Source organism: Bubalus bubalis, chromosome 12 (genome assembly GCF_019923935.1).
Source record: "Bubalus bubalis isolate 160015118507 breed Murrah chromosome 12, NDDB_SH_1, whole genome shotgun sequence".
NCBI lineage: Eukaryota > Metazoa > Chordata > Mammalia > Artiodactyla > Bovidae > Bubalus > Bubalus bubalis.
This window is the reverse complement of record NC_059168.1, coordinates 19,834,938-19,907,026: the sequence shown is the minus strand read 5'-3', so window position 1 is coordinate 19,907,026 and position 72,089 is coordinate 19,834,938. Positions and strand designations below refer to the sequence as shown.

The following is a 72,089-nucleotide window of genomic DNA, read 5'->3' as shown; positions in this document are numbered from 1 at the left end:
ATAAGTTTTTTCATGTATTTCAATCTTGCTCCCAAAGATTTTAAAGAACACTTACAAAGATGTATGCAATACAGTTAATAAAATGTAACTCAAATAAATGATAAAAAGGAGGAAAACAATTTATATTTATGAGATTTCCAAAGAATCTCTGCAGTAAAGTTATAAAGCCATAACCACTTCAGTCATTACCTTAATTTGGAAATATGGAAAATATTTCATTGACTTCTAAAGAAGCTGCCTGCAAAGAGTGTGGGAGTCCATATTCATAGATACCATTTATGTGAATATGGTAAGTGTGTTTGAATGTGTTTTAAAAGTACAGAAATGATGTGGAAGGAACACATCAAATACAACTGTGGATACTTCTGGCAAGAGAGATGGCATGAGAACTGGGATGTGAAAAGATTTTAATTTTTAATTTTTGCCTTATATATGACCGAAATTTGTGCAGTTAGCTTACATCCAGGAGTGGCATTTGTAATTTGAAATAATAATGATGATGATGATGATAAAGCCTCTACAAAGAAGATGATATTATTTAACACTAGAATTTGAGAAATATTCCTTTTTATATGTACTTAGTCATTCACTGAGATCAATTAACAACAACATTCAAGGACTTCCCTGGGGGTTCAGTGGCTAAAACTCTGAGCTCCCAATGCAGGAGGCTTGGGTTCGATCTCTTGTCAGGGAACTGGATCCCACACGCTGCAACTAAAAAGTCTGCCCACTACAACTAACTGGTTTAAAAACAACAACATTCACAGCACTGCTCAGTGTTCAGAATGTTTACATCTATTATTGTAGGGTATAATTCCAACAGTCCTCTGAAGCAGGCAGGGCCAGGCAAGGTACCCATGTTATCATCCCCACTTTAAAAAATGAAGAAGCAGAGGCAGGAGCAGAACAAGGCAACCGGTTCTGGCCATGAGATGGAAAGAAGCAGAGTTTGCAAAGGAACCCAGGCCTTCCAACTCTTTCCTTTTGTCCTTGGTTCACAGTGTGACTGGAAGTCTTAGCATTTCCAAGCTGAAATAAAGAAAAATCTTCTGACTGCTGCATTTGATGGCTCATAAAACTGTTTCATTGTAAATACTGTCCTATAACTTCTGAATTATGTGACATAAATGGTTTGAGCGTTTCTCATTATTGCAGAAGAGGAAGATTTACTGCTTTCATTTACAGTCTGAGCACTCTCTAAAGAAAAGTTGCAGTAGCCAAATGTCTTTATTACACTATTACCCTCAGAGCCTGTGTCTTGGAAAAGCTTCCTGGGTGCAGACAACAGTGTTCAGAGGAGGGCGTTTCTTGATTCAGAGACTTAAGGTGACAAAGCATATAGCTGCCTTACTGATGATAACCCCAATAAATCATATTTCAGCTTAGTTGCCTCCTTAGTAGTCTCTGACAGCTCTGTTTACCTTCAAGACAGACACGTGCCTCGCTGGCAGCATTTCATGTGTTTCCTGGTGCCTTAGTCAGTCAAGACACTGAACAGCCTTTGTCCTCCCTGGCGTAGCTTGCTTGCAAAAGGACTGCAACCATTGTCCCATCCCTGTGCCTGCACACCGCCACGTCCATGTAGAGCTGGGATCTATTTTCCCTCCCTTTGAGCTGGGCTGGACTGTGACTTGCTTTGATCAATAGAATGTGATGGAAGTGACACCTTGCCAGTTCCAAGCCTCGTCCTCAGGAACTGGCAGTTCTATCTTTGCCTTCTTGGGTCCAGCCACTATTTAAGACTAGTATTGAATGATTGAGGCCCCATCAAGAGGGGCCTGGAGGATGACAGGCCATCTTGGGTGGAGCTCTCACTGAGTGCAGCCTTGTCAGTGGCCCCAGCCAACATGTATGTAGCAGAAGGACCACCTGACTGAGCCCAGTCAACCCACAAGATAAAGAGAAACAACCACTGATTGTTGTTCTAATAAGTGAGTTTTGAGGTCATTTGTTACACAGCAATAGAGAATTAAAACATGTAACATTCTCTCTTTTCACTGCCCTGCCTTCCCCTGACCAACTTAGTACATCCCTGACCATCTCTTATGCTCCTTTTCTCTACCATCATTTCTATTTGAGGAAAAAGGAGCATTCTTCTCAAGTCCTCACTCTGAGCTGGGCACTGTGTGAGCCTTTGGCAACAGGGAAATGGCTAAGCATAGACCTCTCTTCATGTGACTCTTCCATCAGTGGTGGAGATGTGAAAAAAAAATAAATAAATAACCCTCCTAACTCACACCTGCCCCTCCCAGCCTGTGACCCCACAATTTCCTCAGGGTTAACTCTTGAGTCTCCAAGGCTCATACAAGTGGGCAGTACAGAGAGTAGCCAAGTATTTTAAGCTCATTCAAAAATGTTACAGTTTCTCTCTATTAAACAATTATAAGGATATCTGTTATTAGGAAACTAATATACAAAAATTAAATTTTACAAGACAGATAAAGGGATAATCATTCACTTCATAAAATTTGACCTTTCATTTACAGATAAATTCCTTTAAATTACCTGTTGCCTAATTTATGACACTGGGTGGTACAGGGGACACATTTTCAACTGGAAAACAGGAAACCCGAACACAAACACTAATTCCATTCCTAAGGGATTATCATTTAGGTAAATCACTTAACTCTTCCATCTCTTTATTTTAAAATATCAAGAATTTTGACTCAATGATCTCTAAAATGCTTTCTAGTCCAAAAGTCTCTGATTATGAGGAGGCTTAAAGAAATGGGGCTTACCTGGTGGCTCAGATGGTAAAGCATCTGCCTGTAATGCAGGAGACACAGGTTTGATCCCTGGGTTGGAAAGATTCCCTGGAGAAGGGAATGGCTACCCACTCCAGTATTCTTGCCTGGAGAATTCCATGGACAGTTGAGTCTGGCAAGCTACAGTCCATGGTGTAGCAAAGAGTCAGACACGATTGAGCTGCTAAAACACACACACACCACACACGTTTAAAGAAATGGGACCAGGTTCGATGCAGGATACAGGAAGCTTGGGGCTGGTGCACTGGGATGACCCAGAGGGATGGTATGGGGAGGGAGGTGGGACAGGGGTTCAGGATGGGAATATGTGTATACCCGTGGCAGATGCATGTTGATGTATGGCAAAACCAATACAATATTGTAAAGTAAAATAATAATAATAATAAAAGAAGAAGTTCGTGGGACAGGAAAAAAAAAAAAAGAAATGGGAGTGAGAGAAGTAGAAAGTATTATCATAAAATATTAGGCTCCTTGGACAAATTGAAGCTAAACTGCAATATAAAGCATCCCTGGGATAAACCGAAGCCAGGGAAAAGCAGGACAATATCTTTTGGGGCCATTCCCCCTGTGATTCACTCCTTCACTCTGAAAAGAAGCAGAGACAGAAAATGAGGATTTGAAGAGCAGTCTTGAGACTCAGAGAGGAGGGAGGCTGGCTCCAAGCAGCAGAAGACCCAGAAGCAGGCAGAACTGCCTGCCATTAAGCATATCATCATATGGGACTTCTTAACCACTGGGTTAAGATTCTGAGCTTCCAATGTGGGAGCCATAGGTTCAATCCCTGATCAGGGAACTAAGATCCAATCTGTGGCAGCACCAAAAAAAATAAAAAATAAAAAAACCTGGTTTCAAAATTAATGCTGGATGAATCAACACATTGTAGTGTTGACATGAGAGCAGACAAATACTTGGTTGTCTCTTACACAGCAAACTTCAATCAGTGTCATCTTACCCAGAAACTGTTTGTTTCTCAAGTGGTCACGCCAAACTCAGTAACCACACCACCACTACCACCCCCACACTCTCCCAGCCTCATCTGCTTGGTTTGTATTAACTATATGTGTATGTTTGCATCTTTCTTCAGTAAATATTTTCCTGGAAGTCAGAGATTGAATTTTTCACTTTTTTTTTTTTTACATTTCCTTCTATGGATCTAGCAAAGTGACAGGAACATATTAGGTGCTGAATAAATATTTGATGCACCAAAATAATTTCCACTAAAAATGAATTTGCCAAGTCCCAATGGCCTTCATGCCTGTAGGCCTTCATTTGTTCAACAACGGAACATCTACTAAATATTTATATCCTACTTATCTAGCATCCTTGACCTCTCTGTTATTTAGATATGCTGAAACTTCTTGAAATGCCTAAAATTCAGTTTCACTCAGAAGCATTGTCTCATGTGAACCCCAGTGTCTGGTGCAAAATAACTGGGAGAGGAGATCTGAGAAGAAGCAAAAGTATGATAGCCTAGGTTCCCATGAATTTACAATCTGATCTGACTAAACACATCTGCAATATTTGACAATACATAATTTTAAAAAACCTTTCAACAAATGTAAATTAATAAAACATAATCTAAATAACTACATGTCTAGAGAACTTGGAGAGAAAAAATATTAGAACTAGGTGAATTTAATGAGAACCAGATGTAGAAAGTAAGGTTTGTCTTTAATATAAAGACTCAGTGAACATGAATAGCTTAAAAAAATACTATTTCAGATTAAATGAATGATATGAGCAAAAGCAAGAAGATAAAAGGCCTATTGAGAAAACAGCAACCCCATTTCCTTGCTGGAACTATGGGATCTGAACTAGGATGCGGGAATTGATGCTCAGCATGTTAGTCCTGCAGAAAATAAGTCTATGAAGCTGAAATCAATCTTTAGAGCCAACTGTGCAGAGAGCCTCCAAATCAATTCCTTCCTCCCTTCTTTCCCTGGGGTGAGGGTGGAAATGGCTATTTCTCCTATTATGAAGCAAAGACTATTCCCCTATCCCTTGAAATCCAGAATAGCCTTGTCACCTGCTTTGACCAACAGAATCTGATGGAAGTGACACTGGGCTACTTCCACCAGAGGCCTGGATGCTCCTTTTTTTTTTCCTTCTCAGAAATGTGTCATAAAGAAACTCAGTCTTCATCATTGAATGAAGGAAGTTCACATGGAGAGAGATCTGGAAAACAAAACACCGTCTTGGAAGGACTGTCCAACCTCCAGATGAATGAAGTTGCTAAGTGACTTCAGCTATACCAGCTAGATCAGAAGAACCACCAGCAAGCATAGGCTACCAACAGAGTTGTGAGAAATAAATTGCTGTTGTGCTAAGCAACTAAGTTTTGGGCTTATTGTTATACAGCAATAAATAACTGAAGCATCAGCCCATTTCTTTCATTTCCTCATATCCACCCAACTTCAAACACCCTGTGTCCTCATGCTGTCTAATAATCATCATAATCATAATCCAATCTGACCTTCATAACTTACTATTATGCCAGACATCACAGTAAATGTTTACAGGAATGCTCTTATTCACAGAAAACCCTAAGAGATGGTATAATGGGTTGAATGGTGCCCACCCCCCAAAATATATGTCCCTGAAAACTGTGAATGTGACCTTATTTGGAAAAAGGATCTTCACAGACATAATTAAATGAAGGATCACAAGATGAGATTATCCTGGGTCAACTGGGTGGTCCCTCTATCCAATGAACAGACAGAAGAAAGGACAGAAGCAAAGAGAAAGGCATGGGAAGACGAAGGCAGAGAGGCTGGAATGTGCAATCACAAGTCAAAGAATGCTATCGGCCACCAGGAGCTGGAAGAAGTAAATGTGGAATCTCAAGAGCCTCTGGAGGAAGCATAGCCTTTCTGACACCTTGATTTCACACCTCTGATCTCCAGAACTGTGAGAGAACACTTTTTTGTTTTAAGCCAAGGTTGTGGTAATTTGTTACAGCAGTTATAGAAAGCTAAAACAGATGGATTCTCTTTTTATCCCCATTTTATGGATGAGGAGATTAAGCTACTTAATGAGAAGATTAAATAATTTGCCCAACATCACATGGTAATAGACAGAGGGGTCAGGCTTGAATGTAGGCAATCTGTAAACCTCCTTCACATCAGTTACCTGGACCAGTCCCATCTCCTTGCACTCTGTACCTATCTTTCCAGCCTCCTTCTGTCAAAAATGCCCTGCTCGCAGTAAAGTGTAAGGAAAAGGTCTAATAATTAATTCATATAATATCTTATTAATTCTCAATGCCAGTTTTGTGTTTGAATCCTTCTGGGACATGATAGTAATTATATTTTATTGAAAGAAAGAACAGAGTCCAGTGGAATGCAACAAAATAGTGAAGCTTTAAGTCTCAACTACAGGCAGATGGTGGAGACATTTGGCAACCAAAAAACTTGCGTTTGTGTCTATGAATTTAATATCTTGCCTGGAAAAGCCCATGGATGGAGAAGCCTGGTAGGCTGCAGTCCATGGGGTCGCTAAGAGTCAGACACGACTGAGCGACTTTACTTTCACTTTTCACTTTCATGCATTGGAGAAGGAAATGGCAACCCACTCCAGTGTTCTTGCCTGGAGAATCCCAGAGATGGGGGAGCCTGGTGGGCTGCTGTCTATGGGGTCGCACAGGGTCGGACACGACTGAAGTGACTCAGCAGCAGCAGCAGCAGGTAAGATATGGGAGAAATTTAGAATCCACTAAACTGTAAGTTTTTAAAGGGCAGCATTCAGGTTTGATATACAGTAATTTCTGCTGTGATGCAACAAATACATAGCTGAAAAACCCGAGGTCTACCAAAATTATGCATAAAAACATAACGTTATTATGGGATCAGCTAGGGAACTTGTGACCCAAGGAATGACATAGAAGTGAGTTCCCTAGGTTTTCTGTTTACTTCATATATCCCAGACATGGAGATGAAGAAGCCAGTAGTCCCAGAAATGCCAGTGAGTGCATACAAACAAAAAGATCTCAGACAAAAGCCTACTCTTCTGAGCCAAAGGACCAGGAAAGAAAAAAACCTCAAAAGAGAGAAATTAAAAATGCAATGCTACTTACCATTGTTCAAAAGAGTGAAAAGCTTTGGTATATAAATAAAACAAAACATGCATAGCAATTGTATGCTGAAAACTACTAAATGAAAAGAATCAAACAAGATCTGAATAAATGGAAAGATATACTCTGTTCATGAATTGGAAGTCTCCATGCAGTACAGATGTCAGTTCTTTCCAGGCTGATATACAGGTTTAACACAATTTCTATCAAAATTCCAGCAAGTTTTTTTGTAGATATACTTCAGATTATTCTAAAATTTATATTCAAAGTTAAAGCAACTAGAATAGCTAAAACATTCTTGAAAAAGAAAGAAAATAGGAGGAATCAGTCTAATTGCAAGCTAGGTAATCATAGCCACAGTAACCAAGACTGTGGCGTTGCTAAAGGGACAGACACACAGATCAATGGAACCCAATAGAGAACTCAGAAACAGACTCGCATAAATATGCCCAATTGATTTTTATGAAAGTGTAAAAAAAAGTCAATGAAGAAAGGATAGTCTTTTCAACAAATGGTGCTGGAACGCTTAGCAAAAAAATGAAACTATATACATTGGCCAAAAAATGAAACTATGACATAAACTTCACACCTTATGCAAAAATTAACTCAAGATGGATCACAGGCCTAAATGCAAATGTAAAACTATAAAACTTCTATTTAAAAAAACATACAAAATCTCCAGGATCTAGGGACAGGAAAACAATTATCATACATGACTCCAAAATGCAATCCCCCAAACAAGAAATTGAATAATAGAACTTTGTCAAAATTTAAAATGTTCTCTTTACAAAACACTGTTGAGAGATGAAAAAACAACAAAACTACTGATCAGGAGAGAAAAAAAAATTAAAAAATGGGCAAAAGATGTGAAAAATATTTTCACTGAAGACATTCAAATGACAAGCAGATGAAAAGATATTCAATATCATCAGACATTCAGTTCAGTTCAGTTCAGTTCAGTCACTCAGTCGTGTCCAACTCTTTGCAACCCCATGGACTGCAGCATGCCAGGCCTCCCTGTCCATCACCAACTCCCGGAGTTTACCCAAACTCATGTCCACTGAGTTGGTGATGCCATCCAACCATCTCATCCTCTGTCTTCCCCTTCTCCTCCTGCCCTCAATCTTTCCCAGCATCAGGGGCTTTTCCAGTGAGTCAGTTCTTCGCATCAGGTGGCCAAAGTATTGGAGCTTCAGCTTCAACATCAGTCCTTCCAATGAACACCCAGGACTGATCTCCTTTAGGATGGACTGGTTGGATCTCCTCGCAGTCCAAGGGACTCTCAAGAGTCCTCTCCAACACCACAGTTAAAAAGCATCAGTCCTTTGGTGCTCAGCTTTCCTCACAGTCCAACTCTCACATCCATACATGACTACTGGAAAAACCATAGCTTTGACCAGATGGACCTTTGTTGGCAAAGTAATGTCTCTGCTTTTTAATATGCTGTCTAGGGTGGTTATCACTTTCCTTCCAAGAAGTAAGTGTCTTTTAATTTCATGGCTGCAATCACCATCTACAGTAATTTTGGAGCACAAAAAAATAAAGTTTGCCACTGTTTCCCCATCTATTTACCATGAAGTGATGGGACCAGATGCTATGATCTTAGTTTTTTGAATGTTGAGTTTTAAGCCAGCTTTTTCACTCTCCTCTTTCACTTTCATCAAGAGGCTCTTTAGTTCTTTTCACTTTCAGCCATAAGGGTGGTGTCATCTGCATATCTGCTGCTGCTGCTAAGTCACTTTAGTCGTGTCCAACTCTGTGCAACCCCATAGACGGCAGACCACCAGGTTCCCCATCCCTGGGATTCTCCATATTGAGGTTATTGATATTTCTCCCAGCAATCTTGATTCCAGCTTGTGCTTCATCCAGCATTAGACATTAGGGAAATTCAAATTAAAACCATAATGAGATACCAATGGACACCTATCAGAATAACTAAAACAAAAAATATTACAATACCAAATGGCAGCAAGGATGCAGAAAAACTAGATCACTGATGCAAATGTAAAATGGGACAACCACTTCAGAAAACAATTTGACAGTTAAAAAAAAGTCATGCAACTCTCATATAAGCCAGTAATTGCAATCCTAGATATTTATCCCAGAGAAATTGAGTTATTTTCACACAAAATCCTGTACACAAATGTCTATAGAGCTTCATTCATAATAGTTAAAAACTGAAAGCAACCCAGATGCCTTTCAACTGACTGGTTAAGCAAACTGTGGTATATCCATACTGTGGAATACTACTCAGGAATTAAAGGAATGAACTAGCATCACACACACACAACTTGGATGAATATCAAGAAAATTATGCTGCGTGAAAAAAGCTAATTCCTGAAGACTGCATACCATATGCATTCATCTTAACATTCTTGTAATGACAAAATTACAGAAATAAACAACAGATTAGTGTTCACAGGGATCAAGGGAATGGGGGAATGAAGTAGGTGTGGCTATAAAAGGGCCCCATGAGGGATCCTTGTGGTGGTGGAAAAGCTCTGTATATTCATTCTATCAGCAGCAATATTCCAGCTGAGACAGTGTGTTACAATTTTTGTAGGCTATTACCACTGGGGGTAACTAGGAAAATGGTACAAGGCATCTATTATTTATACAATCGCATGTTTAAAAAAATACACAAGGATCAAGAACTCTTCCAATATTAAATCCTTCCAAGAAAAACCCTTCCAAGTCAGAGCATGCAGCCAAATATGGGAAGAGCAAACGCAGTGGCTGGGCGCTGTGTGCCGTACTGGCTCGCTGCATTCAGCTCCTACTGTGGCCTTTGCACTGGAAGTGTTCAGTACTAACATTCAGTGGCACAAAATATGAGTAAATGTTATTACTTAGTGGCACAAAATGTTAATGTCACATAAACCAACATGACTTCTGTGTTATTCTGATATCATTCTTCTACTTACCACTCATATATCAGCTAACTTGTGTTACAGAAATATGTTCTTTATTTCCAAGTAACTATGCTGGCATCAAGTAGGTAAACAATATTGGGGGGCAGGGACGTGGAATCTGAATGAATGAATACATGAACTGAAGCCAGAGGTATGCGGATAAAATTGGAAAATCATGTTTGAAGAAGATTCAGCTAGTGGCTTACTGTAAGCTATAAAACATAAAGCAGAGACAGAAAACATAAAAGCAATCAAGGTTTTTGTTAAAGTCTAATTAGGGATATCAAAGGCCTGAATAGGAGTAAAACTGTAGGACTTTACATGAAAAGGAACCAGCAAAATTAATAAGGGATTGGATGCAAAAAAGGCCCAAGTTGGGACTTCCCTGGTGGTCCAGTGGTTAAGACTCTGTGCTCCCATTGCAGGGCACCTGGGCTTGATCCCTGGTCAGGGAACTAGATTCCACATTCTGCATCTAAGACTGGGTGCAGCCAAATATACAAACATTGAAGAAGAAAAGGCCCTAAGTTTTTATTTAGGACACCAGGAAAATCCAAACGGTTCTCTTGACAATGATGAAAAAAATCTTTGAAAGGTGACAACTAGAAGAGAATTATCTGAGTTTATTTAATAAGCTAAATACAATGTGTAAAGATATTCAAATAACATTGTCCTGCAGACAAATGGAGATGTGAGGTTAAAGAAGGGGCATGAGATAAAAGCCACTTAAACAGTGGTATTAGTTGGTGCTAGAGGTGAGGAACAGCTCCCAAAGCAATGATTCATCCATCATCCTAGATATGGGATGTGTAGGACTGGATTAGGGTTCAGTTCCCCTCCCCAACAAGAAGAGAAGGTTTTGATAGAGTTGAACTCATATGTGAAGATAAATTACCTCATTTTTTAAGGTTAGAGGAATAGATGGAGGAAAATGCAACAGAAATTTAAAACAACATTTCAAATGCAATGCAATTGATGCCAAATTCCCCATCTTTCCCCTCACCAAGTCTCCTGCCTAATTATAAGATACAGTTGAAAGTATTGCCAGACTTGTTCTAATTTTGCATTGACAACACTATCTCAGCCTCTGCTTCCTCTCCCCACACCCAGTGGTTAACTCTTACTTTTGCAGCTATCCCCTCTCAAAAATAGATCCTTTGAGACCACGACAGCTACTGAAAAATTCCTCATCTAAATGTAACACCTACTACAGCAAGTCCATCCACACATTCTCTAGATAATTAGTTTCATGGAATTCTGCTTTTGCTGGAACATTCTGCCAATAACTCTAACTTGCCTAGTAAAGAAATAAAGAACAGGTGTTTGTCTTGCCAAACACCCTCACCACAAGATTATTTTAACAATTAATAGAAAGCAAAACACAATAGTAGTATCCATATTTTTCTACTGCATCATAGTAACTGATGAGGTGGAAAGATTTCCCAACTGGGCTTCCCGTTGGCTTCTATAGGATTCCTCTGATGGACTCCTCCTGGTTCCCACCCTCTCCTTTCACCTTCAATCCTTTTAGGATACAGGTATAGCATTTCTGAGAAAGCCACACATGATGGCTCAGATGATAAAGAATCTGCCTGCAATGTAGGATACCCGGGTTCTATCCCTCTGTTGGGAAGATCCCCTGGAGAAGGAAATGGCAACCCACTTCAGTATTCTTGCCTGGGAAATGCCATGGACAACAGAGGAGCCTGATGGGCTACAGTCCATGGGGTCACAAAGAGTAAGACACCATTGAGTGACTGACACATGCATATATACACATATGTACTCAACTACCTCCAATCTTGAGAAATCTGCTCTTCCAACATCTTAATGGAGGGGCAGGTAGAAAGCCTCCTTTGTTTGATTTGCGTAACCTCAGTGGACACTTCTTCTGTTACACATCACTCCAGTTCTCATCGGCTTTTTGAAGTGGTCCAGCACTGTGGCTTGCCTCTCTCAGATCCACCTCTGGCTACTCACTGCCAGTTCTCACTTAGATTCCCAGGGGCTCTGTCCTCTCCTAGAGGGGATGCTGGACACTGACCTCAACAGGTTACACGCCTCTCTACTGTCACATCTTTAATCTACCCCATTCCATCAACAACACAAGCTTTGTACTTGACCGAGGGTTGGGAGATGGAGATGATAATAATTTTAATACTAAAAATAACCCTACAACTGATTCACTTTTCTGTGAACAGAAACTAACACTACATTGTAAATCAACTATAGTCCAATAAAATTTTTTTAAAAGACCCTAAACATCACTGTTTCTGGAGTGTATGAAAAAAAGTAAAGATCAAGTTAAATTCTTCACATAAATTCTCTCATTGGGTCAACTGGTTCCCAGCCTTGCTCCCCTGTCCATCCTCAGCAACAGGAAAAGAACATTGTTAAATCCACCATGCTGCAAATTTTTCCCTCCCTCTAGGAAACTTTATCCCTCTACTTAAGGAGGTTAATCTTATTCTAAAATATGATCCTCCACTTCCAATTAGGGAAACCCATAGCTCAAGTGGATCTCCCAGAAAAGGCTGAGTTGTTCAATTTGGAACAACACTTTGGACTTTCAGCCAAACAATGTACATGCTCATCCTTCCCAGAACAAGTGTAATCAAAATTCCTTTTAAAGAAAAGAAACACTTCCCTCAAGGCAACAAGATCTGCAGAGTTTGCCCCAGGTCACTAAGGAGATAGCATTTTCATGCTATTAACAAAGATATGAATCCCCCTTTCTCAGTCTCCTGTTCCCAGACCTTATCTAGGCTTTTCACTTTGTAAACCAACCAATCAACCAACCAAGGAGACCATGACAGCAACTTTGAGAATAGTGCCATCAACTTAATTGCTACTCTGTAGCTCTCTTTGTTGTTGTTTTGTCCCTAAGTCATGTCCGACTCTTTGTGACCTCATCAACTGTAGCTTGCTAGCTCCTTCTGTCACAGATTTTCCAGGCAAGAATACTGGAGTGGGTTGCTATGTTCTCCAGAGGATCTTCTTGACTCGGGGATTGAACTGTCCTGCATTGGCAGGTAGATTCCTTACCACTGCAACATCAGGGAAGCCCCATAGCTCTCCTTCAGTCCTACATTATAGGATACAGTTCAGTTCAATCTCTCAGTCGTGTCTGACTCTTTGCGACCCCATGAATCGCAGCACGCCAGGCCTCCCTGTCCGTCACCAACTCCCGGAGTTCACTCAGACTCACATCCATCGAGTCAATGATGCCATCAAGCCGTCTCATCCTCTGTCATCCCCTTCTCCTCCTGCCCCCAATCCCTCCCAGCATCAGAGTCTTTTCCAATGAGTCAACTCTTCGCATGACGTGGCCAAAGGACTGGAGTTTCAGCTTTAGCATCATTCCTTCCAAAGAAATCCCAGGGCTGATCTCCTTCAGAATGGACTGGTTGGATCTCCTTGCAGTCCAAGGGACTCTCAAGAGTCTTCTCCAACACCACAGTTCAAAAGCATCAATTCTTCGGCACTCAGCCTTCTTCACAGTCCAACTCTCACATCCATACATGACCACAGGAGAAACTATAGCCTTGACTAGATGGACCTTTTTTGGCAAAGTAATGTCTCTGCTTTTGAATATGCTGTCTAGGTTGGTCATAACTTTCCTTCCAAGGAGTAAGCGTCTTTTAATTTCATGGCTGCAGTCACCATCTGTGGTGATTTTGGAGCCCCCAAAAATAAAGTCTGACACTGTTTCCACTGTTTCCCCATCTATTTCCCATGAAGTGATGGGACCAGATGCCTTGGATCAAATCCTATCCTAGCCAAGATTTCTTCCCATTCTAGGACAGTGTTCCTTGGTTTCCTTGAGGGATTGGTTCCAGGACCCCCTGCAGAGACCAAACTCCACAGATGCTGAAGTCCTTTATATAAACTCGTATAGTATTTGCAGATAAGATACATATATCTTCCTGTATATGTTATATCATCTCTAGATTACTTGTGATACCTAATACAATGTAAATGTTATATCAATAGGTTCCAGGGCAGCAAACAAATTTTGCTTTTTGGAGCTTTATGAAATTTTTTTTCTAAAGTGTTTTTGATCCATGGTTAGTTGACTCTGTGGAGGAAGAACTCACAGATGTGGAGAGTCAGGTGCACTGAAATAGGGCAAAGACTAAACTAACATGGAAGTGGATATTCCACAAAGCCACCTATTTTTTTCTCTGCAGGATTGCTTTTTTCCTTATTTTCCTAGGATGTTCCTTATTTTACTAGGATGGAGTAAATTTACCTTCCCTGCAAAGCTCTTTCTCATTAGTCCTCAGATGTCCTGTCCTCCCTGGGTTGTACCTTATCCCTCATCAGTGAGAATTTGTGGCTAATCTGTTAGCCTACTGGTTACTCCTAGTTAGAGTGAAGTTACTTGTGGGAGACCCAGGTTCAATCCCTGGGTCAGGAAAATCCCCTGGAGAAGCGAATGTCAACCCATTCCAGTATTCTTGCCTGGAGAATTCCATGGACAGAGGATCCGGCCAGCTACAGTCCATGGGATCACAAAGTGACTTTCACTTTCACACAAGCTTTCATCAGTATAGCTTTTTCTTTAGTGTGTGTTAGTCGCTCAGTCAGGGGATCTTCCACAGCCAGGGATTGAACCCTGGCCTCCTGCATTGCAGGTGGATTCTTTACCATCTGAGCCACCAGGGAAGCCCATAGCTTTTCTCTATTACATTTCTCTAAAATTGAAGTGGTTCCATCAAAAGCCATTCGAAATCATCTGCCAAAGTCATCTTCTGTTTCTCACATTATAAATCCCTAACCTTCTAAATCCACATTCTCTAAATCCCTGTATTAGTTCCCATTTCCTTGTCAGATTTTACTTCTCATCCTCAGATAACTGATTTCTTCCACCTCCTCTGCTCACATCATTTTTTGTTCCTGGGATTTCTCTTTTCCTGCCCTTTTTGTACTCCACATCTGCACATATTTTCAAGCCACCTGACCTCTCACGAGAATACCCTCTCACTTCTCATCTGACAAACCAGCTTTCTCAGCTATTAAAATATGGGAAATTTTCCAACAACTCCTACATACTCAAGAACCTATAGTGGCAGATTCAGTACTGCTGTCAGGAGACAGTTCTCAGGGCTCAAAGTAAACACTCCTTAATTGATCAAGAACTTGATGATTATGTTGCAGTGGCTGGCATAATATATGCATTACTTCAGCCACCTGATAAACTAGAAATGTACTCCAAAGACATTGTTAATTAAACAGATTTGTGAGATAACTCAAGAATCTAGCCACCATTTGTAACATTACTCGTTTGTGAAAATGAGGCCTCCATTCTAAACAACCACAAATGAACTTTTGAAGCATGAATGTTCCACACCCGGCATCGGTAGACACTGCTGTAGTTCGCCATCCACGTGCAAGCTTCATCTAATGCGGGAAGCCACAGCTTTTTTGTTTCAAGGACTCAGAAAAAATGCATTGCTGCACACTGGAGGAAGCCCACTTGTTGATGAGAATAACAGTAAAACATTTATTTCTGTATATTTTTACCTTTTAATCACATCTAATTTTTAAAACCATCCTTAAGATTTTTAGAGCCAAAAGCATAGATATGAGCAAAGAGCCAACAATTTGGAGACAAGGAACCTAGATCAAGGCCTGACTCTACTGTGTATTAGATACCTAATTGGCCAAGTCACTTAATCCTTCTGAGCCTGGTTTCCTTAAGAGTAAAGCAACAGAAGTAACAATACTATTTACCCTATCAAATGTCATGGCTCTTCAGGAAGGCATGGCATTGGGACTAGTTGTGAGCAGGGGTGGAACTGCTGGGACAAGTAGGGGCTAGGGTGACCACAGAAATTCAAACAAACAAGTAGGGCATAGCAACCAAGGGAATGAAGCAATGCTCAAACATAAGACAGGCAAACACCAGGTTAGAAGGCAGAAGTAGCAGGATGTCCTCACTTGTGGTCAAAATCTGGTGAACAAGACTGAGTGGGTGGTATTCACCATCCTAGGATTCCACTGAGGTCTTTATCAAAGCCAGTTTCACTCCCTTGGGAAGAGAACCAAGCAAGCATTTAAAATTATAGGGAGATAGACAGAATGTGAATCCAAGGGAAGCCCAGTTCTATGCAATGAACGGGGCAACAGACTCTTGGAAACAGGTGGCAAATTATGATGATACTGTAGAGTGGCTTCACCAGAACTCAAGACAAAGGATTCTAGTGGTCATCCCTGACATGCCATGCCCAGCAGCAAAAGAATCTTGTAGCATGACACCAAGGTCAAACATTATCAGGGAAAGAAAAAAAATTTTTTTTAAACATTTCAAGTCACTCAGTCATGTCCGACTCTTTGTGACCCCATGGACTAAACAGTCTATGGAGTTCTCCAGGCCAGAATACTGGAGTGGGTAACCTTTCCCTTCTCCAGGGGATCTTTCCAACCTGGGGACTGAAGCCAGGTCTCTCACATTGCGGGCGGATTCTTTACCAGCTGAGCCATAAGGGAAGCCCAAGAATACTGGGGTGGGTACCTATCCATTCTCCAGGGGATTTTCCCAACCCCGGAATCAAACCAGGGTCTCCTGCATTGCAGAGGGAATCTTTATCAACTGAGCTATCAGGGAAGCCAAAAATCTGACACTTGTAGTTTGTTTCCTCCTGCTGCTTAAGAGAGAGAGAAAAAATACCTGATACTTGCAGGCTATTTTCCATTTGGAAACTCCTAGCCTTCCTACCTGTTTCTTCTCATTCCCTGCTTTTCTTTTAGGAAAATTACGTTGCCTAGGGAAAGGGGTGTCATCTCTAAATTGGTGAGGCAACATATTCTCCTATCCCTCATATTGAGGGTCTCTGATCCAGGGGTCCCAAGCAGTAGTTGGAGGAAACTGCCGCAGTGGCAGGAATTTGAGCAACCATTTGTAACTTAGCCGATAGCAATGTACACTGAGCGGGCAGAGGGCGCTTTGACAAGAAACACCTTCCAGTAGGATTAAACTTGACTTTAGCTCAGTTAGTTAAGTGGGCTGGGACATGGTGTGCTTGGTTTTGGGGCATTGGAGCAGGTGAGTTCCTCTCACTGCCGTGGGACCACAGGCCTCTTCTTTGCCCCTGTCAGTTACTCTGTAAATGCTGGGTGCCGGGGCACCATGGGGGTAAGGCAGATTGGCACCACACCTGATGCTCTACAAGTGCTGGAAAAGTATATGGACCAAGGACTGAATAATGAATTTGTTGTTGATTAGTTGCTAAGTTGCATCTGACTCTTTGCAATCCCGTGGACTGCAGCACACCAGGCTTCCATGTCTTTCACTATCTATCAGAGTTCGCTCAGAGTCATGTCCATTGAGTCGATGACGCCATCCAACCGTCTCATCCTGTCGCCCCTTCTCCTCCTGCCCTCAATCTTTCCCAGCATTAGGGTCTTTTCCAATGAGTCAGCTCTTTGCATCAGGTGGCCGAAGTATTGAATAATGAATGCCTCAAGTTAACGTGGCTCAGTGCCTCATAGCTCAGTTGGTAAAGAATCCGTCTGCAATGCAGGAGACCCCGGTTTGATTCCTGGGTTGGGAAGATCTGCTGGAGAAGGGATAGCCTACCTACCCCAGTATTCTTGGGCTTTCCTTGTGGCTCAGCTGGTAAAGAATCCACCTGCAATGCGGGAGACCTGGGTTCGATCCCTAGGTTGAGAAGATCACCTAAAGAAGGGAAAGGCTACCCACTCCTGGAGAAATTCCATGGACTGTATAGTCCATGGGGTCACAAAGAGTCAAACATGACTGAGCGACTTTCACTTTCAAGTTAAAGTCCATGAACAAGAGGCGAGGATTCAGACATAGGAGCATTTTGTACAAAGAAGAGCCTGTACTTTTTCTCTCCTGCACAGGAACTTTAAGGACAGTGTCTCATTCCTCTGATTAATAATTAAGCCTGCAGACATCCTTAGTCCTGTGCTCTCTTCACTTGGAAGATAGAATGCAGCCCTCTGAATGCATTTTAAGAGCTGTATAGGAAAAGACAAGCTTAGAAAAATTCAATAAAAGATGAGAAGCCACTTGCGGACAAAATTCAGCATTCCTGATTGAAGCCAGTCAAAAGCACTAAACAAAAAATGTGTTAGGCAAAGTGAGTTAATCACTTAGTAAATACTCTAACATCCATGTGGAAGTGCCTGGTGTATCAGTCCTGCTATATCTCCCTTGCAATGCATTTAAGGAGTAGTATAATACAGGGTGCAATCCAAGGTGTTGTGATCTCGGCTTACTGGCGATTGTGTGAAGAGTGCAGTCTAGATGGGTAAGGTCTGCCCTGCGTGCATGGTGCATGCTCAGTCGCTTCAGCCATGTCCGACTCTATGCAGCCCCATGCACTGTAGACCACCAGGCTCCTCTGTCCATGGGATTCTCCAGGCAAGAATACTGGCATGGGTGGCCACGCCCTCCTCCAGGGGATCTTCCCGACCCAGATCGAACCTGGGTCTCTTACATCTCCTGTATTGGCAGACAGGTTCTTTACCACTAGTGCCACCTGGGAAGTCCGAGTTCTGACCTACAGCCCTGCAAACCCATGTGTGAGCCTCAGGAGTTCCCACCCCGGGGAGAGGCATGTGGACCTGTTTCTTCGGCTCTCATCCCCAGCAAAGGGACCTTCACATTTCCTAATTAGGCTATATTCAATGTTCACAGGCTGCTGATGGATGAGATACTGAAGTGTAATCACAGCTGATATTATTCATGTCCCAGGAATGTGCAGCCGAGGCCGCTCTGCTTGCTCCAGCAGGAAACAATGGTGTAATTGACAGGGCTTTTTAGTTTCAGATTCTGGTCTGACTTTATTCCTTCTGTTTGGTCATGATTGCAGAACAGGTATCTAGAGAGGAGAAGTAAACATGCTGTGAGTTCCTTTTCCTTGTTGTTTAAAGCTCATTGAGTCATATACAGACTGGTGTAGCCTGTCCAGAAATGGGGCCAACTGGGGAAGCTTTGAGTTGTTACCTAGAGGCCATGGTAACCACAGAAGGACAACTACCTTAATCAACAGGTGTGCCAGACATCGTGCTAAAATAAAAGGTGAAGATAAGTTGCCCTGAGAAGGTTGGCAAAGAGGTGAAAAAGCAGACAAAATATGCCAACAATTAACACAAATCAGATGCAACTCAGTGCTGTGATAGAGGAAAAAGTCGTAATGACTCACCGGAGCAGGGGAAAATGAACTCTGACTAAAGGGAGATGTTCTACCGAAGGAGAGTCTTGAAGGATGAGTAACAGAACATGAAGGAGGTATGGGGTACATTCCAGGAGTTAGGAAATGGGGCAGAGTCGTGAGCAAGAAACTACAAAAACACAGAAGAGGCACAGTAGCCCAGCCAACAGGACCCCAGGGCATTTGACAGAGGCTGGGGGCCTTGAAGGACCCAGAGGTGGTAGTCAGGTGGAGCTGGAAAGGATATTCTAGAAAAAGAGGCAGCGCTGCACATACAGAGTGGTGAGAGAATGTGGTGGCTTTGAATACCATGAATCACTCAGTTTGTTTGGAAACTGAAGAGGATTTAAAAGATGAGCTTGGAGAAGTAGGCAAGAGGCAGGGCACAGCAGAAGTTATTTTTAGCCAGCTGAGCACTTTATATTTTATTCTGATGGCTATGAGAAACCACATAAGGTGGTCCAGTCTTTCTGACTCAGTGACAGATTGGATCTGGGGAGAAAGTAGAGATGGTGCCAGGATCAGTATCTAAACCAAGAGAAAGTCCTTTAACAGCCTGCTGTGCAGAGAGGTACTTTCTGTGTCTTCCTGCACGTTCTCAAGACAGCTGTGGCCGTGAGAATCAGTGTGAACTGAAGACTTCAGAGCTGCCCATCTTCTCAGGGATGGTGGCCACAGAGTCTATATCATTTCCAGAGGATTCCAAAGACAACCAGACATACACTTGCCAGTGCAGGGCACAAGTGAGAAAGAACTTCTCATCAAAGTTTCAAAATATCCACTCACTTATTTACTGATACTTGCTGGGAGGGATTGGGGGCAGGAGGAGAACGGGACGACAGAGGATGAGATGGCTGGATGGCATCACTGACTCAATGGACGTGAGTCTGAGTGAACTCCGGGGGTTGGTGATGGACAGGGAGGCCTGGCATGCTGTGATTCACGGGGTTGCAAAGAGTCGGACACGACTGAGCAACTGAACTGAACTGAAGAGTTCATCAGGTTTCTCTCAAGTCATTCATTTCCAATCCCTATACAGAGCCAGCAGTATTTTGGATACTGAATGTATATATCAATATAGAATGTAACTAAATTTAAAATTTATGTTTGTCATGGGACTTTCATAGTTGCATTTCAGTAATGCAAATCAATAGTCAATCATCAATCCTTATTATCAATATAGAAAAAAAGATAGTGTCCTATACTTTCATACCCTTTTCTTTTGCTGGCTTAATTGTCTACTTCTAATTTTCTGCGAGAAAGCTCTTTATTCGTGATGAATCAAAATTTATTTAATTATTTAAAAAGTTAAATTTCCAAGCTCTAAACTATAAAGGAAAGAGTTAAAGAAACAAAAGCCAGACAAACAAAATAATTAAGCCCAGATCCTCTTCCCAGCACTTTTTTAAAACTAAACTTTTTTTATTTTAAAATAGTTGTAGACTTACAGAAAAATTACACTGATGATAGAGTCCCCATATACCATTTCCCTCTTATTACCATTTTACATTAATAGGGTACATTTGTCACAGTTTGTGAACCAATATTGATACATTATTTTTAACTAAAGTCTGAACAAAATATTTTATTTACATTTCTTCACTTTTTACTTAATATTCCTTCTCTGTTCCAGGATCCCATTCAGTATGGCATATTACATGTAACTGTCATGTCTCAAGGCTCTTCTTCTTTGTGAGTTTCTAAGGCTTTGTTTTAATGAATTTGACGCTTTTGAGGGGAAGTGGTCAAGCATTTTGTAGAATGTCCCTCAATTAGGAACTGTCTGATGTTTTTCTCATGATTAGACTGTGGCTATGAGTTTTTGAGAGGAAGATCACAGAGATAAAATGCCATTCTCATCAAATTATTTCAAGACTGCATATTAGCATGATCTATGACAGCTGATTTGACTTTGATCACCTGATTGAGGTTGTGTTTGTCAGATTTCTCCACTGTCAAGTTACTCTTCCCTCACCTTTTCATATTGTATTCTTTTAAAGGAAATCCCTATATGCAGCCCACAATTAAAGACTGAGGAATTATGCTCTACTCTTTGATAGAGAAATATTTACATAAATTATTTGGAATCCATCTGCAGGGGAGTTTTATCTAGTGCCCTTTATTTATTTATTTATTCAATCATTTATTTATATCAGTATGGATTCATGGATTTATTTTATTTTATGCTTTGGGTTTTAACCCAACATTTATTTTATGCTTAGCATTATAACCCAACATTATTTTGTTGCTCAAATCATTTCCACTTTGGCCATCCAGAGTTCTATTAGTTGGTTCTTGCATACCTTAAAAAACTCCAGTCATTGTGAGGTTCTCTTAAGCTCTTCCTTACTTTCTGGGACCGCAAGATGCTCCAGGCTCATTTTGTATATTTCCTGCCCTAGAGTCAGGGATTTCTTCATGGAGCCATAGTTCTTTTTATGGGAGATGGTATTAGAGACCATACTCTGTGTATCCTCGGAGTTACTGGGGGTGTTGCCACTGCTAGGTCCTCTCAGCTTACAAAGAATATATGTGTGTGTATAGTAACACATGTATAGACACATATACCTATAAATATTTTATATCTAATAAGCTACATATAGGTTCATATTGTTGTCTCCAACTCTGAACCAGTACCATATGGATCATCCTAGCCTTCTCCCCATGCTTGTCTAGATCCTCTCCCATACAGTAAGAAACGTGGATCACAGCCTCAGAGCCACAACTTAATTGCTTGATTCCAGTGCACTGTAGAGTACTTATATGATTGCTAACCCATAACCTCATAGAAAATGACATAAACCAAAGCACTTGTGTACAATTATTCTGCGTTTAACTTTAAGCATTCAACAAATTTCTAAAGATACTTACGTCAGCACTTTCCCCACACCCCTTTCAGTGCAATTGTTCATGCATTTATAATACAGTTAGATTCTTTTGTCATACTTTGCATTCCATCCTGGGATCTTACAACCTCCTAAATGATTTTTTAATTTGCATTGATGTTCACCCTTCACGCTGTTCACCAGGGTTTCATGATGAAGAATCTGCCTTCAATGAGGGAGACCTGGGTTCCATCCCTGGGTTGGGAAGATCCCCTGGAGAAGGAAATGGCAATCCACTCCAGCATTCTTGCCTGGAGAATTCCATGGACAGAGAAGCCTGGCGGGCTACAGTCCATGGGGTCTGTAAATTTGTTTTAACTGGCTATGGTAAGACATGCAGACATGGGGAAAAAACTGTCATGATAATTTTATATGCACAGACCCGTAGAAACAGGAGCTATGGCACACCATGCAGACCCCATGGGGAAGCACCAGGGCTCAGTAGAAGAGGAACCAGGGAAAACATAAGTAAAGATTATATCATGGTTTCTATGGGAAAGACAAAATAAGACAGGGTCAGCAGGTTTAGGATCAGCTAGTTTGAATAATTTCAGTGGGCTCTGGGTTGAGGGTTGCAGGTCTCTTTTCATATCTGATCAGGTGATTGGGGCAGGGGATGATGGGTCTCCACTGAGGGCCCTTGGTAAGCCTGATATAAAAAGGGAGGCTGAGGCTGGCCTTCAGATTAGTTGGCATGTGTGTAAAAGACACGTTCCCATGCAAGTTATTTGCTGTCTCTGGGAGCTAGCTAACCTGGGAGGGATACCTCTTCCAGTATCCACATAGCCCCAAGATGTCAAAGCATCAGAATAAAAAGAAAATGCTTAATTCACTCCACCTTGCAAAGTCTTTATTGCTGGGTCTATTTTCACTGGTGTTGCCTGAGACTGTCTTCAGTCTCTTCCCCCTTGACCTTCCTGAGGTCTAAGCAAGCTAAGAATCTGCTTAGTCTCTCCAGATTCTTGGGACAACCTCTCCTTCAAATCCCAGTAAGATGAGGCTGCTGCTTCTTTTGATGGCTCCTGTGCACCTGTTTTGAACTTTATGCTTTGCAAGTCGTATCAAGTGCACCTGTTGTGTGGCCCCATGCCAACCCCCTGGAGGTGAGGGATTCTTCTTTTCCTTTTACTCCCACTTACCATTTCTCAAAGGAGCTTCTCTGGTGGCTCAGATGGTAAAGAGTCTGCCTGCCAATGCAGAAGACACAGGTTCGATCCCTGGGTGGGGAAGATTCCCCAGAGAAGGGAAGGGCTACCCACTCTAGTATATTCTTGTCTGGAGAATTCCATGGACAGAAGAGCCTGGTGAGCTATACACTCTATGGGGTCACAAAGAGTTGGACATGACTTAGCAGCTATCACACACACCATTTCTCAAATCTTTCTGCTTGCCTGAGACTCTAAATATTTGCAGATCTTCGTTATCCATTTATTATCCTCTGCTTTTCTTTTCCCAGCTGTATGGGCTATTGTTCCTCCTGGGTCACTGCTGATACTTCATTCATTCAACACACTTCTGTTGCACATGGTGTCTGTGACAGGGATAGTGACAAGTCCTGGTGACACAGAAACAAGCAAGACTATCTACCATTGGAGGAAGGAAAAGCATTTTGAGATTTCTTTCTTTTTGAGGTTTATACTTTTTTTTTGAGGTTTGATAATGTCAGGCACATTCGTAAGAATTGTTTCACTTAATCTTGATTCCCACGCTCACAATGACTTCTATGCTAACTTTCCCTCGCCACCACTGTTCTTATTGATAAAGCTCTAAGTTTTAGAGAACTTAAGCAGTAGCCCCTGAGTCACATGGCTAGCCAGTGGAGAGCTGGTATTTGAACCCAGGTGGCTGACTCCAAAGCACACAATTTTCATCTTGATGTCATGGGTCCCCCCAAAGACATAATTCATAGCTCTCTCCCATCCTGATCCTTGCAGGATGGGCCTCTTTGTTCAGATAAAATAAAAATTATTTAGCAAAAAGTAATAATAACAGCAACAACAGCAACTTTTCTGGACTTAGAAGCCTTTGCCACCGAGTGGATGATTCTGAGAAAATCACCAACTTTTTCTAGGCTTCCATTTCCTCTACTATAAAATAGTAGGGCAGAACTAGTGACATCTAAGGTCTCATAAAAGTCTGATGTTCTGTGAATCAATCAGACATGTCTGTAGCACTGTTTCGAGAACTGTTTGCTTTGAGATTGAGGAAGAATGCCAGGAAAGGCCAGGTGCTCACCCGACAACGAGAAACATCTCAGAATCATCCTAGCTAGTGTTTCTCCATCAAAACATTATTTTTAGTATTGCAGATTCAGCATATTAAAACCATTGTGTGCTGAAACCAAGGGTAAAAAGAAGAAAGCCAATGCATTTTAAAGACACTTGTGGAAAACAAACCCTTGCTATGACTAAGGCACTGTCGCCCTGATAGCTGTACTCACAAGGGAAGTCTCAGGGCCCATCCCACCTTGGCACCTTCATGCCCTGTGCTGGCTACCCCAAGATCAACCACAGCCTGGTAACACAGCTCCCAACAGCCAACCAACCTTGGCTCCATCATGTTCTTGAACTCGGCCAGGTTTCCCTCTGCACCCCTCTCACGCCATTCTCACTGTCGAATTAACCTCCTTCCTGTCTTCACATTTGTATTAGTTTGTTGGCGCTGCTATAAGAAAACACCCCAGTTTGGGTGGCTCAAAAACATGCAGCCGTTCTCTTACATCTTAAATAAGGCTGGAAGTCCAAAATCAAGGTGCAGGCAGGGTTGCTTTCTCCCACAGCCTCTCCCCCTGTTTGGCAGATGGCTGCTGTCCTACTGTGTCTTCAGAGGGCCTTTGCTCTATGTGTGGTCCCTGTCTTGTCCTCTTTGAAGGACACCAGTCACATTGGATGGAGAAGGAAATGGCACCCCACTCCAGTACTCTTGCCTGGAAAATCCCATGGATGGAGGAGCCTGGTAGGCTGCAGTCCATGGGGTCACTAAGAGTCGGACACGACTGAGTGACTTCACTTTCACTTTTCACTTTCATGCATTGGAAAAGGACATGGCAACCCACTCCAGTGTTCTTGCCTGGAGAATCCCAGGGATGGGGGAGCCTGGTGGGCTGCCGTCTATGGGGTCGCACAGAGTCGGACACGACTGAAGCGACTTAGCAGCAGCAGCAGCAGCAGTCATATTGGATTAGGGTTCACCCATATGGTATCTCATTTAACCTAATGACCTCTTTGAAGGACCCATCTCAAAATACTGTCACATTCTAAGATTTTGGGGGTTAGGACATCAACATATGGATTTTGAGGGGGCACAATTCAGTCCATAACAACTTTGGAATCCTACCCATTCTTCTAGTCCCTCCTCATGTGTTTTCTCTTTGAGAAGCCTGAAAGTTAACCAGTTGGAGTCTCTCTTTCCTTGTAACAACTTTGCTCTAGTCCAGCCCTTAAGAAAAGATTTGAATTGGCTGTAAACTAGCTGTTGAACAACAGAATGATGTATGTCTTATGTTATTATATGCTCTAACTGAATATAGCTTAATGGTTTAATCAGAGTAAAAACTCAACATATATTCAGTAGGAGAATGGATAAACTGTGGTACATCATGACAATGCAATATTATTTAGTGCTAAAAGTACATGAGCTATCAAGCCATGGAGAAAACTTAAATTTATATTACAAAGTGAAAGAAGCCAATCTGAAAAGGCTAGGATTCCAACTATAGAACATTCTGAAAAAAGGTAAAACTATGGAGAGAGTGAAAAGATCACTGGTTGCCAGGAAAAAGGGAGAGGAGAGGGATGGATAGGTGACCCACAGACGAGTTTTAAGGCAGTGAAACTACTGTGTATGATACTCTAATAGTGGATTCAGGTCATCATGCTTGTCCATACACGCAGAATGTACACACCAAGAGTGAACTCTAATGCACACTGTAGACTGCTGATAACGATGTGTCAATGTAGATTCGCTGATTCTAATAAATATACTGCTCTGCTGCAGGACTTTGACAGTGGGGGAGGCTGTATGTGTGGGGGGGCAGATGGTATATGGACTCGATATACTTTCTGCTCAGTTTTGCTGTGAACCTAAGACTGCTTTAAAAAATTTCAACAGATATATATTTTTTAATTGAATTGAATTTTCTGCACAGTTCTCACAAACCTGTAAGTCTGGGTATGACTTCCATCTTTCTGTGGAAACCCTGCTTCCTTTTATAGCTACCAGCCAGGGTTCTTGGCCTTCCCCAATCCATAGCAATTGACTAGAGGCCAGAGAAAAATTCAGGCAAGGTTTTATGGGGACCCCTGCAGGGATCAAGACCATCTCCATGGAAAAGAAATGCAAAAAAGCAAAATGGCTGTCTGGGGAGGCCTTACAAATAGCTGTGAAAAGAAGAGAAGTGAAAAGCAAAGGAGAAAAGGAAAGATATAAGCATCTTAATGCAGAGTTCCAAAGAATAGCAAGGAGAGATAAGAAAGCCTTCCTCAGCGATCAATGCAAAGAAATAGAGGAAAACAACAGAATGCAAAAGACTAGAGATCACTTCAAGAAAATTAGAGATACCAAGGGGACATTTCATGCAAAGATGGGCTCGATAAAGGACAGAAATGGTATGGACCTAACAGAAGCAGAAGATATTAAGAAGAGGTGGCAAGAATACACAGAAGAACTGTACAAAAAAGGTCTTCACGACCCAGATAATCACGATGGTGTGATCACTGACCTAGAGCCAGACATCCTGGAATGTAAAGTCAAGTGGGCCTTAGAAAGCATCACTATGAATAAAGCTAGTGGAGGTGATGGAATTCCAATTGAGCTATTTCAATTCCTGAAAGATGATACTGTGAAAGTGCTGCACTCAAAATGCCAGCAAATCTGGAAAACTCAGCAGTGGCCAAAGGACTGGAAAAGGTCAGTTTTCATTCCAATCCCAAAGAAAGGCAATGCCAAAGAATGCTCATACTACCGCACAATTGCACTCATCTCACATGCTAGTAAAGCAATGCTCAAATTCTCCAAGCCAGGCTTCAGCAATATGTGAACCATGAACTTCCAGATGTTCAAGCTGGTTTTAGAAAAGGCAGAGGAACCAGAGATCAAATTGCCAACATCCGCTGGATCATGGAAAAAGCAAGAGAGTTCCAGAAAAACATCTATTTCTGCTTTATTGACTATGCCAAAGCCTTTGACTGTGTGGATCACAATAAACTGTGGAAAATTCTGAAAGAGATGGGAATACCAGACCGCCTGACCTGCCTCTTGAGAAACCTATATGCAGGTCAGGAAGCAACAGTTAGAACTGGACATGGAATAACAAACTGGTTCCAAATAGGAAAAGGAGTATGTCAAGGCTGTATATTATCACCCTGCTTATTTAACTTCTATGCAGAGTACATCATGAGAAACGCTGGGCTGGAAGAAGCACAAGCTGGAATCAAGATTGCCGGGAGAAATATCAATACCCTCAGATATGCAGATGACACCACCCTTATGGCAGAAAGTGAAAGGGAACTCAAAAGCCTCTTGATGAAAGTGAAAGAGGAGAGTGAAAAAGTTGGCTTAAAGCTCAACATTCAGAAAACGAAGATCATGGCATCCGGTCCCACCACTTCATGGGAAATAGATGGGGAAACAGTGGAAACAGTGTCAGACTTTATTTTTGGGGGCTCCAAAATCACTGCAGATGGTGACTGCAGCCATGAAATTAAAAGATGCTTACTCCTTGGAAGAAAAGTTAGGACCAACCTAGATAGCATATTCAAAAGCAGAGACATTATTTTGCCAACAAAGGTCCGTCTAGTCAAGGCTATGGTTTTTCCAGTGGTCATGTATGGATGTGAGAGTTGGACTGTGAAGAAGGCTGAGCGCCAAAGAATTGATGCTTTTGAACGGTGGTGTTGGAGAAGACTCTTGAGAGTCCCTTGGACTGCAAGGAGATCCAACCAGTCCATTCTGAAGGAGATCAGCCCTGGGATTTCTTTGGAAGGAATGCTGCTGAAGCTGAAACTCCAGTACTTTGGCCACCTCATGTGAAGAGTTGACTCATTGGAAAAGACTCTGATGCTGGGAGGGATTGGGGGCAGGAGGAGAAGGGGATGACAGAGGATGAGATGGCTGGATGGCATCACTGACTCAATGGACGTGAGGCTGAGTGAACTCCGGGAGTTGGTGATGGACAGGGAGGCCTGGCGTGCTGCGATTCATGGGGTCACGAAGAGTTGGCCACGACTGAGCGACTGAACTGAACTGAACTGAAGTGCTGCAGTAAGGGGCAAAGAAAACAGACAACAGGTTCCCTTGCTTGCTCACTCCCAGAGTGGGGCAAGCTTGTTCCTTTTAAGAGAGGAAGACAGGGGTGAGTTCAGGGATTGGGCAGAAGGGCAGCTTAGGTGTGTTGCCCACCCCCTGGTATGGTGTTGAGCAGAGGGCATGCTCAGTACCTGCTTTTGCTCTATTTTTCTCCAGGCTCCTCAAAAGTGGCAGTTGGGATTTTTGGTCTCTTTGTATCTTTTGGGTCCAGAATTTGCCCCATCTGCACCTGCACATAGTTATTTTTAGTCCCCTACAGCTTCTTTGTATTTTGTTCCTCAAGGAGATATATGTCAAGGTACAATCAGGGCAGACCTGCAGCAAAGGTTCCCAGGTCCCAGGCCTGTCTAAAAGCTAACCACGGCTTTAGCCTGACAAGAGATAACAAAGCAATTAAGGAAGAGAATAGTGTGTGAGATTTGGTCATTCCCCAAAATCCTAACATTTGGATGTTGCAAGACAGCATGAAGCTTGGAGTAGGCAACCCACTTCCCAAGCAATGTTAACTCTACTCCATGCGTGTGTGTGTGTGCACGTGTGTGCTGTATCACTTCAGTCGTGTCTGACTCTTTGCAAAGCTACGGACTGTAGCCCGCCAAGCTCTGCTATCCATGGGATTCTTCAAGCAAGAATACTGGAGTGGGTTGCATGCCCTCCTCCATGGGATCTTCCTGACCCAGGGATTGAACCTGAGTCTCCTATGTCTCTTGTATCACTGGCGGATTTTTTACTGCTGAGCAGCTACCAGGGAAATCCAACTATACTCCAAGATGCAATAAAACTTCAATTAGTCATAATTAGCTATGCAAAAGGACTAGGGTTCTAGATCACTGGTTCTAGAGTGATCCAGTGGGTCGCTCCTGAGTGGGTCCTTCCTCCCAAGCCTGCCCTCCTTGAAAGAAAGCACAGCATTTCCTGAGGGTGGTGCTGCTGCTGCTGCTAAGTCGCTTCAGTCGTGTCCGACTCTGTGTGACCCCAGAGACGGCAGCCCACCAGGCTCCCCCGTCTCTGGGATTCTCCAGGCAAGAACACTGGAGTGGGTTGCCATTTCCTTCTCCAATGCATGAAAGTGAAAAGTGAAAGTGAAGTCGCTCAGTCATGTCCAACTCTTAGCGACCCCATGGACTGCAGCCTAACAGGCTCCTCCATCCATGGGATTTTCCAGGCAAGAGCACTGGAGTGGGGTGCCATTGCCTTCTCCCCTGAGGGTGGTAGTTTCATCATTATTGCCTTGAACTGCATATTTGCTTCTGGGGTCCAATGCTAAAGAAATAAATATTAGATTCCATTGTAGTGTTGCTGCTGGCAAAGGACAAATATCCAGATAAGCTGGGCCCCTGAGCTGACAAAGGAACAGCATAAAGTTTCCTTAGAGGAAAAGGAGGAAGAGCAAGGGAAGGGTCAGAGGAGGCCAGAAATGAACTTTGGATCCTTCATCACCATGAAACTAAGTAACTTTTTGGAGGGGCAGAGTGCATATGACCATGAGGGGATCAAGTGTGGGATCTCCCCTCACACTGTCTATGAAGGCCGTTTCACAAGTCATGAAGATGTATGCCCAGGGTAGGTGCACCCAGACCACATGACCCAGTACTATACAATGCAAAGTCCAATGATCACTTTGTACGTAGACTGACTTCAAATGCTGCCTCCGCCAGCAGGCCACCTGATCAGTCCAACCAGAAGCAATCTCTCCACTTACTCATCATCTCTGCATAGTTCCCACTGTGTTTCTTGGAGCCCATAAGAGTCAGGAGGGAGTTTCAAGTAACTCTTTAGTGAAACGGTAGAGGACTGAGAGGGGAGGGACTCCTCACTGTAGCTCAACCAAAACAACTACACTTTTGCCTATGACATATGCCAAGGTCCTTCTTACAATTCTATTTAAAAAGGAAAGAACTTTAAAACCACTAATGTAGAGTGAAATATCAGTATTACTGACTGTTCACCCAGATAATCCAGATGATCTCAGTTTAAATACATATTATCCCATTGTTGGATAACATAGCAAAATCAGTTCAGTTCAGTTCAGTTGCTCAGTCGTGTCCGACTCTTTGTGACCCCATGAATCACAGCATGCCAGGCCTCCCTGTCCATCACCATCTCCCAGAGTTCACCTAAACTCACGTACATCTAGTCGGTGATGCCATCCAGCCATCTCATCCTCTGTCATCCCCTTCTCCTCCTGCCCCCAATCCCTCTCAGCATCAGAGTCTTTTCCAATGAGTCAACTCTTCACATGAGGTGGCCAAAGTACTGGAGTTTCTGCTTTAGCATCAGTCCTTCCAATGAACACCCAGGACTGGTCTCCTTTAGGATGGACTGGTTGGATCTCCTTGCAGTCCAAGGGACTCTCAAGAATCTTCTCCAACACCACAGTTCAAAAGCATCAATTCTTCGGTGCTCAGCTTTCTTCACGGTCCAACTCTCACATCCATACATGACCACTGGAAAAACCATAGCCTTGACTAGACGGACCTTTGTTGGCAAAGTAATGTCTCTGCTTTTGAATATGCTATCTAGGTTGGTTATAACTTTCCTTCCAAGGAGTAAGCGTCTTTTAATTTCATGGCTTAATCACCATCTGCAGTGATTTTGGAGCCCCCAAAAATAAAGTCTGACACTGTTTCCACTGTTTCCCCATCTATTTCTCATGAAGTGATGGGACCAGATGCCATGATCCTAGTTTTCTCAATGTTGAGCTTTAAGCCAACTTTTTCACTCTTGTCTTTCACTTTAATCAAGAGGCTTTTGAGTTCCTCTTCACTTTCTGCCATAAGGGTGGTGTCATCTGTATATCTGATGTTATTGATATTTCTCCCAGCAATCTTGATTCCAGCTTGTGCTTCTTCCAGCCCAGTGTTTCTCATGATGTACTCTGCTGCTAAGCTGCTAAGCAGCTTCAGTCGTGTCCGATTCTGTGTGACCCCATAGATGGCAGCCCACCAGGCTCTGTCATCCCCAGGATTCTCCAGGCAAGAACACTGGAGTGGGTTGCCATTTCCTTCTCCAATGCATGAAAGTGAAAAGTGAAAGTGAACTCGCTCAGTCGTGTCTGACTCTTAGCGACCCCATGGACTGCAGCCTACCAGGCTCCTCTGTCCATGGGATTTTCCAGGCAAGAGTACTGGAGTGGGGTGCCATCGCCTTCTCTGGATGTACTCTGCATATAAGTTAAATAAGCAGGGTGACAATATATAGCTTTGACGTTCTCCTTTTCCTATTTGGAACCAGTCTGTTGTTTCATGTCCAGTTCTAACTGTTGCTTCCTGACCTGCATATAGGTTTCTCAAGAGGCAGGTCTGGTGGTCTGGTATTCCCATCTCTTTCAGAATTTTCCACAACCCTATTTGGCATTGGAAAATGTCATAGAGTTGATGACATTTATCATATATTGTCTTGTATTACAGTTACTTGTGTACTTGCTTTATCACCTCTACAAAATTTTAAACTAAATTGTGAGCCAGGCCTGGGGCGGAGGGCCCTTTGCTGCAGTGCTGCAATGCTTTGCACCTAGAGGCAAAATATACCTGCAGCACCCGAAGCAACAAAATACAAAGAAACTGTATGGGACCAAAAATAACCACCCAGTTGGAACAAATTTTGGACAAAAGATGCAAAGAGACCAAAACACCCAACTGCCACTTCTGAAGAACCCAAAGCACATGCCCCCTACACACAGCACCACCTAAAAGGTGGGAAAACCACCTAGGCCACCTTCTGGCAGGACTCCTGAACCAGCTACTGCCCTCCCCCAACATAGGAACAGCTTGCCACTCCCCACCCCTCCCCAAGAGAAGCAAGCAAGGGAACCCATTGTTTGTTCTCACCCCAAGAAAGCCTTGGCTGAATTTCTTGTGTGGCCTCTGATCAATTTCTATTGATTAAGGAAGCCAAGAACCCTGGAGGGTAACGAGTGTAGAGGGCATATTCTTTTTTGTACCTGTCACAGAGACTTACACTCCTGTGTTCAACATGAACAAGCTGCACAACAGTAAGAATGTAAGGTCATATTCCCTAACAATCAGACTTATGCAGCAGGTCCTGAGAGTTACAACATAATGAAACAATGCTCACAACTCTCATCTTTGCTTTCTAGAAAGATTCACAATTAGAAACAATTTAAAATAGGACTTTACAAACCAAAAAGGAAGTCTTAGACCACTCTAGGAACAGAGATTGGGCTTCCCTGGTGGCTCAGTGGTAAAGAATCCGCCTGCCAATGCAGGAGACCCAGGTTCAATCCCTGAGTAGGGCAGATCCCCTGGACAAAGAAATGGCTCCCACTCCAGTTTTCTTGCCTGGGAAATCCCATGGACAGAGGAACCTGGCAGGCTAAGTCCGTGGGCCTGCGAGAGTTGGACATGACTTAGTGACTCAACCATCACCACAAAGGAGACGGCTACCTTTGAGAAAGCTCAGCATCCAGTGTTCGCTTGTGTAAGTCTCACAGCATTTCTGGGATTAGGTACAAAGCGTAGGGGCACCACGTGTTGACTCTTGTGTGGGTGCCTAATTTGCATAACATGTACTTCTGCCAGACAAATGACTGGACCCCAGTCAAGGGCATCTAGATGTCCCAGGAAGGTTAAGGTGAAGGCCTTTAGAATAGTTTTCATATTCACTCAGGCAGGTTTGGAAAGATGAAGGAAAAATAAGTCAGCCTGAGAGCAGTGCCAACGTTACTGGCCCAGTTCCTTGGCACAGGTTGGGACCCCAATAAACTCGTGTTGAATGTGTGAAAGGGCTCCCCTTTCCACCTGGTCCAGTTCAGCCGGCAGTCAGGCAGCTCAAAGCACTCTCAAGGCTGCATCTATGTATTATTATCCTCTCCAAGGAACGATTGCTTCTAGAGGGTTGAGGACAAACTCTAACGAGTGGGCTTCCGAATGTCCACAACGGCAGGTGGGAGAGATGTGCTGACGAGTCCAGTCCATCAGCAGAGTGAGGTGTGGCAAATGGCCCTGAGCTTGAGCCTAAGTGACCTCGGGGTCCTAAAAGAGATTATTGTCAGCTGTGGTTTTCAAACATCCTGATGAAATGTTGTCTGTGAAGGAAATGCAAGGAGAGTCCGGGATGTCCCCCATGAGAGATTTCCTGGTTTTCTGTGTGGGAGTCCAAATTCAGTGACCTGCAATAAACCTCTAGAAGTTGCTCTGCCTTTATGCACAGGACTTGTGACACTGTGTAAAATAAGAAAGGTGATAGATGACAGGGACGGTGAGGACATCAAGTCCCTGGAGGGCAGGAATATATTTAGTGCCTGTGCTGGGGAGAGGTATATGGGTACCTGTCCTTCCACATAAGTTCCTGACTGCATGTAGGGAAGCAGGAGAAATGGAGGCATCATTGAAGACCTCTCTCTTCCTCTCTTTTTTTTCATTTTCTTACTAGCCAGGAACATTAACAGACAAAATTTTACTTTCTTCTCACTTTATAATCACTGTCATAGCCGTACAATGTTCATTTTGGCAGGTACCAAACTGGATGAGAAAGGAAACTTTGACAGTACAACAGTTTGGATTTGCTACCCGGTATATAAATGAAGAGACATCAGAGAAAACACTAGCAGGGATTGAAATCGATGTTGTTGTTCAGTTGCTAAATCATATCCAGCTCTTTGCAATCCCATGGTCTGTAGCACACCAGGCCGCCCTGAAATCTATACAAGCCAAGTTATCACTGTCTGCATGACCTTGAATGAATCACACACCTTTCTCTAATTCATTCAATAAAGCATTGTTTTATTCAACAAATACTTATCATGTGCCAGGTATTTGTACTAAGTTTTGAGAAGGTATGCATTTACTCACTCAACAAATATTCGTTAAGTCTCTACTATGTGCCAAACACTGATCAAATTGTTGGGATGCAGCAGTGAATAAAACAAGCAAAGCTTTCACCCTCATGGAGCTTATATTCTAGTGAGGTTGGGTAGAGGAGATAATCAAGAAATATACAATATGTTGAATGGTAAGTGCTATGAGTCAAGAGGGGTAAAGAGATATAAAGGGCCATTAGATATTTTATACAGTCAATCCTAGGTATTAGTTTCAGTTCTCCCTAAAAATCCCAAAATCACAGGATGCTTGAGTTCTTTATATAAAATGGCATAGTATTTGTATATAACCAATACACATCCTCCTGTATACTTTAAATCATCTATAGATTAATTGTAATACCTAAGAAAACATAAACGCTATGTAAATAGTTGTCAGTGTATGGAAAATTTAAGTTTTACTTATTGGAACTCTCTAGGACAGCAGAATGGACTTCCCCAGCGGCTCAGTGGTAAAGAATCCCCCTGCAATTCAGGAAACACAGGTTTGTTCCTTGGGTCAGGAAGGTCCCGTAGAGGAGGGCATGGCAACCCACTCCAGTATTCTTGCTTAGAGAATCCCATGGACAGAGGAGCCTGATGGGTTACCAGTCCTTAGGGTCACAAAGAGTCGGACATGACTGAAGCGACTTAGCACACATGCATGCAGGGAAGCAGAATATTTTCAATCCATAGTTGGTTGAATCTGCAGATGCAGAATGTTTGGAGATGGAAGGCCGATATATATATATAGGACATGTTGAAGGCCTCTGGGGAGCTAAGATTTAAGCAAAGACTTGAAAGAATCTAAGGAGGGAGAAATACAGCTATTCAGAGAAAGAACCTATCACAAAGAACATAATAGGAATGACTCCTCATTACACACAGAAGTCTTTTAAGTTGCCTTGAATCCCTTCTGGAAAGAGACAAAGTGTAAATCAGTCCTAAGGGCCTCACCTACCCAACATGGACAAATAACCTAAGATAAGAAAGAAAAGAGATGAATGTCAAAGTGTTTCTCTTTTTCTTTTTTTAAGCCTAGAAGACCATTTAAGTATGCAGTTTGGTTCAGTTCAGTTCAGTCGCTCAGTCGTGTCCGATTCTTTGCAACCCCATGAATCTCAGCACGCCAGGCCTCCCTGTCCATCACCAACTCCTGGAGTACACGCAGACTCATGTGCATCTAGTGGGTGATGCCATCCAGCCATCTCATCCTCTGTTGTCCCTTTCTCTTCCTGTCCCCAATCCCTTCCAGCATCAGGGTCTTTCCCAATGAGTCAAGTCTTCGCATGAGGTAGCCAAAGCATTAGAAGTTCAGCTTCAGCATCAGTCCTTCCAATGAATATTCAGTATTGATTTCCTTTAGGATTGACTGGTTGGATCTCCTTGCAGTCCAAGGGACTCTCTAGAGTCTTCTCCAACACCACAGTTCAAAAGCATCAATTCTTTGGTGCTCAGCTTTCCTCACAGTCCAACTCTCACATCCATACATGACCACTGGAAAAACCATAGCCTTAACTAGACAGACTTTTGTTGGCAAAGTAATGTCTCTGCTTTTGAATATGCTATCTAGGTTGGTCATAACTTTCCTTCTAAGGAGTAAGCATCTTTTAATTTCATGGCTGCAGTCACCATCTGCAGTGATTTTGGAGCCCAGAAAAATAAAGTCTGACACTGTTTCCACTGTTTCCCCATCTATTTCCCATTAAATGATGGGACCGGATGCCATGATCTTTGTTTTCTCAATGTTGAGCTTTAAGCCAACTTTTTCATTCTCCTCTTTCACTTTCATCAAGAGGCTTTTTAGTTCCTCTTCACTTTCTGCCATAAGGGTGGTGTCATCTGCACATCTGAGGTTATTGATATTTCTCCTGGCAATCTTGATTCCAGCTTGTGTTTCTTCCAGTCCAGCGTTTCTCATGATGTACTCTGCATAGAAGTTAAATAAGCAGGGTGACAATATACAGCCTTGACGTACTCCTTTTCCCATTTGGAACCAGTCTGTTGTCCCATGTCCAGTTCTAACTGTTGCTTCCTGACCTGCATACAGATTTCTCAAGAGGCAGATCAGGTGGTCTGGTATTCCCATCTCTTTCAGAATTTTCCACAGTTTATTGTGATCCACACAGTCAAAGGCTTTGGCATAGTCAATAAAGCAGAAATAGATGTTTTTCTGGAACTCTCTTGCTTTTTCCATGATCCAGCGGATGTTGGCAATTTGATCTCTGGTTCCTCTGCCTTTTCTAAAACCAGCTTGAACATCAGGAAGTTCACGGTTCACATATTGCTGAAGCCTGGCTTGGAGAATTTTGAGCATTACTTTACTAGCGTGTGAGATGAGTGCAATTGTGCGGTAGTTTGAGCATTCGTTGGCATTGCCTTTCTTTGGGATTGGAATGAAAATGGACCTTTTCCAGTCCTGTGGCCACTGCTGAGTTTTCCAAATTTGCTGGCGTATTGAGTTCAGCACTTTCACGGCATCACCTTTCAGGATTTGGAATAGCTCAACTGGAATTCCATCACCTCCACTAGCTTTGTTCGTAGTGATGCTTTCTAAAGCCCACTTTACTTCACATTCCGGGATGTCTGGCTCTAGGTCAGTGATCACACCATCGTGATTATCTGGGTCGTGAAGATCTTTTTTGTACAGTTCTTCTGTGCAGTGTTAGGTAATGCTATTTATTAGTCACTGGTTTCCAATCAACAATCAAAACTGAGTATGCATCAATATTTGAAGGTCTTATCCACAAAATCGGTGCTGCCTGAGTTCAAAAGCTAATTCAAATACCAAGAGTCCTAGGATTTGGTGGTTCACTGTCTAACCTGCTCAGAGCTGTATGCTAGGACTGTAGTCTGCATGCTCACACTGTCTCATATATACCATTTCCTGCTGCATTTGATTAGGTGAAACTGAAATCTCCTAACCAAGATGTGACCTGACGTTCTTTATTTACAGGGAAATCACTGGTTAGAAAATTCCTTAATTTTTGGCAGCTGTTCAGTCAAATTCATTAGCACAGATTAACTTTATTTCCAGGACTGGTGCAATTCTATTTGGGTAGCAAGGAGAGGAATCCTCCAGGTATAAGGACATTCTTGTTCAAAATGTGCTAAACTTTCAGTTTCTCTTACATTTTTCCTTAAATCAAACTTGGGATAATCGAGAACATACAATACATATGAATTCAGTCGGAATGTGGCATTTTGGAGGAAAACCCCAGCTGAGTACACACCAGCGTGTTTCAGCTTTGCTACAAGAGAAATAGTTATGCATTATACATGGACTATAAAGACATTTTTTGTAAGCCTTGCTTTTAAATGTTTGAATTTCAGGACTTAAAATGGTCCATGTGTTTAGTATTTCTTGTTCAGCTGGTCTAAAGAAAAGTGGTTGAAAACAGTCGCATCATATGTGTGGTATATTTCAGGAATGTTTCATACATTATTATTTGTGGAGTTATGGAGTTTGTGAACACGGCTTTTACATTCTTCACTGGTTGTAGTCAAGGGGTCACTTATTCAATATATATTTATTGAGTACCCTGAGATCAAATTGCCAACATCCATTGGATCATCGAAAAAGCAAGAGAGTTCCAGAGAAACATCTATTTCTGATTTATTGACTATGCCAAAGCCTTTGACTGTGTGGATCACAATAAACTGTGGAAAATCCTGAAGGAGATGGGAATACCAGACCACCTGACCTGTCTCTTGAGAAACCTATATGCAGGTCAGGAAGCAACAGTTAGAACTGGACATGGAACAACAGCCTGGTTCCAAATAGGAAAAGGAGTACATCAAGGCTGTATATTGTCACCCTGCTTATTTAACTCATATGCGGAGTACATCATGAGAAACGCTGGACTGGAAGAAGCGCAAGCTGGAATCAAAATTGCTGGGAGAAATACCAATAACCTCAGATATGCAGATGATACCACCCTTATGGCAGAAAGTGAAAAGGAACTAAAAACTTGATGAAAGTGAAAGAGGAGAGACTGAAAAAGTTGGCTTAAAGCTCACCATTCAGAAAATGAAGATCATGGCATCTGGTCCCATCACTTCATGGGAAATAGATGGGGAAACAGTGGAAACAGTGTCAGACTTTATTTTTCTGGGCTCCAAAATCACTGCAGATGGTGATTAAGCCATGAAATTAAAAGACGCTTACTCCTTGGAAGGAAAGTTATGACCAACCTAGATAGCATATTCAAAAGCAGAGACATTACTTTGCCAACAAAGGTCCGTCTAGTCAAGGCTATGGTTTTTCCTGTGGTCATGTATGGATGTGAGAGTTGGACTGTGAAGAAAGCTGAATGCCGAAGAATTGATGCTTTTGAACTGTGGTGTTGGAGAAGACTCTTGAGAGTCCCTTGGACTGCAAGGAGATCCAACCAGTCCATTCTGAAGGAGATCAGCCCTGGGATTTCTTTGGAAGGAATGATGCTAAAGCTGAAGCTCCAGTACTTGGGCCACCTCATGTGAAGAGTTGACTCATTGGAAAAGACTCTGATGCTGGGAGGGATTGGGGGCAAGAGGAGAAGGGGACAACAGAGGATGAGAGGGCTGGATGGCATCACTGACTCGATGGACGTGAGTCTGAGTGAACTCCAGGAGTTGGTGATGGACAGGGAGGCCTGGCGTGCTGCGATTCATGGGATCGCAAAGAATCGGACACAACTGAGCGACTGAACTGAACTATGTGCCAGGCCCCATTTTAGGTATGTAGAAATGGTATGGACCTAACAGAAGCAGAAGATATTAAGAAGAGGTGGCAAGAATACACAGAAGAACTGTACAAAAAAGATCTTCATGACCCAGATAATCACGATGGTGTGATCACTCACCTAGAGCCAGACATCCTGGAATGTGAAGTCAAGTGGGCCTTAGAAAGCATCACTATGAACAAAGCTAGTGGAGGTGATGAAATTCCAGTTGAGCTATTCCAAATCCTGAAAGGTGATGCTGTGAAAGTGCTGCACTCAATATGCCAGCAAATCTGGGAAACTCAGCAGTGGCCACAGGACTGGAAAAGGTCCATTTTCATTCCAATCCCAAAGAAAGGCAATGCCAACGAATGCTCAAACTACCGCACAATTGCACTCATCTCACACGCTAGTAAAGTAGTGCTCAAAATTCTCCAAGCCAGGCTTCAGCAATATGTGAACCGTGAACTTCCTGATGTTCAAGCTGGTTTTAGAAAAGGCAGAGGAACCAGAGATCAAATTGTCAACATCCGCTGGATCATGGAAAAAGCAAGAGAGTTCCAGAAAAACATCTATTTCTGCTTTATTGACTATGCCAAAGCCTTTGACTGTGTGGATCACAATAAACTGTGGAAAATTCTGAAAGAGATGGGAATACCAGACCACCTGACCTGCCTCTTGAGAAATCTGTATGCAGGTCAGGAAGCAACAGTTAGAACTGGACATGGGACAACAGACTGGTTCCAAATGGGAAAAGGAGTACGTCAAGGCTGTATATTGTCACCCTGCTTATTTAACTTCTATGCAGAGTACATCATGAGAAACGCTGGACTGGAAGAAACACAAGCTGGAATCAAGATTGCCGGGAGAAATATCAATAACCTCAGATGTGCAGATGACACCACCCTTATGGCAGAAAGTGAAGAGAACTAAAAAGCCTCTTGATGAAAGTTGGCTTAAAGCTCAACATTCAGAAAATGAAGATCATGGCATCCAGTCCCATCATTTAATGGGAAATAGATGGGGAAACAGTGGAACAGTGTCAGACTTTATTTTTCTGGGCTCCAAAATCACTGCAGATGGTGATTAAGCCATGAAATTAAAAGACGCTTACTCCTTGGAAGGAAAGTTATGACCAACCTAGATAGCATATTCAAAAGCAGAAACATTACTTTTCCAACAAAGTTCCGTCTAGTCAAGGCTATGGGTTTTCCTGTGGTCATGTATGGATGCTAAAGTTGGACTGTGAAGAAAGCTGAATGCCGAAGAATTGATGCTTTTGAACTGTGGTGTTGGAGAAGACTCTTGAGAGTCCCTTGGACTGCAAGGAGATCCAACCAGTCCATTCTGAAGGAGATCAGCCCTGGGATTTCTTTGGAAGGAATGATGCTGAAGCTGAAACTCCAGTACTTGGGCCACCTCATGCGAAGAGTTGACTCATTGGAAAAGACTCTGATGCTGGGAGGGGTTGGGGGCAGCAGGAGAAGGGGACGACAGAGGAAGAGTTGGCTGGATGGCATCACCGACTCGATGGACGTGAGTCTGAGTGAACTCTGGGAGTTGGTGATGGACAGGGAGGCCTGGCGTGCTGCGATTCATGGGGTCGCGAAGACTCGGACAGGACTGAGTGACTGAACTGAACTGAACTGAACTGAACTGAAGCCACAATAGCAAACAAAGAGAATACATTAGAGAAAAAAGGCCATAAATGAATCTGTAAGTAAATATAATGTAATGTCAAGTAATGAAATTCTTTCTGCTTTGAGCAAAGAAAAGGATGGTGGGTGAGGCTGCTATTCTAGAGGGATAGAGTCTCTCTGAAGTCTCATTTGAATAAGCACTTTAAAAGACCCTTTCTGTTACCTGAGGAAGAAGCACCCAGGCAGATGGAGTGCCCCAGGCATGCTGGAGTTCCTGGAAAAGCCTGGGGGCCACATGGCCAAGGTACACCGAGAGGGAGAACCAAGCATTGGAAATGAGGTCTTACATGTTAACAGAACCACATGTCAGAGGGTTCCTGGTGCCCCGCCCCCTTCACAAGTGGAAGAGCCACTGAACCCACAGTCCAGTCTCATTTTCTTAGAGGTCCAGACAGTGAAAATGAATTGCAAGGAAACCCTGCTATCAAACTACAGTCTCCTCATTGAGCTTCCCCTCACTCTGTGTAGAAATACATGTCTGTTGTTTTCTCTTCTGGACCAATTTACCCAGGCATTTCTCCCACCTGAAATGTCCTTCTTGACTCCTCTCCCTGTTCAGTTTCTGTCATGTTTCAAAACTTACTTAAGCTCTGTCTCCTGAAAGAATCCTCCCCTAACTCTTCTGGCTGACACTCAGCAGCCCCTCTGGCACTATGACTGGAGGTTTTACTTAGGACTTCCTCATCATTAACAGATTAGCATTTGGGGGAATCCTGAAATTGAATGCAAAAGTGTTTGTGTAATTCTCCCTTCACGTTTTCATAAGAGTGTTCATAAGTCACAGGAGATTTTAAAATGAGTCTGTGATTTAAAAGACTGAGATCCACACCCTTTGACCAGTACTTCTCACACACCAAATGTGCACACAAACCATCTACATTTCATTAAAATGAAGATTCCAACTCAGTAGCTCCAGAGTGAGGCTTGGTGCTGCTGGTCCCAGGATTATACTTAATGGCAACAGGCTAGAATATTTGAGTCTGCACTTGTTTGCATACACTGGCTTGTTGTTCTCTGCCCCCTAAATAGATGGGAGGTTTCCGCTGACACTTCTTAGTTCTTCTCCCATGGCAGGGACTAATAGAAAAATAGCTCACTGTTGGGCCTGCCAGAGGCTTGCTCTACAGATACAAGTGCATTAATTGAACCTGATCAAAATATCTTCTCTATGTCCACTTGCTTAGTCTCAGTTAGTTTTCTAAGGTAACCACCTATTTTTCAAGGCGCTAAACTTTTTTGTAACCCAAAGCAGAATCGCCAAATCTTTAAAATCTTCCTAAAGCAGTTTTCCCCTCTCTTCCATATTGAAATAAAAATCCATCAAACCTAAAAACCATCATAGTACAGGAAATGCCTAGCTTGGAAGGATAATCCACTATACAAGGGCATTCTCCCTCACTGGAGATGTTCAGTACCAAGATGTTCAACGCAAATAAATAATGTGGAATGTCAAAGAAGCCAGGATAAATTAAATCAGCACCACTAGGCCCCTAAAGGGGTAGGTTTGGGATTAATGGTTTAGAGCCCAGAAGTGAAGTCTCATGAAGAAAGGGTAGAGAGCGAAAGTCTCTAGGAGTTGAAGAACAGGGTAGTAAAGGGAAAATGGGGCTTGGGAATAAAATTGCTACCTCAAAAAACTGCCACTCTGTATTTGTACAAGATATAAAAGAAGTTACTTAGTCATGTGGAAATAAATTGTTATTAACAGCATCTATTCTAACAACAGAACAAAATGAAAAAAAAATGTTTACACACAAGACACGTGTAAAGAATGTGTGTGCAAAAGGAATTTTTCATGTGGTATTTAATATATACATATTATTTGTACTTATAAAAATACCATGTGCAATGAGAGCTATGCATAAATATTTATAAAATACCTTTATCTAAGTAGGCCAGTAACATTTAATATTCTTCAATAAATTCATACATAAAATACATACGTTTGTGCCAAAGGGAACATATATTTTGAAATATGAATGCCTAGTAAAAAACTCTCAAGAATCTGGAGCAAAATTCAGGTATCTGCCAATGGAAACTTCGAAGTAGTTGTCATTTGAAGAAAGGAAACGATGCTGTGTCTCTTATCTTTGTGGACTATTTGGCTTGTGAGATTTCTAACATCTCTTCAGCTGAGTTTTGTATTTGACTTCCAACTTCATGGCCATTTGACCTGCCAACTACTATTTTCTTTGAGGCTTTTAACACTCCACCCAAGTATTTTGTTTTCCAGAATAGTTGTGTCTGTTTCCTTTTCACTTCACCTTAACTTCAGCCGAGGTTTACAAAGTAAAGCTTAATGTGCATCCTCTAAGGTTTCAGACAGACCCAGGGACCTTGCGGTGATGACCTGAAGCTGATACCACACCGGAAAGTCAAGGTCCCCTGGAGGATCGCTCTCTGTGCCAGGATTTCCGTTCAATTTTAGAGCCCCGGGGGCCGGGGCCAGGCCCAGAGTGCCAGGCTCTCCTGGGTTCCAGTCCCCTCCCCAGGCAGAACGTGCGGGCTGGGGCCTTACAACCGGAAAACACCGCCCTTTCCTGTCGCCTACTCATTCCCCAGGCTGACTGCTGGAGTAGGAAGAGAAGGAGACGGATTAAGAAAATTAATTAACCCGGTCCACTTTCGGCCTCCGGGCGGAGGGGCGGGGTGCGCAGCGGCTGTGGCCGGAATGACTGGAGGGCGCAGGTGCCGCCCAGGGCGGAATTTTACGCTCCTGGGCCGCCGCCACGCCGCTAGCGCCCAGCCCCTCGTCCCCGGCAGCCGCCACCCGCTTGCCCCAGCTTTGGGCAGATCTCTTTTAGGGTCCCCGCGGGAGAGGAAACGCCTCCCCCTGGACTGGAAAAACCTGCAGCGTCGGCAGTTCGTGTGCCCCCTGCTCAGCCAGCAGCCCCTGGCGTCTCCAATTGCCAAATCCACTCTCCGGGTTTTGGCGGCAGCTCCAAGAGGATCAGGCTGGAAACTGACAGAACACGACCCTCCTCCCAAACCCGGGCGTCGAGTGACCCGGGGGCCCGCGGCCCGACGGGGGCGGCGCGGTCAAGTGGTTTCTCCTCCGCCAGAGTCCCCGCCCGCCGCGCCGGAGCCTTGCCGGGTTAGATCGGGTCGTTGGGACGGAAAGAGGTGGGCGCACGAGGTTTAGTACAGGTGTCTGGGGTGCGGGATGAGTCCCTTTGTTTAGGGGCACCTGGAACTTGCACTCCAGGTCCCTCTTTGAACCGAGCGTCCAGAGTCCTTTCTTTGTGTGGAGGGAGCTGAACGCAGCCTCTCGCAGGGAAGCCACATCCCTGGGGGTGGCGCCGGGGCCGTAACAATGAACGCCCATTGTTCTCCGGGGGCCGCAGGCCCCGCAGCGGGTGAACCCAGTCCGCCCGCTCCGGGCCGGGGCGCAGGTACCCTGGCTGGGTGGGTCGGCCGGCAGCCCGCGCCCTGCGGCGCGCCCGCCGGCCCGCCCAGGCCCGCCCCGCGCGCTGCCGGCCCCGCCCCGCGCCTCCCCGCCCTTCGCAGGTTCAGTCCGGGAGTCCAGCGGCTGCACGCTCAGTCTAGCTCGCACCTTCTCTCCGGCTGTTGCCCGACAGAGCGGGGAGCGCAGCCGTGGGCCCGAACTGGGGGCGAGCCTAGAGACCCCGGCCTTGGGCGCCTTCACGCCGTCTCGGAGCGGATAATACTGTGAGCGGGCGCCGAGCCGGCCGACCCGGTTGGATCTGCGCGTGGCGGGCAGGGACTGCGTGCGCCCTCGGGAGGTGTCGGTGCCGGGCGCCCGGTCCCTGGGTCAGCGGCTGGGATCCTTGGCGCCGCTGGTGAGTTGCTGCCTGCCCATGGCTTCTTCTCTGTGCGTCCGTGAGTCTGTCTCACCGGCGGCCGTGGCGGCTTCCGGCGTGCGTGGCTGCTAGGTTTGGTAAAGCACAGGGGAGCGGGGATTACCTAGGGCATCACCTTTCAGCTGGTGTTCAAAGGACCGTAGGGGGCACAAAGCAAGCTGGGGGCTGGGGGTGGGAGGGTGGGTGGTACACGCGGCACGACCGGGACTCAGAGCTTCACCTTTTGTGCCTACCACTTTTCAGGGTGAGGCTGCGCGGCTACACTGCACCCTCCGAGCTATTGACAGCCATTCGGGGCGCGTATTGCATTTTTCCATCCGAGAACAAGCCGCACATGGCTGCCGCTCCCCTCCCACCGTGGATTGGCATCAGGGCTGCACAAGGGCGCACGGCTCAAATCTGTGGCAATACCCTTTTGGTGCCCTCTCTACACTTGAGGGGCATTGTGGCTGAGGCGCCAACCTGCAGATCTGGCAGGTTTTTTTTTTTTTTTTTTTTTTTTTTTTTTTTACGGTGGTTTCTGAACAACTGAAGTGTTTTCAAGATTTTTTTTCCCCTTTTCTCCTTGAAACTGTCTTGACACAGACAAGTATCAGACACGTGAGGACGAATGGATCTGGCCAATCATTTTTTCGTTATGAATTATTATGCTCCATTCCCCTCTCGACTTCGGGAGGCATGTGTTTCATCTTATAAATAGAAAGTAGCATATTTTTTGGCAGGACCTTTATACTGTACAGCCCGAGAGGTCAGTTTAAAAATAAATATGCACTTGAATGTTACATTACCGAGAGCCAGGCTGTGGCTGGGACAAGCTGCGTGGACCGCAGCATCAAAGCCGGGAGCACAGCTGTGTTGAAAGGAGTAAAAGCCCCAGAGTGCAGCCCAGGCTGACAGTCAAGTAATTACATTTCGTTTAAAAAAAAAAAAAAGTGAGGGAATTAAAATGAGGGCGGGAATAGGAATGTCACAAGGGTATTGCAGCCTGAATCTTTTCCAGAGCTGGTGTATTTAGGGGAGTCGCTGCTGTGGCCTGCTGAGGGTGTGGGGGGCGGTGGCGAGGGAGGTGCTGCTTAAGAGGAGGGAACTGATGAATGTTAGGGAGACAAAGATTTCCTCCCCAACACCCCACTCTTAGGCTTCATAATATCCTAGAGTTTCTTGGGGGTGCTGCCTTTCAAAAAAAGAACACAAATCTGGAGAGCAGCAGATGTCCCAATTTGAATAGCAAAGCCTTTTTTGGGGACTTCCTTGGAAAGCACTGGGAGACAAAGGCTCACTGGGAAGGCCTGTGGATGCCCCAGGGGTATTCCTAAAGTCAATTTAAAAGACTCCTGTAGTCTTCTCATCTCGAAAAGATCTTTTCATCTAAGAAGCAGGAAATGCAACTTCTTTTCTGGACAGTTCCAGAGATCCTCTTTTTGATACCCGCTGAAATTTGTAAGAGCTCTTGTTGACAATTAAGAATAAGCTACACAGGTATGTTTTCAGATTAGATGTAAATGCTCTGAGATAAATTAGGGCAGTTGTGAAGTGTTTGGTATTGTCAAATGTGAAATAAGTAATAAAGACTAATAGAGAACCAAGGAACGGTTCAGATTTCTTCATTAAGTCTCCTAAAGCATGTAGGTTTCCCAACAGGCCTCACTCATTGGGTAAAAACTCAGCACCAGCCTCTGGGCTCACAGATAAGAACTTTGCGGGGGAAATTTGGAAGCCTTTCTGGATCCATGGCCATTTCTCTTTTCCAGTGGTTATCATCTGCAAGAGATTTACGTTATAAATTTCATGATTGGAACATGGTGCTGTGGCAGCAGCAGCTACAGACATGAAATGAGATGAATTCCCCATTCCCTTAAAGTCTGAGTAGTGAAATTCTGTTTTGTATCTCAATGGAACATGTAAAGACAGCTAGAGTAATGAGTGTTGCACTTTTTTTTGCTTTTATTGTAAATTTAAAGGTGGTGCAAGATGAGTAAATGCAAAGCCATAAAAATCATTGCAGAACTATTCATATGAGCTGGTTTGCCCTATCTGCTCTCCAGCTTTTCCTTTAAAGTGGTGTTTTATGTCCAACATGTTCACAAAAGCTGCCCTTTTTTCTTTCTAAAATTCATGGTATTCAACAGCATTGGGAATAAAGTTGTTTTAACCTACATCACCCAGAGATTTTTTTTTACCAGGCCATAAATTTTTCACGAGCTCTTTGCCCAGTAGCCATAACATTTATCCAATGGGTGGACTTCAGTTCATAACCTGAAAAAACTCCAAAAGACTGCTCTGATTTTTTTTTATTATTACAATTTTTGTTTTCAGTCTGATTTTATTTAGGCCTGGCCTAATTTCTTTCTAATCAGAATCCTGCTGACCTGTTTATTCATTGATGGATTAAGAACTTAAACTTGTTTTTTAAATCCACTACGTTTGCCAGAGAGCAAGGGCAGTATAGTCATTTGAAACTACTAGATGGAGCCAGCCACAAAATCTTTACCAAGCACCAAAGCCAAAGAATTCTAATATATCACACTGTTCAGTGAATTTATATGTTAAAGCTACTAACTACATGGAGCCTGCTAGTAGTGCCAAGCCCTGTTCTTATCCTTATACCTTGATTAACTCATTTATTTCTAATAACCTATGAGGAAAGAACTGTTGATATCCTCATTTTACAGCTGTGGCAACTGAGGACAAATGTCTTCTATAACTTGCCCCAAATTACATAATAAGCGAAAGTGTGAAAGTCATTCAGTCGTGTCAGACTCTTTCCGACCCCATGGACTGTACAGTCCATGGAGTTCTCTAGGCCAGAATACTGGAGTGGGTAGCCGTTCGCTTCTCCAGGGTAGCTTCCCAACCCAGGGATCAAACCCAGGTCTCTCGCATTGCAGGCAGATTCTTTACCAGTTGAGACACAAAGGAAAGCCCAAATTACACAATAAGGAACATACCTGAACAGGTTTATGCAATTTAGCGACCCAATATGTGCATAAATGAATGGCTAATTTTCCACAAAGATCAGCGTCTCCTGCTTAAGGAGATGGGAAAAAAAACTTTGAGGTTAAGAGCCTCTGAGGCAGGCTGTCTGGGTTCATATCTTGGCCCTGGCACTCAATACATGTGTGATTTGAAGCAAATTACTTAGCTGGTATACCTCAGTTTATCGATTGCAAAATGCAAATAGTACTGCTCTGAGGATTACATAAGTTAAATAGCACTCGGAGCATGCCAGGTGCAGAGTAGACACAATACAAAGTTGATGCTTTCATTACTGCCTTTGTTGTTTCCCTAGGTGCTTAATACTGGTCTCGTTTAATATTCACAACTGCTCTTTGAGGTGGATAGTATTGTTATTTTCCAGATGAAAACACAGATTCAGAAAGGGTTGGTAACTTGTCCAAGGTCACACCACTGAGTAAGTAGCAGAATCAGGTTTGAACTCAGACCTGTTTGACCTTGCCCTAAATGAATACCTCACCCTCACCACCAGAGAGAAAGGCCAGAGAAGCTGTTAAATCTGACTCTGTTATAAGGGTTTTTTAGCCTCTGGCAGAGAACTCACTTTGCAGCACGCTGTATCACATAGTACCACTGCCCCAAGGACGATGACAGTGATTGCCAGCCTTTGGGAACACCATATGAATCATTATATTTTTATTATTTTTTAAATATTTTTATTTATTTAATCGTCTGCACTGGATCTTAGTTGTGGCACGTGTGATCATCCTTTCTGCATGTAGGATCTAGTTACCTGACCAGGGATCAAACTCAGGCCCCGTGCATTAGAAGCCTGAGCCACTGGACCACCAAGGAAGTGCCTGAATTGCTTTATTTATTGGAGATGGTTGAATCTCATTGTATAGTCTGTAGTCACCTGCAGTGGATCCAGCTTCAAACTACTACTAGCAGTTACCTGAGCGGTTTAGTTTATAAAGAGTTTTACTAGGAATTTCAGGACCCAAACATGAACTGGAGTTTAGTGTGTGGCAAACATCCTTGTTTTAAAGTTCTGGAGGGTCAGGGATTGCAGGGCCCAGTAAGTGAGCTGGACGGTCACCTCCTTGAGACTAGTGACCACAGCCGTGGTGCCTGACCCCTCAGTCCCTGGCACTCAGTGGACATTTAATACACATTTCATAATGCTATTGCTCCAAGGGGAGCTAAAGCAAAAGGCAGGAGCCACCAGTAAGGTGGGTAGGAAGGCTCTGTTCTTGGAGGAAGTCGGGCCTCATTCCAGTTCTAAGTTCTGCACATGACCCAGACTCTGCCAGATAAGCTTCTGGTGTGAAAGATAGAGCAAGGAGGCCTTTGAGACATAGAGAGGTGCCCCGGATAACCCAAGGAGACGGCCTGGCCTCCGCTGCCTCTGATACTGTGGGTTTGTGATTAGCTGTGGGAGGCTGCTCAGACTGAAGTAGGGGTTCTGAAAGGATGTCTTGGCTGTCCATGGGATTTTCCAGGCAAAAGTACTGGAGTGGGTTGCCATTGCCTTCTCCTGAAATAATCCAGGTTGTCTCAAAACCAAGGGCAGTAGCCTTAGGGCTGTCTGCCTCCATTTTCTTCCCATCTTCTGCCCCATCCTCTCAGGGTTACAAATCAAAATGGATCCCACAGACCAGAATAAATAATATCAGTAGCCAAATACTGATGCCTCTACAGCAGCAGGCAAGCAAATGTTCTTTCCTTTAGGAAAAAAAAATGCCTTCTCTGGCCTTGATGTACTTCTTAAGTGCCAAGTTTCACCAGTCTCATGGTGAAGGACGGAGTTTTGACAGTACCTCTGGTGGAAGAGCAGTTTTTTTAAATTAAAGCATATAGTGTTATAATACAAATCATTGATAGTAAAAAGTTTGCTATTTCTGAATAACCAAGAGAACAGATGAGTGAGTTTAAGGGCTGGTGAGTTCAAATTAGTATTCGCTTGATCAAGTCATGAATGAATAGAATCCTAAAATCTCAAATTTTAAATTTTTTAAAACCTGGATTTTCAGTGATTTGGGTTTTATTTGTACATTTGAGAAAGTCATCAGTAACCTTCTAGCCTTTGATTCTTCGCTAAACTGTCACAGAGATCACACACCTGCAGTTAGCTCATTCAGCACTGAAAAAAGAAAAAGTGAAAGTGTTGGTCACTCAGTTATGTCTGACTCTTTGTGACCCCATGGACTGTAACCTGCCAGGCTCCTCAGTCCACAGAATTCTCCAGGCAAGAATGCTGGAGTGGGTTACTATACAACACTACATCATGTGAACTCTGAGACATTAAATAGGATCCAAAAATGGTTCTTTGGGAAACCAGTCTGATAGAGGTCCCCCTGTACAGGACTTTTCAGAGCATTTAATGTCACTGTGTGCAGTGAATCTCCACAGGGAGGAGGTATCTATCCAATCATTTTGCCTGGAAAGCAGCTGGCAGAGCTAGTCTGACAGGAAACATTCTGGGAACCATGAAGCCAGAGGCAGAAGCCACACACTGCAGCCTGCCCTCCAGCCTGTTCAGGGGTACAGGAACAGAGCCACCGGAACACACTGGAAGATGCCATTCTGCTATTTGATAAAACTCGTGCAGAATTAAATGGAGACAATCACAGAGGGATTGGAGATCAGAGAGCATAGATTCTGATCGTACCTCTGACCCAGGTTGTGGAACTGTGATCTTTCAGGGTCTTATTCTCAGCTCTAAGATGAGACATTTGGTGCTGGAGCATTTCAGATCATCTCTAGCTTCTAAAATCCAGTGAGCCAGGATTAGTGACATCTATGAGCATAGCAATCTTACTATTATACTCATCATGTAAAACCCTGTGTTGAAAAACAGACCCAGTGCAGAGCAGCCTGAGCCAGCGTGGAAGGCAGAGAACTTCAAAGTCAGGCCTCTATTTAGACAGCTTACACATTTGGGAATCCGTCACATACAGATGACAACCTGAAGGTCATATTTGTAGACACATTATGCCAATGATAGATGACTGTGTGTTTAGTTGAAAAAGACCTTTTCTGTTCAAAACCATTATAATCATTTAGGCTACGCAGAACTTTTTAAACAAGCAAAGACATTTTTTGGTGAAATGTGGCTTTGCCATTTCAGAATATATGTGAATTCTTTCCCTTTTTTATATACTTATTTTTTTAACTTTTTTAAAAGACACGTACCATTGACCTTTAGCACAGCAGATGAGGTTCTAAGCCCTTGACTGGCCAGCTGTGTCACAAGGCAGATCCTTGCCCATCTCTGGGTGAGTGATGTCTGTGAAGATGTAGAAGGGGAGGGATGTAGAGGAAGCCATTGAAATTCTCCAAGCGCTCTCCTGGCTCTAAACAGCTGTGATCCTATTACTGTTTTTTTCCCTCCTTGTATCTTAGGCATTTTCCATAGTGTCTTATACCTTTTCCTATTTTAACACTTAATATGTTTTAAATTTTCATTTATTGACCCTTATGACCACCTAGAATATTGGCTTCATAAAAGTAGGGACTGAACCTAGTTTAGCTTGGCACTCATCTTTTTTATACTAGGAGTTAATGAAAAAAGGAACAATTTAGTCCTACTCATGTTATTTTCTCTTAGAGGTTGCCAAGCCAGAAATCTTTTTCAGTTACCTACCTTAAGTCTGACCATGGTAAAATAATTTCTTCCTAGGCTACCAAATGTTCAAATTCCAAAGGAGCACCTCTAGCCCATCCAGGGTACTTTGAAATTCAGGCCACCAGCAGAACTTCCTCAAAGCCTTCTTGGCCAGGCCATTGCAACCTGCATGGAAGCTTTCTCCTGCCCAGGTGTAATTGTGGTAGCTCGGTACCATGTATCCACTCAGAGCACAGGCTGGGCAGCCCCAGGGGTGGAAGGATGAGGGTTGTTTCCTAGTGCCCACCTAGACTGCTCAGCCATGCCAACATCAGCCATTCATCATTGGTATGCTTACCTATCAGCCATCTCCACGTTGGGATGTCGGCTCTGTGAGCACATTGTCACTGTAGCCTCAGTTTCTGGGATTCTGCCTGGCACTCAGTAGGTCCTCAGTAGATGTTTGTTGTTGAATGAATTTTCAGAAGGTGAGTCACTAGCCAGGGACTGGATGAAGGCAAGTGGAAGGCTCTCTCCAAGGCCTGCTGCTTGCTGAATGAATCAGCTCAAGCCACATGTCCTGCTGTGCACGGCATAGCACCAAACCGGAAACTCTTTTCCTGCCCTCCATTCATGAGTGGATTTTGTTCTGTGTTCCTCTTAAAGAAGCCCTTAAGCTGGGCTTAACTGAGAGGGCAGGTAGTGCTCCCCTGCCAGCCCACTGAGCCCTCTGTCTCAGGGGCAGCATGGGGAATGGAGCAGTCAAAGTGAAAGTTGCTCAGTCATGTCCGACTCTTTGTGACGCCATGGACTATACAGTCCATGGAATTCTCCAGGCCAGAATATTGGAGTGGGTAGCCTTTCCCTTCTCCAGGGGATCATCCCAACCCAGGGATCAAACCCAGGCCTCCTGCATTGCAGGCGGATTCTTTACCAGCTGAGGCACAAGGGAAGCGTAGAGCAGTGATATCTTCCCGATTCCAGTTTTTTTCTCAGAATGAGGAATTAAGACAGTTGGCTCTCTGTATCTGTGGGTTTTGCATCTGTGGACTCAACCAACCACAGATCAAAAACTTTTGGGGGGAAATAAAAGTTCCAAAAGCAAACCTGAATTTGCTATGTGCTAGCAACTACTGACATGGTATTGGGCATGATAAGTATCTAGAGATGACTTAAAAGAGTATGGGGAGGTTGTGCATAGGTTAGATGCAAATACTATGCTATTTTACATAAGAGGTTTAAACATCTGTGCATTTTGGTATCCATGGGATACCAAAACTAAACTAAAACTAACACTGGACGGATACTGGGGGATGACTATATTTGAAACCAGACCACGGGTTTCACATTATTTAAAACAATCATTTTGGGTAGACAGGTCCCGAGTAAAGTTGGGAAAAAATTCTGATGGTGAACTTTCAGCTTGTCTTGCTCCTTATGCAGTTCTAGGTTTTTGGATAATTAATAACAATAACTATATCTCCATTGATTGTAAGTTCATTATCTCACAGGACTTTGTCAAGCATTTTATATGTGTTGTCTCTCACTAGCTCCACTCCACAGATGCACAAGCTGAGGCTTGCAGAGAAAGTCATTGGCATTGCCTTGTACCCTTAACTTAATGTGAGGAAAGATGAGAAAAGATAATGAAAATGCTACAAGCTAGTAAAAAATATTTTAATTCTAAGGGTAGTCTTAACTTCATTAAAAAAAACATGTTTTTTCTTATAATTCCCTAGAAGCTAGATGTTTCTGCAAACATACAGAATCACAGAACTCTAAGATTCATTTTCTTTATTAAGTATAAATAAACTTCAAACACAGATCTATGATTCTAACACCTATCTGTATATATATGAAGTCTACACGCACATACCAGGGGCTGCTGCTTGAAATGAGACTCGCAGGTATCTCCGCTAACTCCTCTCCCAGTGCAGGAATGCTCTCCTTCTCCCTCCCCTCTGGAATCGCTACCAGTCTCAGACTCAGCTGGAAAACTTCCCCTGATGGGCCTCTCCCATTCTTCAAGCTGATTAACTCAAGTTGGTTAGACTTCTTCCTCCTATCCAGCCCCACCTGCCCTCTCCTTGAACCCTAATCACACACCTAATTCTTTTCAAGGGATGGTACTGGTTTCCTCTCACCTGATAGCTCACCAAATATTTAAAGAAAATAACTGTATGGCCTTAAATTTTTCCTTATCTGACCAATAAATGGCAGTAATTTTCCTGACTCAAAGGAGTCCCACTTGTTCTCAAGGCTGGAAGAATTGCACACGGAGATAAAGGATACATGTGTATGTATAGAAGTTAGCTCCCTGTCCTGTTGACAGAAAGAATTATTCTCTAATTAAGCTGGAAATTAAAAGACACTTGTTCCTTGGAAGAAAAGCAATGACAAACCTAGGCAGTGTATTGAAAAGCAGAGATATCACTTTGCCCAAAAAGGTCCATGTAGTCAAAGCTATGGTTTTTCCAGTAGTCATGAAAGGATGTGAGAGTTGGACCTTAAGGCTGAGCGCTGAAGAATTGATGCTTTCAAATTGTGGTGCTGAAGAAGACTCTTGAGAGTCACTTGGACTGCAAGGAGATCCAACCAGTCAATCCTAAAGGAAATCAACCCTGAATATTCATGGGAAAGACTGATGCTAAAGCTGAAGCTCCAGTACTGTGGCCACCTCATGGGACAAGCCAACACATTGGAAAATATCCTGATGCTGGGAAAGATTGAGGGCAAGACGAGAAGGGGACGACAGAGGATGTGATGGTTGGATGGCATCACTGACTCAGTGGACATGAGTTTGAGCAAACCCCAGGAGATGGTGAAGGATAGGGAAGCCTGGCATGCTGCAGTCCATGGGGTCACAAAGAGTTGGACACGCCTTAGCAACTGAACAACAATAACAAAGCTTGAAATAAGAATCTTTTCCAATTGTGGAGCTTGTGCACAGGGCAGACACAAACCATTTTAGCCCCATCTGCAATCATACATTGATGACTGCCGCAGACAACATTTAAGGAGAAAATGGACCGATTATTTGGGCAATTAGAATGGTTCCCCTCCTTCATATTGCATTTCAGTAGATGTTCTAGTTTTTCACTTGAGATGATGCTTTGTGCTTGCATAACACTCTATAAAGATTGCCACTTAAAAAGATTCTCATACTCAGCTCTTATAATCATGAGAGATAGATGGGTTTGGGGTGACTATCCCCATTTACACAGGAGGTAACTAGCACCTGTATGGTCTGGCATTTTATAAGAATCCTATAGCTTTAGCTCAAAGTTTCTTTCCTCTCCTAAGGCCTAGAATAGCAGCAAGAGGTCTTTCTACCGTTTTGCTTGCCGGTGTGTTCATTCATTTAATACATTTTTTTTAAGTACGTGATCTGCGCTAGTGACACCTTAATATTCAAAACAATCCTTTTCTATAGAATATCCATTAGAGTTTCTTACAGGTTCCCCTACATATCTTGGGCTAAAAAATCCAGTTCAGTTCAGTTCAGTTGCTTAATCTGCGACCCCATGGATGGCAGCACGCCAGGCCTCCCTGCCCATCACCAACTCCCGGAGTCTACTCAAACACATGTCCATGGAGTCGGTGATGCCATCTAACCATCTCACCCTCTATTATCCCCTTCTCCCACCTTCAATCTTTTCGAACATCAGGGTCTTTTCCAATGAGTCAGTTCCTCGAATCAGGTAGCCAAAGTATTGGAGTTTCAGCATCAGTCTTTCCAGTGAATATTCAGGGTTGATTTCCTTTAGGATGGACTGGTTGGATCTCCTTGCAATCCAAGGGACTCTCAAGAGTCTTCTCCAACAGTTCAAAAGTATCAATTCTTCAGCGCTCAGCTTTCTTTATGGTCCAACTCTCACATCCATACATGACTACTGGAAAAACCATAGCTTTGATTAGATGGACCTTTGTTGGCAAAGTAAATATCTCTGCTTTTTAATATGCTGTCTAGGTTGGTCATAACTTTTCTTCCAAGGAGTAAGGGTCTTTTAAAAACTTCAAGTCCCCCTTTAATCCATTTCGTTTTGAAAGGAGAGGTCAGCATGCAAGCCCATTGTTTTTCCTGGGCCTCATTCTGTAAGATTGACTTAAATGTAACTAGTCAGTCTGCATTCCCGGGAAATGTATTGTCAGATTTTTCTAGAGGCTTGCCTGTCTCTGTTTGCACATGGTAGTGGTGGATGGAAGTCATTTCCTTTTGAAACATCATGTCAACAAATATTCTTTGCCTTAATCCCAAGATCTTGTATGAGCCTGTAGAATTAACTGTGGCTTGCATTGATAAGCTGTTAAATTCTTACCCTGCATGGATAGACAAAGGAGAAATGAAAGGAACTCTTTGCCACAAGAAAATAGATGACAGCTCCTTGCTCCATGGTTTTCTCTCTTTCTTGTAGGAGTCACAGAAAGACTCACCTTGCATTTTCAGTAAGACAGGTAGGGTTAATGAGGAAAGAAGTCAGGGCAATCTCAAGCTTTCTCATTTGTTCATTCAACAAACATTTGTTCAGTACCAGCTATGAATTATAGTTCTCCCCCCAGGAGAAGGCAGCCTTGTGGAGCAGACAGTAGTAATTGCAGGATAGTATGAGAGCTGGTGGGGTGGTTGAGTCGTTAAGTCACGTCTGACTCTTGTGAGGCCATGGACTGTAGCCTGTCAGGCTCCTCTGCCTATGGAAGTCTCCAGGCAAGAATACTGAAGTGGGTTGCCATTTCCTTTCTCCAGGGGATCTTCCCGACCCAGGAATAGAACCTGGGGTCCTGCATTGCAGGCAGATTCTTTACCAACTGAGCTACGAGGGAAGTTCAATGACAGCTGGTAGGTTGAGGTATAAACAAGGTAGTGTGGACCATGGGATCTAGCTGGACTTGTAGCTGCAGGGTTGGGCGAGACCCTGTTTGCAAAAGTGGGCCTCTCCAGCTATCTTATCTCTAGGTTTCAAGGGCAGGCTTGCCACCCAAGGTTAAGGGAGCATTCGAGATGCCTCATTCTGATAGATATTGAAAGATAAAGTGGGAGGAGATGAGGTTGATGACAGTGAGGCAGGTAGGGAGGCCAGTGCCCTTGTTGAGGAGAGAGATCTCAAGGGCTAGAAGTAAAGAGGATGGACAAAGTGAGAGAATGGGACTTGATGAGAATGAGGCACGGAGAGGAATCCTGGGTGACAACTGGGTTTTGGATCTTGGTGACTTCCTGCCACTTACCAAAAGGGAAACGTATAGGAGGTAAAAGCTGAGGGCCAACAAGAGGAGGAGAGATGGCATATTCCATCAGGGATAAGTTAAACAGGAAGTACCTGAGGGAAGCAAAGTCAAGTCTGAAAGACTACAGGAGAAAAGTCCAGTGCTTCTTTCTGTGAAGAACCAGTGATTTTTAGCGTTTTGTTTATTTCAATTTCCAGTCCATTGTATACTGATAGCAGCCATGTCGAGTAGCTGCTTGGACTGTACCCAGCTTCCGTGCAAACCTGATGATACACCCTCTCAAACATGCCAAGAGTCTGACCAATGAGACAAATCCACTGATCTGCATGCTTGATTATGTGAGAAAGTTTCTACAAGCTCTCTTTCCATTTCTTTCCATATCTCATCATGGACTGACCCTGGTGCACAGACCCACTTTGAGTTTCACTGGGCTAGACTAATGTATGTGTGGGCTGAAGACTCCAATTTGGAAGTTAGCATTAGAGGTGGTGGTTGAAGCCGAGGACAGGGGTGTGATTGCAAGAGGACTGTTGAGAGTTGGGGGATGGACGACCACTGGCCAACCCTAAGACGTTGAAAATGCCAGCGTCTAAGACATGGGTTCCAGCTTTTCCCATAAAGCATCAGACACATAGAGTCTGTCACACTACTCAACTCTGACCTTGTCATTGGAAAGCAGCTCTACCAGGGTTTCCAAACCTCAGCACTACAGAGAATTGGGGGCAGATAATGTTTTGTTATGGGGGGCTGTCCTGTGCATTGTACAGTGTTTCTGACTTCTGTCCACAAAAATGCCAGTAGCACCACCACCTCTACAAATACGTCTAGATATTGCCAAAATGTCCAGGGGTGGGGGGCACAGACTCACCTTCAATTGAGCTGAAGATAATACATAAAAGAAGGAGCACTGGTGTGTTCCAATAAAGCTCTATTTACAAAAACAGGTACAGGGCTGGATTTGACTCACCTGTCGTAATTTGCAGACCCTTGATCAAGGGCTGGCCATAGGGAAAACTAAAAGTGCTTATTCAATAAGTTATAAGGGCCTCCTGTGTTCACAGCCCAAGAGGAGGCTCTGTAAGTGATCCAACATAAAGAGGAGATTGTTATCATAGCAGCACTTCTTTTTTACACCACTTTTGCCTACCTTATTATGGCGCTTACTACCTACCAGGAGATACCAGATACAAAATTGTAAAATCCGGGAACAGGAAAGAAAGCAAATATCAGCTCTCTAAGAGCCCTGAGAAAACCTCCAAGTAAGGCAGTAATGAGCCTAGATTGCGTGAGGTGAGTTCAAGAATTCCTGCAGGAAGGAAGTGACTGAAGCAGGTCTTGGAGGATGTTATGAATAGTGGTTGATGGTAAGGAGGTGGGAGGACAATTCATGTAAGAAACACAGGGTTCTTGGTTTCAGAAAGTCAAGAGGGAAGTGAAGTGTCAATAGCAAGGGAAGGGAGCCATTGTCCCCATGAAAGCCTGTGGGTGTACAGGGCCCCCCGGTGCACAGCCACGATGCACGTGTTTCCTCTGGGAAAAAAAATTAATGGCACTTAATGTTTTTTTTCTCAGAACAGGATATTTGTTTTTCTCCTCAAGACTCAGGGGGCTTTTATTACCTCAAAAGTTTAATATTTTGGTGTTTCTTTCACATGAAGTCAAATCCCATTTGAGATTCTCTTTGACAAGGACAAAAAGAGTGAAGATTCCTAGTGAGTTGGGGAGGCTGGTGTCTGGGACCATTTTACTCATTCTTAGTTAATGACAAGGTCAGATTATTATCTCTGACTCTTGTTGATGTTGAGATCATAGTGTATCATTTCCCCTTAGTGCTGCTGGACTGCAGGACAGATGGGCTGGAACAGCCATTCCCATTCTCAACCCATTTCCTTGGAGGTCCTCACGTTAGTTTTCGAGTCAGCGGCGGTTAGAAGCACAGACTGCAGAGTTCAGCCATGGCTGAAATCCTAGCTCCTCCGCATTTTGAGTGATGGGCCTAAGACACAAGTCTGATCTAACTCTGGTTCCTAAGAAGTGTGTTCTAATACTCATCTTTCTGGCCCACAGCATGCTGAGCCGTTACTGTTCACATGTGTACAATCTTCAGAGGACTCAGCATTTCACATGTTATACTTTCTTGCAGACTTGGATGGGGGAATGGTTCCTAAGCACAAAGCAACTATCTCATCATGGAAGGCCTAGCAGGGCTTAGGGATTCAAATAACACTTCTTAATTATTTTATTTGTGTGCCACATGTGGGAGAGAAAAAGAAATGAATTAAGACCCAGCTCACACTCACAGAAAAGTTCTCAGCCTAGTCAAAAGGGATATTCATTCATGCATTCAACAAATATTTGTGTACAGATATTTATGTACAAATAACAGAGGAGTTTGCAGTGGAAGTTGGTAGAGCATGCACTGGCCACTGCCAGGCTCCAAATATACCCACTGCTGGTGTGATGCAGAGAAGCCAAGTTTCAGTCCATCTAGTGACTGTGGACGATTGTCAAGGGCCTTAGCAGGATGGGAGGGTAGCATGGAAATCCCTATCTGTCCCCTCACCCCATTAGGGAAATAGTCAAGGTAGTCAAGGGACCTAACTTAGAGGATGTGCTATGAAGACACATAGCACATGAAGAGAACCATGACTTAGGTAGTATGAGTGAAATGATCAGTCTGAATTTCTGGACACTTGTCAAACCTGTTTGGAACATTTGATATTCCTATTTCTGGAGTTTTCATAGAGTAATTGCTGACTTTAATATTAGTGGTTTGGGGTTTTGTTTTGTTTTGTTTTTTGGTGAGCAGCTTTACCAGTTACTTAACTTGAGCTGAGTCTACAGATTCGAGCCAGTTCCTGGCTGAACACTGCTGACAACTTAAGGGTGAGGTTCTCAACCTGTATTGATTTTTGTCCTTGCAGTTTCACAAGCTAACTCAGATCCATTCGTTCTAGAAGCATGGAAGCAACTGATGGGAATCGCCCCATTTGGTTCATATCCACCAGCTAGAGCGTCTGCCTTGGTCCTTGGGACCAGCCCTGAGGCTGAGTCCCCTGTAAAACTAGTCATGATAAATGAGCCAGACCCTTCCCCTCTCTCATAACTGCCAGGGATCCAGGTCTGCCTCAAGTCCTCCCCAGTAACTCATTTTAATAGGGAGAAAGGGCGTAATGGCCTCTCTTCTAAAGTGCAGGGTCAGTACTTTTAGGTGGATGTTCTGTCTTCCAATTTTGCTTCTAAAAACCCTTTCAAATAGTACAATTAGATCCTATAAACGTGAGGAGTGTACGCACATTAGTGGTGAGTCTCCCATATGGTATTTGTGGGTCTCTGTATAATCGGAGTTGTAAAAGAAAAATAAATACAAGCTGTAGCTGAATCATAAAGGAGAAGTCCATTTATAAATAATTGAGGGTTGAGATGTAGCATAGACTTTCTGAGTGGGTCTATAAAATGCTGTCTGCTCAGTCTGGCTATAAGTTCATTTGCATGACAGCCAGGCAGCTGGGAACTGAGCTAATGGCATCTTATAGCCTTGCAGCATATAGCCATGTCCTCAGATTCAGATAATATGGGGAGAGGAAAAGAATCTAAAAATAAAAAAGGCATCTTCTTATCTTCTTGTGGGTGGAGTAAAACAGACTAAAAATATGGAAAGCATCCCTCCAGGATGCCATTTACCAGGGTATTCTCCGGTTACATTTACTTCTGTCTTAGGTTTTCATGTAAGTTCAATTTCTCCTCCAATTTTAAAATTCTTTGGTCCAGGGAAGCGCGCCTACAGAGGCCCTCATTGTAGTGATACTTTAGTATTTCTGATATAGTTGTCATCCCTATATTGCCATCTTCAAATGGAAAGCCTTCCAGGAAGTCTGTGAGTGCTTTTTTTTTATAGGTTAGTGTGAAGTGGGGCCATAAGGAAGTGAGCAGCGATGGTTTTCCCTTGTAGGAGACATAAAATGAACAGGGACGAGACCCCACCCGCTGGGCACATCGGAGGCTCCGAGTCAAGGCTGCTGTTTGACAGCCTTGGCACATGCGCAGTACACCGCCCCTCCCACCATGGCAACCCATTCCATCTTTCCAGAACCCTGGATTCTCCCTTAGAGGATCCCAAATCTGTTTCCCTTTAGCTTCTGCCTTTGTATCCCTAGGGCCTCTCATAACAAGTTAATCCCTTTTCCATTACAGTTAAATGAATCCTTCAGATCCCTAAGGATTCTTTTTCCCTCTGTATTTGAGTTTTCTTCAAGCTGCTCCACTCTTACCTTCTCACATGTCCTGAGTCCTGTCGTCTCCCAATTGGACTCCTGGGAACATGTGGGAACATGTTCCAAGTCACCTTTATCCCTTTCAAGTGTGGAGCCCAGGGTGAAGTACACTTTTCCAGGGCTTATCAGGGCATTGTCTCCCTTGTGTTTCCCTGTGTTGGCAGCGGAGAGAAATACCCCAAAGACAGTGGTGGGTGGGGGAAAGGGTGGCGGGTTCTTGGCTGAGTTAACATCCTTCCCTGGGACTGTGGATTCAGGCACGAATGAATAATTGAGCATTTTTGCTTGGGGCCCAGTTGTTGCAGCGGTGCAGCATCTAGGAGCTGGGAGGAAGGGCCTGCTGATTCTACACTGAGACAAAGCGAAAAGTGAGCAGAAGCTGGGGGGTCCTTCACGGATGTGACAACAAGCAAGAAAGGGGAAGTCCAGCACAGACTCACTTCCCGCAAGTCGAAGAAAGGAAAAGGCCCACAGGTCCCTCAGGACAGACACACATACACACCCTTCACCGCCACCTGCCCCATTTCATGCATTTGTGTTTTTGATTAACAACCTATTGTTCAGGATGCAAGAATTTTTTTTACCCTCTCTCTCCCCTAAGAATTAATCTAAAAACAATTAGCAGACAAGCCACACATTCCATTCTTAACATAAATGGAATTTTTAAAAATCTCAATCCCTTTGTTCTTTTCAGAGCCCTGTGACTTGCCAGTACTGCCAGCTCTGGTCATCTAGGGAGTGATTTTTCAGGGTGTAACTTCTTCATAACCCTTTGCTTTTCTCCCACCTCCTGTTTTAGTCTTCTTAGCATCATTCTCTTTACCAAAAAGATGATAAGGACATGAAGCAAAAGGGGGCCACTTCAGTTTTCTTTCTTCATAGAATTATTACTGCTGTGTTGATTTCTCTTATTAACACTGTCACCTATGCTTAAGTCAGTCACATGTGAGAAACTGGAATTGTCTAGCCTGGTATCGGAATGACCACCTGACACTCTGCTTTTCCTATCAAAACCGTGTCTTCAAATTCCTCTTGAGTCCTTTTGTCTTGGAACCCTTAAGCTTCTCACAAATTCCTGAGAGTGGGGACCTGTGCCCTTGCAGCTGGACTCCACGCCCACCCATCCCCACCCATCTGCCAGACACCCTCTCTAACCTTGACAGAGGGTGACAGGCGAATGACTGAAGAGTTGAAACCTTTTGTTGGCATATCTATCCTCTCCAGTGCCCCGGAGCTCGAACCTTTGATTTCAGAGGAATCTAATTTCCCAGATGAATATTATGTCAAGTGTCATCTTGGGACAGAGGGTAGAGGAGCAAACAGTGATCCAAAAACTCCCGGAGAAAGTGATTAGCAGTCTTGGAGGGTTCAGATTTCAGGGTCAAGGGGAGAGTTTTGAGAAAGGGCTATACATAGGATGGTTGGTTTCTCTCTCATTCTCTTTCCTTCCTTTCTCCCTCTAGTCCTTCATCCCTTCCTCCCTTCCTTTCTCTCTTTCAAAGACAGTGGGAGTGGAGGAATGATAGCAATGCAGAAAAGCTGGCCAGCAGGAGAGCCCTGAGTGTGGAGAGTTAGTGATGGCAGTATTGTTCTGATGCTTTTCATTTGGCTCATGGAGCACCCAGGAGGCCTCCCTTTCCAGCTCTAGTCAGGCCTATGAGCCCTTCTGGTTCAGTTCTTCCTCTCCTCTCCTCTTCTCACACTTTCTCCTCTTGGGTGTCCCCCTGACTCAGAGGCTCTCCTTCTGATTCATCCCTTGCTCTGTCTGCTGCCACATGGGTCAACCTACATCCTCCTGGAGCCCAAGTCTCCTTTTCAGAAATGGAGAGGAGGGACAGGATTTTGTGTTATTCCGCCATAAGACGCTGTCCATCTGTGTGGCCACCACCTCTCAAGACAAGGAGCTATACCCCTGAGCCCTAGCACCTCTACCTTCCCGTGCTGCCTTCCACATAGATACCCTGCAGCCACCCTTACCCCAGTGTCCTGGGTCTCTTTCCTCTTCTCGTTTCCTTCTGATGAAAACCCTTCTCTTCTAAGACCTCTTCCATTCTGCAAGTATGGACCGCGGGCACCCCTCAGTGAAGCTCTAATTAACGCAGAAAGGAGTGCTCTGTCCCACTGACAAGGCGAGGCTCAGCCTCTGGTGACGTCTTTGTAGATCCATGCACTTCCCCTGCAGACTGTGGCTTTTGAGCCCACTTTCCCATAGTCATGTCTGCATTACGATCAATAACTTATAGGTTGGGTAGACTTTTCAGGACCTGTGTATACAATTGTCCCTGCAGGAAAGTGCAGTCTGAGCCCGAAACAACCCTCTACTTATTTTTTGCTGTTGTTGTTTTAAATAGCTCATTCACTTGTGTGGTTCAAAAATCCAAAATCATGAAAGGATATACAGTGAAAAGTTTCTCTTCTACCCTTATCCCCTTCCACCTACTTTCTCTCCCTGTGGGCACTCACCATTATTTCCTGTGTTTGCTTCCAGAAAAAGTTTATTGACATGCAAGCCGGGACAGATGTTATTTGCGCACTTTGGCACCAATCTTTTTTTACTTTGAAGACACACATCTTTGAAGCTCTTTGTATATCAACATATCAGGAGCTGCTTTGTCCTTTTGTAGACCATGTAATACTCATTTGTATGGATGTAACTTAACTTGTAGAATCAATCCTCTAAAGGTGGACAATAAGTTGTTTCCAACTCTTTTTTTCCTTTTTTTTTAAATTTTGTCTACACAGTGTGGCTGGTGGGGTCTTCGTTCCCCAACCAGCAATTGAACCCAGGCCTTCATCAGGGAAAGCTCTGTGCCCTAACCACTGGACCATCAGGAAATTCGCAGTTGTTTATAACTCTTGGCTGCTATAAACTATGCTGGAGTGACAGCTTTGTATAATATTATTTCCTTATTTCCCATATACATAAATTGGATAAACCTATGTAAGTGGAATTCTGGGGTCAAAGGCATGTGTTACGTAGTTTTCATAGATAACCGTCTTCCGCTGGGGTTGGACCAGTGTGTGCTTCCTACTCTTATTAGCCCAGCGTGTTATCACATATTATATCTTAAACAGGTTTTGGAAGGCACCCCCTTTATCATTTGGAAATCAATCACTGACTGAATTCCCAGGGAGCGTGCTTCTTAAATGTCAAGACCTTTATGTCTGGAATTAAGTGGAATAAGCCTAGCCACTTGGCTTAGTGCCTGGGAGCCATGCCACCTGGCACAACCTGTGCCTCAGTGCTTTGTCAGTAAAATGGGGATGTTAACATGGGTTCCTGTCAGTGACCTAGAACACATCAAAAGCTGGAGCAGTGCCTGGCACAGTGAGACACTCTCAAACATTTCCTGTCATACAAGTGTTGGTGGTTCCCAGGAGACACACACATACCGGCTCCAGGACCAGATACTTTGTTCCCTATGAAGAAACTGCCTTGTTGTTTCCTGCTTTAGTGAGTGCAGAGAAGATGCTGAGCAGTTGGCCTGAGGCATGGCTGTCCATTGACTGATAATCCAAGGGGCACAGGAGCATTGAGAAAGGAGGGGAGCAAGCAGTCAGGACAGAGTCATGATATTGGATGGTCTCTCCTGGGATCAAGCATGGTTGCCCCTGCGCTGGAAGAGGAAAGATAACAGATACAACAGGCAGATGGGTCTGAGTGCTCAGATATTTCCCCAGCATCATATCACAAACATAAACTCATCTAAAGTTATAAAACTGACATTTTTGCACCAAATTGCTTTCTTTTTTTTACCCAAACTTTCAGTGAATTGGGGAGCTCCTCACCCTGGCACACAGTAGAAATTCAATACCAATTATTCTTTGCAAAGTCCTACAAGCCTCCAGCCCTGTCACACAGTAAAACTGATGTAAATATTTGCAGAAAGAAAGAAAAGCGCCTTTTAAGGTGTCTCCTCTCTTTTCCCACTCTGGAGAATCTACTGCCTGCAGCTTATCTAGCCTCTACTCACCCAACTCTTTTCTTACTTTTTTCTCTCTTTTTTGGTTCTTTTCTCCCATCTTTGCATGCAGTCCACTAACATAAAACCCAGCTTCTACCAGACCAGGCAAGCCTCTGGCGAAGGGCCATGGCCATAGCCACGCAGGGACTGAGGACTGGGCGTTCCTCCCTGAGCCTTGCAGGTATAGCAGGAGTATGCTTTACTTTTTCTCATGTTTGCTCCCAACATCCCCAGTCACTGTACAGGTAGAGGGTGAATGTGAGTGATCCAGTCAGAGTGACCAAGAAGCAGGCTGGCTGCATCTTCATGATATTTTTATTTTTCTAAAGAATCTGGAATGAATGCCATGCCTGTTCAGGCCTTGCATAATCCTGGCTCCACCAGCTGACCACACGCAGCCAGCCCTCGCCCTCGCTTGCCCCGGAGTTGTGGACACACTGTATCTTTCCATGGCAGCTGCTCTCCTGGCCGTGTTGCTGAGGAGGCAGCTCCAGTGGGCAGCTGTTGTTCAGGGCTGCCCTCTACCTTCTGCGGCCCCAGTGCCCCTGCTGCTTCTGCAGGTGGTCACTGCATTGTGCCCAGAGGGGCAGGGAGGCAGTGCCAGCCTCCCAGGATAGCAGGGGCTCTGGGTTGTTGTGCACTTAGAGGGGAAGGGTGTTCTGATGTTTTAGCAAAAAGACCCAGGGCTTCCCCTTTAGTTGCTACTTACAAGACCTAAATTAGAGTTGAAACTATGAGAATGACAGACCCATAAGCATGTCTTCCTGTGCTGGGGTTCCCCATTTACTTGCTTGGTATCAAGCATCTCTTTTCATAACATAGTGTCTCCATGCCTTCTGAGTCTGAAGTGGGAAGGCAGACCCGCCAGGCTCCTCCAGAGAGTGCATGGTCTTTTCTGGCAGCTTCCAGGATAGCCTGCTCTGGTGCAAACCCTCATACCACCTCGGCCTCCTACCCCCTCCCAAAGCCAGGGGCGGGGGGTGGGGGTGGGGGTGGGGGGCATGGTCTCTCCAGCTCATCCTTCCCTGCCTTCTCAGGCCTGTGTGCCTGCCACTTCCCAGAGTCAGTTGTTACCTTGCCAGTGGGTACTGGAGCACAGTTCTCACCACCTGCCACAGGCAGATGAATTTAAAACTTGTGCTGAAAGGAAAGAAATATGGGGTATGGAACAGATGCAGACGGCCTCCAGCTGCTACAAAGCAAATGTAGCTCCCCTCAAGCCACCATCTGACCCAACCCTTGGAGGATTATTTATTTGCTCTGTGGATAAGGGGAGAGCCCAGTGGAAGAAGTCACAGCAGAGCCATTTCAGGAATTCCCACAGTGGGGAGGGTTTTAACTTCTCCAGGTCAGCTGATGTGACTGAAGATTTGAAGGAGTCTTTTCAAGAGATGATGAGGTTCTCATCTGTAAGATGAGAGCCCCCAAACCTTCTTGCAGCCCATCACTTCTAACTGTATCATACAGCATGGGCAGGGAGGGTGTGTTAGTTTTCTACACATGAGGTGGTAGATTATAAACGTGGTGGCTTACAGTCCTACCCATGTATCGTCTCCCAGTGTCTGCGGGTCAGGAGTGCAGACAGAGCTTAGATGCATAATTGCATCAGGCTGTAAACTAAGGGCTGAGCTGTGGTCTAATTCAAGGCTCAGCTGGGGAAAGATCCATTTCCAGGTTCTCTCAGGTTAATGGCAGAATTCACTTCCATATGCCCTCTCAGTATAGTGGCCTATTTTTTCAAAACCAATAAGGGAGTCTCCCTCCAGTGTGCTAAGATGGTATCTTTTATAATGTAACCTAATCAGGGTTGTGATATTACCTTGCTTGGAATCAAGTCACAGGTTCCAGCTATTAATACAAAGGCATCAACACTAGGCAGCAACTCACTGGGGTACTTGGAACCTTGCCTAATACAGGGAAAGGATACAAGCTTATCAGCAAAGGTTTCAAAAGTACTCACAAGTGAAGACCACTTGTGAGTGATATAGGATCCCACTTTTTTCTTTGAAAAGAAGCAGTTTTGTTCTTTTCCTTCTGTTTCAGAATGCCTCCAAATCCTAAAATTTTTGCCAGCCCTATTCTCTCTACCCCAAGTTGATTCCAGCTCCAACTTCCATAATGACTGTATGTTACTGAGCAAGCCTGTTCTGTTCTGTTTTGACTCCCAAATCTCAGTTTTGTCATCTGTAAGAGTGCATTTTCACTGAGATTTTTTTGGACACTAGTATCACTGTCACTTAGTAAATGACAGTTCCAGCTCCTTATGGACTTCATTGCATTGCATTAATTTTATTTATATGTAAAAGTCAATCAACAACAAAATAGCCTTGCTGGCGTGAACATCAAAGCACAAGAGAAAATATATCTTAAATTCAGTTGTGTCTAAGGAGCTGCAGTCACTCTGGTCATGTGCTGACAGCTTAGAGGAAAAGGACCTAAAGCTTAAAAAAATCCAGAAAATTTGTGTCCATTACCATGTTTTAAAAGGGCTGATAATCATATGTTTGGGTTTTTTCATCTCTTTCTCTTGCCCTGAAGTAAGACTAAGATGAGTAGACCCTTGTTAGGATTAAAGTTTTTAATCCTACTTAAACAATAAAGCTTGACTTCAAATGGGAACCGAAGTCCTCCATTATTTACAGGCTCTTGTGAAAAAGTCAGGCCCATGTGACCCCTGTCAGTCACTAAGTTGTATCCGACTCTTTGTGATCTCCATGGACTGTATGTAGCCCACCAGGCTCCTCTGTCCATGGAATTCTTCAGGCAACAATACTAGAGTGGGTATCTGTTCCCTTCTCCAGAGGATCTTCCCAACCCAGGGATCAAACCTAGGTCTCCTGCACTGCTGGCCGATTCTTTACTATCTGAGCCACCAGGGAAGCCCAATGGACCCCTGAAGGGGCAGCCAGTTTTAACCTGCTTTGGTTTCTCTTCCAGGTTTCTCCCTGCTGTGGAAGAGGTTGAGGATGTGAGTGGCTCTCCAGAAAGGCCTGCTTGCGTCCAGGAAGGCCTCTTAGCTTCCTTGTTTCAGAGCCACTTCTGGAGCTATTTGAGAAAAATGATGTGACAGTACCTATCCAAAAGGATATTGGGAAACTTGTAACATCCGTGAAGAAAGTGGCCCTCTTTCCCTTTTGCAAAATCGACATTCTCAAACTCCAAAATGCCAGCCAAAACCCCGATTTACCTGAAAGCTGCCAATAACAAGAAAGGAAAGAAATTTAAACTGAGGGACATCTTGTCTCCCGATATGATCAGTCCGCCCCTCGGAGACTTCCGCCACACCATTCACATCGGCAAGGAGGGCCAGCACGACGTCTTCGGAGACATTTCCTTTCTCCAAGGCAACTATGAGCTTCTACCCGGAAACCAGGAGAAAGCACACATGGGCCAGTTCCCTGGGCATAATGAGTTCTTCCGGGCCAACAGCACCTCCGACTCCATGTTCACAGAAACGCCCTCGCCGGTGCTCAAAAACGCCATCTCTCTTCCGACCATCGGAGGGTCCCAAGCCCTCATGTTGCCCTTGCTGTCCCCGGTGACATTCAGTTCCAAGCAGGAGTCCTTTGGGCCGGGAAAGCTGCCCCGGCTTAGCTGTGAGCCGGTCATGGAGGAGAAGGTTCCAGAGAAAAGCAGTGTGTTGGAGAACGGGACGGTCCACCAGGGGGACGTCTCATGGGGGTCGAGCGGGTCTGCATCGCAGTCCAGCCAGGGGAGGGACAGCCACTCCTCCAGCCTCTCCGAACAGTACCCCGACTGGGCAGCGGAGGACATGTTTGACCATCCCGCCCCTTGCGAGCTCGTCAAGGAAAAGACTAAATCAGAGGAGTCTCTCTCTGACCTCACGGGTTCCCTCCTGTCCCTGCAGCTTGATCTCGGGCCCTCCTTTCTGGATGAGGTGCTGAATGTCATGGATAAAAATAAGTAACAGGACACCGCCGGGCCCTTCCTTTGGTGTAAAAGATACCAAAAGACAGAATGGAAGAAAACGAACCACAAAGAGGAGAGCCTCACTGGCTATACTTGCTAACATGTGATGGGTTTTCTAAAATAACCTTCCTACAAAATATTTTTTTACCTGGTATACCCTGTTTGCAAAAACAATATAAAGGAGAAAAAAAAACAAACTTGTCCTGGCAAAAGAGAGGAAGTGAGTCAGAACCCATTTTCAGTGGGCCATGCTGATGTATAGCTCACATTTTTTGTTTCCTGACACGTGAGAAATCTGGCTTGGCCAGGACTGGCATTACTTAGCTATGAAGGGCTGTGCCAGTCACATTAAGGACCTTTACAGGACTCTGGCATTTTCTGAGCAAGAGGAAGTCAAATTTATTTAACACCCATGCCCTTTTTTTCTAGACTCTTTTCTATATTACATGGTTTGGGCTCACCATAGCAAATTCTTCAGTGTTAAAACTTTTCTCCTTTCCACATTTGAACAACATTATGGGTTTTGGGGATTTGCTTGTAGCTCTTATATATCCCTATATGTTATATCTATATTGCGAAATTTTGACTGTCAGCTACATGTTGGTAAGACACAAGCGAAGTATTACTGTAACTAAGTTATTTTTAAAGTTAAAATATATTTTTATGTGCCTTTGGCTTTTTATTGCAAAGTCTACATTTTATAGATACTACATCAAATGTGGTCATTTGACTTTTTCCATTGGGTTCCATTGTAAGCTGTGTATGTGTATGTTTGGAAAAGTGTACTCATACTTAGCTTTATTATTATTTTTTCTTCATCTATTATACTTTTCACAGCAGCCAACAGTGGATTGTAAAGTGTAAAGGCACAGGTTACTCACAATGCTTCTGCAGAGACTGTGGGCTATACCACCTAATGTTCTTTGGAAATATGGGTATTTTAGTGCAGTACATACTTGCATTACATAGGTACTTCATACAACACAATAAAGAGTAAATGTTAAAATCAGCTTGCTTGGTTATAGTACTAAACAAAAACATAAGACAAGAGTTATATTTTCTTGACATCCAGGGCTAGAAAAAATTGCTTCTGTAAAGTGTACACAAGGCTTTAAATGAGGTAAGAGGTGTATTCCACTCACTCAGTAATTTTGATTATTTTGATTATTATCCAGAAACAAGGCCCTTCAATTTTAGGAAAACTGAACATGTGAGATGATTTTTTTTCTTTTTTTAGGCAACACTGATGCCAACCTCTCAAAAAGCTCATTTCCATGAATCTCCAACCTAAATTTAACACAGTGAACTCATGCAGGCCTAACCCTGTCCCTATCAGATGGATGTCCCCTTGCTGCGGGTGCCATACAGACAAGATTAAGGAGGCCAAAAAGAGGGCAGTAGAAAGCACTTGGCCCCCAAAGAGACAGAGATGCTCTGAGAATGTTGATTAAGGAAACAGGAACAGGAAATGTACACATCGATTCCTGTCCTTGTCAACCACCCGTTCCCCCTCCAAGACAAATGCTCACACACAAAAACTTTCATTTCTCCTTGAAAAGTATCCCTGAAATGACTACTGCTTCCAAACCCTTCAGCGATTCTCTCACCATGTCTGAAATTGTTGCAATTCTGTCATCTGGTTAGCTGAAATAATCTTTGAGTTAGAGCTGAAACACAGTAGAAGAGGCAACAAACTCCCCCAGTGCACTGAGCTCTTGCCTTAATTTCCCTGTTGTGTTTCTACCTCACAATTTTCCAGTGTTCTTTTTCCGCTAGACCACACGCACTCATGGTTCAAGCTCCACACAGAGACTTCCCAGCCTCTTCTAAATCTTATGCATGAGCAAGAGTCCAATATATCTCATCATTTTTAAGCAGACTCTTTGAACACATCTTAATTTTTTTACTGATCATATTCTCATTTTACTCTTCATCTGCAGATTAAACTGTTAGGTGAAATGGCAAGGAACGTCTTTGCATTTCCTCTGCTACCTCTGTGACAGGTGGAGAGGACAACTCTGCCGGAGTTGGGTTTGTATACAGAATCTAAGCAATAATGCACCCGCTAGACTTTCTCTGAGCCCTTTCACATATGGTCCCTCCCATGAGGTTAGATACCATTTAGATGGCAACAAACATACCCCTGTAAGAAAGGAAACAGCCACATCCGGCTTTTGAACTGTATTGTTGAGTCATTTCGCCTGTGGCAGCCCTTCTAATACTCGGTTCCGTCTCTAGGGAGCAGGTGCAGGGCTGGTGGAAGTTTTCTCCTGCAAAAAGGCTCTTCCTACTTGCACCTGCTGAGAGCTGAATTGATGTTCTCAGCCAGTGACCATTCTGCCACTTTTACCCTAATTTACTGAGATACACTTTATTTGAAGGTCCAGAATGTGAGCCCCCGGTGACCCAACAATCAGAAAAAAAGACCATGCAATTTGTACAGGTTAGAGACCCTTGGTGTTGTAGCAGTCAAGGTTCTTCCCTTTGAGTAGGTCTAACAAAGAACAAGAGAGATTGTTTGTACCTAAAATTACCTGCTGAAAAAGATAAAATATCAAGCTATGTAGGTCTTCACAAATGTAAAGTCATTAAGGATCACATTTCAGTGAGTCAGAGTCACAAACAAAAGGCTAAACTGGTTGAACATAAAAAAGGGTTTCCAGAGTCATGGTCTATTCCTCTTTTATGTCACTGAAAGTTAACATTTTTTCTCAAGTCTCCCCATGAAAACACTTGAAATCCTCACAAGGAGGAGTTTCATGAGTCCCTGAGTTAACTTGATAAATATTTTGAAACAGAAAAGAAAATTGTACTTTAGATGATGGTTCTGATCCTCTTAATGTGGCACTTGATGAGACTCAATTTTACTGCAAAATATATCAGTACAGCAGAACAAGTTAACATGATGGTTTCTCTCCAAAAAGAGTTTCTCCCTTGGAAAGTACATTCCCAACCTAGTGCAAAATTTAGCAGGTCTAATAAAGAGGATTCTCAGACTTTAGAATGAGAATATCAGATAAATATCAGTGACTGAACTTGTTTTTTCTTACACAAGTCAGTCAGTCATATAAATGGGGTTACTGGGTGTTGCCCTGTGTCTCCACCCATATTTTTGCTTCAGATTCAGCAAAATAAAGTTTTTTTGTTTGCAGATACCAAGTGAAAAGCTACTACTGACCCAGATGGGTAGCCTTCTGGTTCATTTGACTGTATGGGACTCAATAACATCATGCAACTCAAAACTATACTTGTACATATTCAGCATGTTGGTTCTGAGAAAGCAATACATTTATTCTCTAAAGAAGAGGGTTTCCCTTGTAGGTTTTTAAGACATGTTTGTTTCATCTGACAATACCTGGAATGTCACATGCTTTATTCTGATGGCATACCATCTTACCCAGCTAGCCTTCCCTTCCTGAGAATGTTTAATTTTCACCTTATTCTTAGAGCAAGTGCTTATCAAAAAGTAGGCCTAAGCATTTCTTACTTGTCAGGAGCCATTATTCTGTGGTAAAGTGCTGTAAAGGAAATTGTGTGGCAGAATGAGAAGTATGCTTATTTTATGAAGTGATGTACAACACAGATCTGTTTTACAACTAATGTGCTGCATTTAATTATCTTCTATCTTTACTTCAGATACTCTGATAGAGAATTTACTTCCATTGGCTTTTAAGGGAGGTCAATAATTTTCATCCTTTGAAGGTTAGCCAAATTTCCTTTGTGCGAAGCAGATTGAAGCGGGTGATAGGTTTTAAAAATCTGCCCAAATCAAGACCACTATGCAGAATAGAGTTAATATTTCAGAGACTCATCACTAAGACAGAGATGTTAGCCGTACATCAAAATTAGTGATGCTGAAAATGTAAAATGGGTATCATGCTCACCATTAAGCGATTATTGGAGAAAGTCATCGGGCATGTGTGTGATTCATTGCCAAATCATTGGGAAAACAGCGCTTTGAGTTCTGGGGA

The 72,089-nt window shown here is 43.5% G+C and overlaps 1 protein-coding gene across 3 annotated transcripts; it reads left to right on the top strand.

The window, feature by feature from the left end:
* Nucleotides 1-43,314: 43,314 nt before the first annotated feature.
* Nucleotides 43,315-69,127, top strand: CDC42EP3 (CDC42 effector protein 3). 3 transcript variants are annotated; one of them, XM_044925829.2, is made up of 2 exons: nt 43,315-43,437; nt 67,126-69,127. In XM_044925829.2, exon 2 carries the CDS (start codon nt 67,352-67,354, stop codon nt 68,114-68,116), a length of 765 nt encoding a protein of 254 aa, XP_044781764.1. In that variant the 5' UTR covers nt 43,315-43,437; nt 67,126-67,351; the 3' UTR covers nt 68,117-69,127. The 3 variants fall into 3 exon arrangements, with proteins under 3 accessions (XP_044781764.1, XP_006046602.1, XP_006046601.1); XM_006046540.4 differs by having other exon boundaries at nt 43,333-43,466; XM_006046539.4 differs by lacking the exon at nt 43,315-43,437 and adding an exon at nt 43,879-44,143.
* The last annotated feature ends 2,962 nt before the right edge of the window (nt 69,128-72,089 follow it).

What these genes read in the sequence shown, in the direction of transcription:
- CDC42EP3 (XM_044925829.2), top strand. Translation starts at nt 67,352, where the DNA reads ATGCCAGCCAAAACCCCGATTTACCTGAAAGCTGCCAATAACAAGAAA.